Here is a 63,817-nt window from a genome sequence, read left to right on the forward strand (position 1 = left end):
TGGGTGGTAGCTGGGTTGGTCAGCCTACTAAGCTGTCCCTCACCATCACTTCTCAGGTGAGCTCTCCAGCACTGCCTAGACTAGCTTGCCCAATGCAGCCTGCAGCAAGGAGTGGGGCCAGTTCTCCTGCTCTTGGGTCCTCATATCTGGGTCCCTCACACTCACGTGACCAGGGCTAGCTCTACTTCTTTGCCCAGGCAGGGTGCAGATCCTCTCTCCTGATTGCTGAAGCAGGAATATGAGGAGGGCTCAGGGTCAGCTGTCCCCCTCTCCCGTTCTCAGGGATGGCTCACTTGAGCCTCCAAAAACAGCTCTAGTGTGCTGTCCAGGTGGGATGCAGGGCCCACTCTCTTGTGTGCTGCAGGCAGTGTGGGGGCAGGGTTAGTTCTCTCACTCTCATGACCCCAGGGCCATTTTTCTCACCTGCCACAGGTAGCAAGGGGGAAGTGGGGACGGCATCTTTTCCTCAGCCATGCCACTGAATGTCTAAGCCATGTTCTTAAACAGGAAAGTGATTTTAACTTTTTCTTGTCCTCTCTCCACTACCTAAATTACAGATCTGACGGTAGGAGCTGGAGCAGTCATTTTGGGCCACAGTGAGGGAGTCTTGTGTGAAGAAAGGAATAGTTTCTACTTTTAAAAACAATACAGCCACTGTGGGCTTTGCTATTTCGCTACTGGATTTATTTTGTTAAGGTTTCTGAAGCAATAGCTAACCTATGTGGCTTCTTGGAAAATATCAAGAACTAAGAATGTTCAACAACAATTACATATTCAGTAAGTATATGCACCCAACCCTAAAAGGGGCATCAAAGACACACACACACACACACACACACACACACACACACACACACACACCGAGGCTTGAGGAACATAGTGGACCAAGAAGTAGAAGGAAAGTAAGAGCAGAAGGGTGGGGAGGAAGGCAGTGAGATATTATCTTCTGGGCAACACCGCTCATGAACACATAGCAGCTGTGGGTGTCTACACAAGAACAAGCCAGACAAGATTCTAGGCAGAGATTGGGGAGGTGGTCTCCAGCCCCCCTCACTGAAAAGCTCTCGGCAGTGAGAGCTTCTGGGAGAATGAGAATCATTTGTTCTTAAGGGTGTGGCATCTGGTGGGGTCCCATGCTCCAGTGAATGCCCCATACCCATGCATGTATGGGCACCAGTGGCTGAATTTAGTGGGTCATCAAAGAAAAACAGGACATGGAGTTGGAAGAGAGCTAAGCTGAGGGAGGTTGGGGGTCAGGGAGAAGTTGGGGGTGATTATTATCATATTTAATAGTATGCGTGAAACTCTCAATAATAAAGAAAAACAATATGTTATAAAACTTACATAGTCAAGATCCCTGGCTTGCCCTGCTAGGCACTGATGTATCTGCTCACTGTTGGGTATCAAGTCTTCCTTACACTTGAAGGGGATCCCTGGGAGGAAGAAAAATCAACCACAGCAAACAGTGAGGTGTGACTACAAGGAAAAGCTGATTCTATGTCCTTTGGGCATAATATCCAGCCTCAGCCATAACATACAGCAGTGACTAGGACTAGACTGCAGCTACACGGCAGGTTAAGAATCTCTGAGGGCGTGGCACAGGTTTAAAGGGAACAAGTCAGTATGCAGAGTATGATGCCCAGTGCTACAGTGACCATTCCATGTCAACTATCATCTCAACAGAATCCAGGATCACCTGGGAGATAGGTCTCTGGGAATGTCTGTGGCAGATCATCTTAATTAGGCTAATTGGTGTGGGAAAACACATCATAATTGTGGGCAGGACCATTCCCTGGATAGGAGAGCCTGGACTGCACAGAATGGGAAAAATCAAGCAACCGCAGCATGCATAGCTCTCCATGGATGTGATGTGACCAACTGTCTCAGTTTCCCCACCATAATGGATTACACCTTGAACCAAGAGCAGAATAAACCCTTTTTCCCTTGGGTTGGTTTTGTCAAGTTATTTTTCACAGTGAAATTAAGATATCATTGTTACAAAACTCTAAGACAAAGGTAAGCAAGCTGGTGCATGCCTGAAGGCAGAATGGTTTTTTTTTTTTTTCAAGAAGAGGAATATTACCAGGAAGAGATAGCAGCCTAGCTGTCCATCAACAGATGAGTAGATAATTGTGGTAGATATATACAGTGGAATATTATTCAGCCATATGAAATTTCTAAGAAAGTGAATGGAACTGGAAAATGTAATATTGTGGTAACAGAGACTAAGAAAGACAAATACTATGTATTGTCACTCATGCGCAGATCCTGATTCCCACAGGTTAAATATGTTCAAGTGGATGTGAGTATGGGGAGGAAACAGGAAGTTTGAAGGGGCTTTAAAGAACAGGTTGTACAGGGTAACAAAACACATGAGATCTGAGAGAGATGGAAGGAGGGAGAAGGAAAAAGTGAGGAAGGAGAGGAGAAGAAGAAAACAGTGGAGAAGAGGGAAGAAGGGGAGGGGGGAGGAAGAGGAGGAAGATGAGATGGGGGAAGGGAGGAAGAGGAGGAAGGGAGAGAGGAAGGGTTTGCATCTGAATGATGCTCTTCTCACTATTTCCTCAGAACTAACATAATGTTTATATTGTGTTAGGCACCATAAATAAAAAAATTAACAGCAAGAATGAAGAGGTATAATAAACACATATTTCTAGATGGTTCTTTGTGAGGAGGACAGAGAAAAAAATGAAATAAGGAACATGTGGGAGACAGAATGGCACCAGTGACATTCACCCATGTGGTGGGAAAGATAAATTCATGTTGTTATTGTGCTTCGTTGCAGCTGCTGAAGGTACATACATTCTGTTTATTTTAGTGTGTGTGTGTGTGTGTGTGTGTGTGTGTGTGTGTGTGTGTGGTGTACATGTGTGTGAACATTACATCCCATTTATTTTAGTGTGTGTGTGTGTGTGTGTGTGTGTGTGGTGTACATGTGTGTGAACATTACATTCCATTTATTTTAGTGTGTGTGTGTGTGTGTGTGTGTGTGTGTGGTGTACATGTGTGTGAACATTTTCATGGATGTATATATGCATGTGCATGTGGAAGTCAGAGGTGGCACTGGGTCCTCAGTCACTCTCCACTGTCATGGACTCTAATACTCTGGAACCATAATCCAAAGAAACTCTTTCTTGTAAAAGTTGCCTTTGTCATGGTGTTTCATCACGGCAATAGGAAAGTGACCAATACACAGGGCCACACCCTTAAAGAAAATTGACCCTCCCTGGGCAGCTAGCAACTACCCCTCAGTGAGGCTAGGCTCATGAGCTCCGTTCATGCTCAGTACTGTAACTCAGCCAAAGACCTTTTAATATCTATTACTTGAAATATTTAACCTTTTGTGGTTCTTGAGAGAAAAAAAACTAAATGCTTTCACAAGACACCAAAGCACCAGAGAGACCGAACTCCACCCATGGTTTCAGTTTACATCTAAAGCTACTCACTCTGTGTGAACCCCAGGACCTTTGCACATACTGTAACCTGGGACAATGTGACCTCAACTCTTTCAAGTTTATATTTCAAACTTCATGTGGCCCTGCACACCTATGATCCAAGCAGTTGGTAGATGGAGGGATGAGAAATGAGGTTCAAGCCCAGCAGTGAGTTTGAGGCTAACCTGAATTATAGGAGACTCTGTCTCAAAAAAAGCATAGTTGATCCAAATTCTACTCAGTAATTTGTTATTGAGTATACCAATGAATCCTCAGAGGAGTGAACAGGTAGGAAAATACTGCATGGGTGAAATGAAAGTAAGCAGAGAACCCAGTTATTGGAAGAGAAAAAAGGTTTTATGAGCAAAGCCAAGACACAGCTCCCCTTGCCAATGCAACAAAACATTACTTTTGCAGCTAAAGTTGCCATGTGCCTGGGATCCTTCTGGATCTGGTCGGAAGGTGGGAAGGCAAGCGCAGATGTAGGAGCCTGGAACATTGGTGCAGACAGAATTTCGTCCACATGGTGATGGATCTTGGATGCATTCATCAATATCTGCAATAAAATTCAAATTATATAAAGAAATTTAGAAAATCAGGGAGCAGTGTATATCCCAGGCCATCTGTAAAATCCTCTGCTCACCTTCACATGCCACTTCTGGGTCTGTGAAATTCACTTGCCCATTGCTCGGTGCAAAGCCAGGGTGGCAAGTGCAGAAGTAGCTCCCAGGAGTGTTAGTACATGATGAGTTGGAAGGGCACACGGCATCACACTCATCGATATCTGCACAGTAGAGAATGAGTATGGGAGAACAATGACTCAGTGGGCAAAGAGCTTGCAATACAAGTATAAAGATCTCAGATTGACCCCCAGCAGCCGGTTCCCCCAGTTTCACTTCTGTTGCCGTGATAAAATACCCTGGTAGAAAGCAGTTTAGGGAAGAAAGGGTTTACTTTAGCTCACAAACTCCAGCTGGCAGCCATTATTGTGGGGAAGTCAAGGAATGAACTTGAAGCAGCCAGTCATATCCACGGTCAAAAGCAGAGAATGAATGTATGTCCCTAGCTTTTACTACATGCAATTCAGAACCCCTAGCCTGGGGAATGCTGCCACCCATGATGGGCTGTGTCTTTTCACATTAATTAATACGTAATCAAGACAATCCCCCATAGACATGCCCATGGGCCAACAAATCTAGACAATCCTTCATTGAGGCTCTCTTCCCAGATTATTCTAGCTTGCGTCAAGTTGACAATTAAAGCTGATCATTTCACATATAATAGTAGGGAGCTCAAGGCTGTGTGGATGGACCCTGAAGAATGGCACCTGACGTTCACCTCTGGCATATATATATATATATATATATATATATATATATATATATATATATATATTACATGAAAACACATCTGCACAAACACATGCATGAATACACACATAGAGATGCATACACAAAAAAAAAAGAAACAAGAAAAAGGAAAAGAAAATGAAACTGAGTTGGCCAATGAGCTTATTATCATTAGCTAAAATAACCTTCTTCCCAAAGCTATTTTTCTCAGACATTTGTCACACTGACAGAAATGATCTTATCTGCTCACATTTCCTTTTGGTCTTGATAGGGATCCTGGATGGCTTCATGGGAATCAACAAAGCCAAATTAATTTAACTCTAAGGTCTCTTTAACTTTTTCTACTTTTATTGTATTTCTTATAACAATACCATCATTAAAGATCAACAAGTCATGAGAAATAGAATATTTTAAGTCAGTATAAATAAGCATTTCCCTCGCAGAGACTGGAGAATGTGCACTGGGCTCCATTGTATGGTAGATATATCAAAGATGGCTGCTGTCTATCCTTCCACTTCCTGAACACACACATGGCTCCCCATCCTAGTGTTTTTTCCAGTTACTTTAATAAAGTATCCTGGAAAACGAAATTTATGGGAGAAAGTATTATTAGGTTATCGTTTCATCATTGCAGAAAAATCAAGGCAGGAACTTGAAACAGTCAGTCACATCCACAGTCAAGAGCGAAGAGAGCCAAAGGCATGAATGCTCAGCATTCAGCTCACTTTCTCCACTCTCAAGTAATCCAGGACCTAGACTAGAGAATGGCATCATCCATGACAGGAAGAACACCTCACATCAATTAACATAGTCATGACAACCCTCCACAGACATACTGTTCTAGTTAGCATTAACCACCAACTTGACACAGCTTAGAAACACCTAAAAGGAAATCTTCATTAATTGTACTCATCAGATTGGTCATCAGATTGTCTGTGAGGAATTGCCTTCATTGTCTTAACTGATGGAACCAAGTCCACTGTGAGTGGCACCGTTCCCTGGGTAGGGGGAATAAGAAAGCTAAGCATGAGCCTGTGAGCAATCCTTAAAGTGACTTAGCAAGTAGTACTCTTCCATGGTTCCAGTAAGTTCCTGCCCTGACTTTCCTCAGTGATAAATTGTGACCTGGAAGTCTAAGCCAAATAAACCCTTTCCTCCCCAAGCTGCTTTTGGTTGTGGTGTTTGTCACGGCGACAGAATGAAACTAGAACACATACCCACAGATCAGCCTGACCTAGACGGTTCCTCATCAAGACTCTCTTCCAAGACAGTTCTAGATTGTCAAGCTGACAAAACTAATCAAATGACATATAGAGTTTTTCCCCTTGGGAATCTAGTTAGGTTCTTGACTGTAACCAACAAGATGAGGTGTTAGTGGTGTTCTGAGATCCACAAGCCCAGGCTCTCAAATACCTGGCATATTCTGCATTCTTCCTCTTGGAAACACTTTTTTGAAGACAGGAGCTATGCTATGAGGAAGCCCAAAGTGTCACAGTGGAAACTGGATGTCTCAGTAGAGTGCCCAGCCAGAGACTACCTATTAAGACCTACCAGCCACTCTAGGCACAGGCCCTAAGGACATTAAATGAAACAGAAAAACTAGCCCACTGTTAGCAAGAACATTTATAGCAAGGTCATTGCTATAAACCACTATGCTCGAGATTCATTTAATACCCATTGACAAGTCCTCCACATGGCTGAGGAGATTACCTATACAGTTCCTCTCTACTGGATGACCAGGGATCTGGGAAACTGACAAGGAGAATCCAGATGGGCAGGAGCAGTTGTAGGAACCCGGGGTGTTGATGCAAATCAAGGTGAGGCCACAAAGAGTTGAGTTCCTGGAGCACTCATCTACATCTAAATAGAAAGTAGAAGTTAGGAGGAATGATGACATTTGAACCAGGAAATTGTTAGCATGTAAACCTCTGGCTGGGACTAAATGACTTTGCATTATAATATGGCCACAAGCCTGTGGCGGCCAGGGGGTGGAATGGGATGGCTTGGATATGAATGACCCCATAGGCTCTGGCATCTGGACATTTGATCTCCAGTTGATGGTGCTGTTTGGAGAGGTTCAGGAGCTGAAGCTTTGCTGGAGGAAGTGTGTCACTGGGGGAGGGGGGTTGAGAGTACATAACTTCACCCTATTTCCAATTTGCTCTCTCTGCTTGATGCTTGTGGGTGAGATGTGATCTCTCAGCTTCCTGCTTCTGCTGACATGCCCCCCACCCCTGGACATGTCTCTCACCCTTTGCCATGCCTTCCAACCATGATGAACTCATCCCTCTGGACACATAAGCTCAAATTAACTCTCTCTTCCTTAAGGAGTCTTTGGTCAGGGTGTATTTTTTTTTCCAGGAACAAAAAAGTAACTAATACACCATGGGGCTGTGAGGACCTGAAGCCATGTACAGCTAGATGTGGCAGTACATGTTTAACCCCAACACTCATGCATCAAGGTAAAAGGCAGAGAGAGAATCCTCAGAAGCCCATACGTGGGCCAGGTAGCCCGGGTGCATTCTGCAGTGAGCAGCCAAGAGACCCTGTCTCCAGCAAGGTGGGAGGCAAGGACTGACACCGGAAGTTATCCTCTGACTTGTACACATACGCCAGGGCATGCGCACACTTATGCTCATGCACATGGGTGTGTGTTGCATCCAGCACTGGCAGGTCCTGGAAATCTGGCTGAGGCGGTGAGGGAATGAAGAAAGAATAGATACATGTACAGAAAAGTCGAGGTCAGGTGGGCTGTCCTCCCTCTGACGAAATCCAGAACCTCAGTTACAGCACAGGGGAAGGAGTTGGCTGATCTCGGCAGGTATGCAGTGCAGCAGCAGAAACAAGAGAGACCCTGTCTCCATAAGGTGGAAGTCAAGAGCTGACTCCCAAAAATTGTTCTCTGACCTCCACACAAGCACTGTGATGTACACATGCCCATACTCAATGAAGGAAGGAAGGAAGGAAGGAAGGAAGGAAGGAAGGAAGGAAGGAAGGAAGGAAGGAAGGAAGGAAGGAAGGAAGGAAGAAGAGAGGGGAGGGGAGAGGAGGGAGGAGGAGGAGGAGGAGAAGGAGGAAGGAGGAGGAGGAGAAGGAGGAGGAGGAGGAGGAGGAGGAGGAGAAGGAAGAAATCTTGGCTTTAGCTTTTGAAATGGAAGTCTTGAACTCATCCTAAGCCCAAACCTTTTATCACTATCTTTTCAAGTAGGTTTTACTTGAGTTCCTGGTCAACACTTTCACCTACCTTCACAGGATTCTTCCAGGCCCTGGAACGTTGACCCTCCACCACTAAATTCAAATCCTGAGTCACATGTACAGTGATAACTTCCAAGAGTGTTGTGGCACGTTGCATGTTCTGGGCAAGCATTGTGTTCTGAACATTCATCCTTATCTGATGAGTTGGGGATAAAATGAAGGAGAATTTAAGAGGGGATTAAGAAGTGAGGACTACACACTAGAGATGCGCTGTGCGCTAACTGGTAGCAGACAAAATGAAGACTCTCCAACACACGTGGGCTCTCTTTCTTCCTGGTCACTCAGAGGTGTGTTTCTCAGCCTCCCTTGCAGCTACACATACACATAAGAATAAATCTTGGCAAATAGAATGTAAGCAGAAATGTTGCACAGTTTAAAAACATAATTATCAACATTCACAAAAATAGCCATAATCCTTTGTGCCTCCTGTAACCACATTTTGGGGTGTGGATAATATGCCACGTGGTTTCTCCACTACTCCCATGAGGAAATGACACTTGGTTCCCCACCTTCTTGAATCCATCTTGTCCTATTACTTGCATTGGCCAATAGAAGGCACAAGTGATGAGTGTCAGTTCCAAACTTTGGGCCACAAGAAGCCTGATTACCTCTGTTCTTTCTCTGGGACTGACTGGCATTTCCACATGAATGAGGCCCAGGTTAATGCAAAGAATGGGAGTGTGCATGGAAAATGGACAGAAGGAATGTTAGAGCCAGAGGATGGGGAGGGGTGCTGTGAGATACCGCATCTTCTGCACATGACAGAACTGTTGTGTACATGAACTCATAACAGTTGTGGGTAGTCCTGAGGCCCCACCCCTCCCTGAGCAGCTATGGTTACTGGAGATGGTAGGAAGGGAGATTTTCCTAGTGGTATAGACACTGTTAAGTTTTCCTTGGTCATGTCAAACACGTTCAAGCACAACAGGGCCACAACAGAGGCAGGAAAGGAGGGGAGAGATCTGTTGGAAAGAAGAAGGGGGTGGCAGAGGATTTGTGAATGGTTAAATTTTAAAAGGACAGGGGTGTAGATGAGTGACCCAGCCTGGCAGGTGCAAAGCCTTGGGTTCTGTCCTCAGCACAAACAAAACCCTATGAGAAATGACAAGGACCAGGTGCCACAAACCTTCACAAGCAAGGCCATTCCGAGTGAAACCAGGTTGGCAGATGCAGCTGTAGCTTCCCACAGAGTTAGAGCAGTTGGAATAATCAGGGCAGATCCCGACGGTCAGACACTCATCAACATCTGCAGGGCAGAGGAAGAGAGTGGGTGAAGGGAATCCTGTGCTGACCACCAAAGACCCACAGCAGAGAGCCTGAAAAATGTTACCTGTGCAGAGAAAATGACCTGGACTTCCCAGGATCCAGCTGTTCCCAGTGGGAGGAGAGAAGCCACTAAGACAGCTGCACCGGGCTCGCCCTGGGATATTGGTGCAGATCGAGTGAGGACCGCAAGGCGAGTCGCTTTGAAGACACTCGTTAACATCTGAGCAAACGAAAAGGTTGGAGTGACAAACTGCTCTCACCCTACAGACAACAGCTGGACCTCCATCTACATGGTCATCATCTGGTGACTTTGGTGAGGTCTAGGGTCTCTCTATTTAAACCTGAGCAGTCTTCAACTTGGGTTCCCAGCTCATAAAAGTCGGTTGCTAAGTCAAACACCTCACCTTGTCCTCTCGAGATACTCAGTCTTGAAGCACAGCCACCTGTGAACTTTTGCAGGGAACAAGAGTCAGGGGGTAAGTGCATGGGGGAAGGAGAGAGGGGTGTGTGGAGATAAGTGTCCCTGTGTGCAGACAGATGGGCGGACAGGTGAGTAGAACAGAAGGGAGAGAACAGAACAGAAGAAAGAGAGAGAGAGAGTGAAGCAAGGAGGCAGTTGAGTGTAGACAGCTTTCCTATGTATGGCCAGATGGATGAACTGAGGGGCATAATGAATGGGCATACAGATAGATAGATGGATGTGTGGATGTAGCACAAATCTTAAAAGGTCTTTATTAATAAAAACAAACCCGGAGCCAGGCACTGGGGTGAACACTGAGAGATCAGAGAGCCAGAACAAGCCACAGCTAACCTCACCTTGCCAATTCCTCAGCTGATCCTGTTTCCTCAGACTGGAAGTCTCTGAGTCCTCATCCGAATGGATCTCAGCTGAACTGCTGCTAAAAGCCTAAAAGCTTAACAAGACTCTAGTTCCTGGTCCTCACGCTTTATATACCTTTCTGCCTCCTGCCATCACTTCCTGGGATTAAAGGCGTGTGTCACCATGCCTGGAAGTTTCCAGTGCGGCTTTGAACTCACAGAATTCCAGATAGATTTCTACCTCCTGAATGCTAAGATTAAAGGTATGTGCTACCACTTCCTGACCTCTATGTTTAATATAGTGGCTATTCTGTTCTCTAACCCCCAGATAAGTTTATTGGGGTGCATTATATCAACCACAGGTGGATGGATAGGCAAATGCATGAATGGGTGTATAGATGAAAAAGGGAAAGAAGGGAGGATGTGAGGGAGAGAAAAGGGAAAGTTTGTGCATATTTAGATATATATTTGTACCAATGGATAGATATAAAGGAAGGGTGCTGGGAAAGGAGGAATTTGGGGGCATGTGACAGGAATTGGGAGTAACTACACCCAATACCCAGCCAGCATGAGCCTGACCTACCAAACCCTGGAAGGCTTTGATGGAATGTGAACGCTTGTGGAGTGATTCTTCTGAACTGAAGCACTCCCTCCCCGGGGAGGAGGGGGTTCCCATGACTTACGAAGTCAAGACACCTTCCACATCAAAATCACAAGGCCCCTCCCCATGGTTATATGAGCAATAAACAATTGGGCTGCCTGAGCATGGGGTAGGGTGGGGATCATTTCTTTGGCCTGTGGCCAGTGCCCTACATGAGGTGAGAGTAGATGCTCATTCATGCCTCCCCAGAAAGTCACACAGCATAAACTCACCTTGACACTCCACTCCTGGGCCCCTGAAGTTGGGTTGTCCATTGCTGGACAGGAAACCTCGTTTACAGGTACAGTAATAACTGTCCTTGGTGTCTGTGCAGGTGGCGTAAGCTGGACACGTGGTAGTGTCTTCACATTCGTTCACACCTAGGTAGCATGGAAAGAAGAGCGTGGGTGTGTATAAAGCACTAGAGTGGGGCTTCCAAGGAGTCACACAAAGGAATGGAGGAGCCACGCCCTAGAGTCTACTGCCTGTCAGGGTGATCTTCTCCAGAAAGTGGTCTTGTAGATGTGAGAGATGAAGGTAAATGGATGGAGCAACTGGTCTTTATAAGAACAACCTAGAGACCAGCACGCTTGTCCCTGGGTTGAGTCCTCCAGTGTAGGTGTCTCAAAGAGCAGAAGAGATGTCCAAACCAGCACGAGTGAACAACAGCGGAAACCCGGGAATGAAGAAACCAGGTGACGTAATTCCTCCAAAGACCATGACTGCTGGGCTACTCAGTCCATCAGTGCTGACATGAGTCAAAGGCTAAGATCTTGAAACTGTGCTAACAGAATGATCCATGACCTCAAATGTCGTGCCAGCAAGCGGAGGAGTGAAATGAGGAGACTGACCCTGAGTGGAGACTCAACATAGAAGACAAAGGCGACTCAGGAGAGGGGAGTCTGAAACACAGTCCAGTGAGCAAAGCTGGAGTTCCTGGGGTGGTGGTGGGGGGGTGCTGTAAAAAAATAAATGAACAGACAGGTTGAGAGGAAAGCAACTGAAAGCCATGACTCAGATTTTTAAACCACAGTGGGAACCATGAACAGAGCGCTGCCAAGCAGAAAAGCAATGTGAGGATGGAGGACGAAATTAGAGAACCCTGCCTGCAACTGCCATCAAGGAAAGGTGTTGCCACTGCCCAAAGACGGCACTCCAACGTTAAGGGCCCAAGAGTGGAATGTCAAGGTGAGTTTCTTTTTTTTTTTTTTTTTTTTTTTTGGTTTTTCGAGACAGGGTTTCTCTGTGTAGCTTTGCACCTTTTCCTGGAACTCACTTGGTAGCCCAGGCTGGCCTCGAACTCACAGAGATCCGCCTGGCTCTGCCTCTCGAGTGCTGGGATTAAAGGCATGTGCCACCACTGCCCGGCTCAAGGTGAGTTTCTGTTGTGTGACGTCCTGAGGAGAAACAACTAAACCTCTACTCTGACCCCAGATAGGACACTGGCCACAGGCAAAGGAAATTATCCCCAAACCACACTCAGCCAGCTCAACTGATGATCACTCATATAATCACATGAATCTGATGTGGAAGGTGTTTTGACTTCCTGAGTCTGTGGTAGATGCTCACATCACTTATTCTCAGGACTTTGACTAGTGGAGAGTGTCTGCAAGACCCATGAGCCTCTGACCAAGGCTGAGACCACAAACCTACAGACATAAATGTAAACTGACAATGTCACCATTTATCAAAACAACACCAGTTGGTTCCCACTTAGGTCCCTCAGCCTTGTGACTCAGTTTACAGTATCAGGCATGGAACCCCTACCATGGAGCAGGCCTTACAGCCAATCAGAAAGTGATTTGTTTCACCCATAACCACCATGCCAAGAAATTGGGGCATGAGGTACACTGAATAGAGCTGGGCCCTATACATACAACAGTAGGTTCTCGGTGGGAAATGAATGGAGAGAGGCTTTGCAAAGGGTGTAGAGAACTAAATAATTAAACTTTATACAATGTCAGATGGTGAGCAAAGATCATATTAAAAATGAAGAGAACGAGGGAGGAGAGAACTGAAAGGTGGGAGGAAGCATAATTTTTTTTAGAAGGACTCCCATACAGGGCTTCCTTCCGAGTGTGACATTTAGCAAAATCCTCAAAGAAATGAACAAAAGACTTATGGAGCCTGGGCCAGCAAGAGGGCCCAGTGGGTAAAGGTGCTTGGGCCAGTCCTGATGACTTAAGTTCAATCCCCAAGATCCACATGATAGCCGGGCGGTGGTGGCGCACGCCTTTAATCCCAGCACTAGGGAGGCAGAGCCAGGCGGATCTCTGTGAGTTCGAGGCCAGCCTGGGCTACCAAGTGAGTTCCAGGAAAGGCGCAAAGCTACACAGAGAAACCCTGTCTCGAAAAACCAAAAAAAAAAAAAACAAAAACAAAAACAAAAAAAAAAAAAAAAAGATCCACATGATAGAAGGAGAGAACAGACTCCCTTCACATTGTCTTCTGAGCTGCACGTGTGTACATACAAATAAAGATGTTGGATGGATAGATGATAGATAGATAGATAGATAGATAGATAGATAGATAGATAGATAGATAGATGATTGATAGAGAGAGAGATGATAGATAGATAGATAGATAGATAGATAGATAGATAGATAGATGATAGACAGATAATTGATAGAAAGAGAGATGATAGATAGATAGATAGATAGATAGATAGATAGATAGATAGATAGATAGATAGATAGATAGATGGATGATAGGTAGATAGATGATTGATAGATAGATGATAGATAGATAGATAGATAGATAGATAGATAGATAGATAGATGATAGATAGATACATAGATACCTAGATACATAGATAGACAGATAGATGATAGGTAGATAGATAGATACATAGATACATAGATAGATACATAGATAGATAATAGGTAGATAGACAGATAGATGATAGGTAGGTAGGTAGGTAGGTAGATAGATAGATAGATAGATAGATAGATAGATAGATAGATAGATAGATAACACAGTAATAATATTTCTTTTAAAGATGAGTTATGGAGATATATAAGTAAATATAATAAATGTAAAGGCGCTCCAGCAAAACCATTCCTGATCCTACAGATAGCAAGGAGGTCAGTATAAATTTGAGGCCAGAATTAGTGAAGAAAAGAGGAAAAAGCAGAGGAGACCCACAGTCCGATCACACAGGGCCTCCTAGGTTGTTGTATGATTCTGATGTTTTTATGTATAAATGAGTGTGGTGATTTGTCTTCATTGTCAGTTCAACTGAATTCAGATCACCTGGGAGACATCTCTGCATGAGTCTGTGATATACTTCCAGGAAGAAACACCTCCTGAAGTGGGTTGGCACCTCATCAGCCGAGGACAGAGACAGAGCAAAGGCACAGGGTCATGAGTGCCATCACCCACCTCATTCTGCTTCCTTACCACACATGTGGTGTGAACAGCTGCCACCACATCTTTCCCTGCATTAACAGACTGCATCTCTTCAAGCCAGGAGCCAAAATCAATTCTTCCTCCCTAGGCTGCTTCTTGCTGCGTGTGAGGTCACAACAATGGGAGAAGCAGCTAATGAGATGAGCGATGGGTACCATGGCAAGGGTTTGGGTAGAGGAAGCATGGTGATAATTTTAACAGCCCTTCCAGCAACTGCTGGAACCATGACCTTTGGAGATTCAGAAGCAGGGTGGTCAGGGGTGGAGCGATTGCCCCGTGCCTGTGAGTGGAATGTTCAGTACAATCCAGGCAGGAACAGGAAGAACCTGGGATTCTGGGTGTGCTTTGAACAGGATGCTGATATGAGTGGTAGATGGAATGGATTCAGATATTGGCATGAACCAGCTCTTGTGCCAGCACCATGCTTTTGTCTAACTGCAGCTCTGTGGGATAACGTGAAATCAGGAAAGGGACACCTCCGGTGCTGTCCCCTAGTCTGAATTGCCTTTGGCTCTCCAAGCCTGTCGTACAGATTTTAAGATTTCTGTGAGGAATAGTGCTGATGTTTTCATGGGGATTGCATTGGCTGTGTGGGTTGCATTTAGCAGAATGGTCACTCTGTTCACTCTTCCCACCGTGAACACAAGAGGCCCTTCCAGGAGTGGACCACACTTCCCACTGTGGGGTGACGGCCTCGGTTTCCTGCTTTGGTGTTTTATAACTGTCAGGGTAGACTCTCTTCCCTTGTTGGTTAGATTTATCCCCAGGTGGGGTGGATTTGTGTGAGTCTGTATGTGTGTGTGAGTCTGTGTGTGTGTGTGTCTGTCTGTCTGTGTATGTGTACATGTGTCTGTGTGTGTGTCTGTTTGTGTGACTATGTGTGCCTGTGTCTGTATGTTTGTGCATATGTGTGTGTGCATTCCTGTTTGTATGTATCTATGTGTATGTGTATATGTGTGTGTCCATATTTGTCTGTGTGTGTATGTATGTATGTGTTTCTGTGTGCATGCATGTGTGTGTGCATATGTGCATATATATATATATGTGTGTGTGTGCATGTGTGTATGTGTGTGTGCATGTGTATATATATATATATGTCTGTGTGTCTGTGTGCATATGTGTGTGCATATGTGTATATATATATGTCTGTGTGTCTGTGTGCATATGTGTGTATGTGTGTGTGTGCATATGTATATATATACATGTCTGTGTGTCTGTGTGCATATGTGTGTATGTGTGTGTGCATGTGTATGTGTGAGCATATGTGTATGTATCTGTGCACGTGTGCATGTCCTGTTTGATTTGGTTTGGTTTGGAGCTATTGTGAGTGGATTTTGTTCCTTGATTTCTTTCTCAGCATCTACATCATTTGTGTATGAATACCATTTATATTTTTAGTTGGGAAGAGAGAGATCTGTGGAAGTAGGGGATGGGGCACAAGACAAGGCATCTGGGGTGAATACACATGTAAGAAAGTGTCATAGCAAAACCTGTTACTACACATGACTTTATGTGCGAACAGAGAAGCATTGAAAAGCAGTGATGGGGCAGACATCAAATGGGAGAGTGGAAACCCTGGGAAGTGCCCTACACAGATTACCACGGCCCTACACAGATTACCACAGCCTACACAGATTACCACGGCCCTACACAGATTACCACGGCCCTACACAGATTACCACAGCCCTACACCCCAAAGACAGGTTACCACTGCCCTACACCCCAAAGACAGATTACCGCTGCCCTATACCCCGAAGACAGGTTACCACTGTCCTACACAGATTACCACAGCCCTACACCCCAAAGACAGGTTACCACTGCCCTACACAGATTACCACGGCCCTACACAGATTACCACGGCCCTACACAGATTACCACGGCCCTACGCCCCGAAGACAGATTACCACTGCCCTACACAGATTACCACTGCCCTGCACCCTGAAGACAGATTACCACTGCCCTACACCCCAAAGACAGGTTACCACTGCCCTACACCCCAAAGATAGATTGCCACTGTCCTACACCCCAAAGACAGATTACCACTGCCCTACACAGATTACCACTGCCCTGCACCCTGAAGACAGATTACCACTGCCCTACACAGATTACCACTGCCCTACACCCCAAAGACAGATTACCACTGTCCTATGCCCCGAAGACAGGTTACCACTGCCCTACACAGATTACCATGGCCCTACGCCCCGAAGACAGATTATCACTGTCCTACACCCCAAAGACAGGTTACCACTGCCCTACATCCCAAAGACAGATTACCGCTGCCCTACACCCCAAAGACAGATTACCACTGCTCTACACCCCAAAGACAGATTACCACTGCTCTATGCCCCAAAGACAGATTACCACTGCCCTACACCCCAAAGACAGATTACCACTGTCCTACACAGATTACCACTGCCCTACGCCCCGAAGACAGATTACCACTGCTCTACACCCCAAAGACAGATTACCACTGCCCTACGCCCCAAAGACAGATTACCACTGCTCTACACCCCAAAGGCAGATTACCACTGCCCTATGCCCCGAAGACAGATTACCACTGCCCTACGCCCCGAAGACAGATTACCACTGCCCTACATGTCTCCCTTGCGTTCCTGTCACACTGGCTCAGAGCCACTTCCTGGCCCTGCAGTCTACCCAGTGTTTCCCACCCACACGGAGCCTCAGATCTCTCTCCAGCTTCCTCTTTCTCTGCAGCGGCCACATTGCACACTTCTGGGAACGTCTATCTTTTTTTCTTTGGGGGCCCTCTATCCTGAACCTCTCAAACTTCAAGTCCTTCCAAAAACCAGAATAAGAACCCTGTCCTGGGAGCCTGATCATCTGACGACCTCCCCAGCTCACAGCCTGCCTTGACCTAAAAGCCAAAGTCTCCACAGCCCCGGGGCCCCTGTCCGTGTTGTCCTGCTGCTACCCAGCCTCCTGTCTCCACAGTTTCATCGGGGCAGCTTCAATACTCCCATCTTCAACAGATCCTCTCTTTAAAGTCCTACAAGGAGCAGGTGATGCCTTTTTTAACGACATAAATAATTCTCAGAGAAAAATAAATGAGAGGAGGGTGTGATGGCTCACTCCTGTCATTCCAGGACCTGTGAGGTGAAGACAGGAGCATTCAAAACATAAATTTAAAACAATGGCTACATGGTGAGCTCACGGCCTGATTGGACTACCCGAGACCTTCACTGTATGTGGTGGGTCATTTTTTTAAAAGAGAGAACAGCTGAAGTTAGGAGGGTGTGTTAAGGGGAAGTGGGTGGAAATGATATTTCATTGTTTGGACATGAGAAATTCTCAAAGAATTGAATCATAAATAAATAAATATCTCAGTAGGTGAATGTGCTTTCCCCAAACCTTATTACCCAGATTCCGTCCCAGGACCTATGTGGTGGAGGCAGAGACTCCACCCTCCTGGGCTGCCCTCTGACCTTCGCATGTGTGCTACATGTGTGCATGTGCATACGCAGACATGAGTAAATAAAAATCTAATAAAATTTTAAGTTTTGATAAGCTGAAAGTGTACCACAGTAGAAGCAATAGCTACTTGATCAAATTCAAGTCATGGAAGACAGACACGGTACAAATCAGGGCATGTGAAAGACTGTAATATTTCAACTCTTCCCTGAGCCTTTGTTTCTGGTCCCTGTACTTCCTGTTAGTACCCATAGCCAATAGAGCACATGGATCTTTATTGTTAAAAGATGAACTAACACCGATTGTGAAAGTGTGCGCCTACAATCCAAGACACTTGGAATCTGAGACAAGAGTTCACAACAAGTTCAAGGCCCGTCTGGACTATACAGTGAGACACAAACACACATACACACAGACACACACACACACACACACATACATACATACATACACACACATACACACTCACACCACACACACATACATACATACATACACACACATACACACTCACACCACACACACATACACACAGACACACAGACACACACACATACACACACACATACACACATACACACACATACATACATACATACATACACACACATACACACTCACACCACACACACATACACACTCACACCACACACACACACACACACACACACACACACACACAGCAATTTTAAAAACCTTGACTCTCCCCCCCCCCCCCCCCCCCCCCGGCAATGGTCCCACACGTGTGCACATGCAGGCATGTTCTCTCCCATCCTCAGTTCCTAGCTCCATGTCCTCAGACGTGAGTACAGATCCTGGAGTAACTGCAGAAACCAGGAAGGTAAAAATGGGCCACACAGGGGCAGGTACCCTACAGAGGGAAATGTCGGGATACAGGTGTTTTCATTGGGAAGACTGGGTAGAAAGGAGGGATAAGTAACACTAAGGATTCTTGGAAAAGCCATAAAGAATCATTATTTTATATTTACCTAAAATTATATATAATACATATAAGTATGTGTGTATGCATATATAATATATACATATAAAATAAAGTCATACCACCTGAGCAGACAATGCCTCCCAATGGTAAGATGTCCCTAAAGGTGCATCAGTGGCACTCCTATCTCAGATGTAACCAATGGCTGTCTAATTGGGCATAAGGCCCACTAAACAGAAGGGAAAGCATGGCAGGAACCCAGCCAACTACCCAGGGCTAGTGAAGTCATGGATACTAAAGGAGAGCCCGTTACTGCCACTTTACCAGACCAGCATAACCTCTAAGTGCATTCTAAAAACGCGTTCACATTCCCACAGATCTCACCCTCATCTAAAAGTGTCTCTCTGAAGCAGAGGAAGACCATCACAGAAAACCACAGCACAGCAGGTCAAGGTGCAGACATAGCTAACTGATCGTGGGGGAGCCCGGCCCCTGAGGATATATCTACATCACAACCCCTGCACCTAAGGTTCAGGGACACCAAAGAAGACAGGGTGGATGGTTTGCAGGAGCCAGGGGTAAGGAAGTCTGATAAGAGATCCTTTCTCCAAGAAGTGACAGAGACCCTTCGCCCATGACACCTCAGCAATACAGCTGCCTAAGCGTGACTGAACAAGGAGGACACCCAAGACATGCTAACGTGGGATGGAGGACCTCACAGGCTCCCACCCCTAAAGATGTAGACAACCAAGGAATGTGGAGAGAGGGAGAATCATTCTTCCCGAGGAAAAGCCCCCAAATGATTACTCCATGCCAAGTGGTCAGTCCTGAAATCATATTCATACAAGTAGAACTAACTGGACGGAGCAGGTTGCATGCATGTGTGTATATATGGGTATGTGTGGATGTGGGATGGTGTCTGTGTATGTATGTATGTATGTATATAGGTATGTTGTGTTGGTATTTGGGGTGTATTTTTGTATGTATATGTATGTGTGAGTATGTGTGTGTATGGAGGGGTGTGTGTGTGTGTGTTGCATACATATATATGTATAGTATGTTAGGGGTTGTTTGTGTGTATGTGTGTGTGTATATGTGTATGTGTGTTGGTATGTTGAGGGAAGGTGTGAGTATGTGTGTGTATGTGTGAGTATGTGTGTATATGGAGGATATATGTCTGTGTGTGTATATGTGTGTGTGTGTATTGTGTACATATATATGTATGGTATGTTGGGGGTTGTTTGTATGTATGTGTGTGTATATGTGTATGTGTGTTGGTATGTTGAGGGAGGGTGTGAGTGTGTGTGTATATGTGTGAGTATGTGTGTATATGGGGGATATGTGTCTGTGTGTGTACATGTGTGTATATATTGCATACATATATATGTATGGTATGTTAGGGGTTGTTTTTGTGTATGTGTGTGTGTACATGTGTATGTGTGTTGGTATGTTGAGGGAGGGTGTAAGTGTGTGTGTGTGAGTGTGTGTGTATAATGTGTGTGCCAATAACACAAGGGCAATTAAAGGAAAAGGCCAGGAATGTCAAGAGTGGCAGGGGAGGGACATGGGAGATGTTGGAGGGAGGAAAGAGAGGCAAAATGATGTAATTATATTTAATTTTTTTAATTATTTTCACATAAAAATAAAAGGAAAAATAGAAGATGAAGTTAGGAGGAAAAGTGGTGGCAAATACAGAGGAGGAGCTGGAGGGAAGGGAATTCAGGTGTTAATATTAAATAAAATACGAAAATGTGAATAACTTCTAAAAGAGAGCACAGAACTGGGAGGCAAGGATGGGGGTGGTTCTGGGAGGAGGCAGAGGGGACATGGGAGGTGAATGCAACCAAAACACACGGTGTCCTTGAGACTCTCGGATAAGTAATACAGACACCATATCTCAGGTAAGTTTCAGATCCCTGCCTTTGTTAGCTGCTTTTCTCGATGCTGTGACAAAGTGACAAAATGCCTCTTCAGGAGAAAATGCGGCGAGAGGACCAAGCAGTCCCCTGCACCTGCAGTCCAGAAGTAGAGCGATAATGATGCTCCACTCGCTTTAGGGCTAGCCAGCCACAGATGGAGATCCCTATCAACATAAACAAAAACAAACCTCTTCTCTTTATGAATTGGCTCCGATATTTATTCTTGTCAAAGCTGGATTCCACAGACCCAAAACAAGTTCACACCCAATGACCAGGTTTGATTATGGCATTCCAGAGTTACAAAACAGGAAAAGACATGCTAACGTCCTTATTACTATCTCAAAAACAAGAAGACTAGAAAAGAGAATTTGAATTAATACCTCAGAATATGGGGGGCCTTATACCAAAAGAGAGGCTTCATAGCACCCCTGTGACATACACACATCAATTTCTAAAGCCCACACTTAATGGTAGTGAAGATCAGGCAGGTTATGTATCTTGCCTGAGGTTACACAACTATTTCAGAGCACAAAGGAAATGTCCTGGAGCGGGAACCAGGGCATGTAGATACCGTGGCTCCGCCTGTAACTCAGTCCCACGAAGTGTGAGGCTCAGCTGCTGGGACATGAGAGCTCTCCACAACACATCCCACTCAGACCAGTCATTTGTTTCCTTTGGCTAACTTACCCTGCAGACTTTGTCCCAGTGTGGGGAGTGTGGTCATCCCCCATCTGTGTACACCACTGCAGCCTGTGAAGAGAGGGAGGAAAAGGCATGAACTGCTGACAAGTGGTTTGTGCTCAACCAGCAAAATTAACGGTAGCCTGACCCCGTGTTAGTCGGCGTGGCAAAGCTGGACGGAAGCCCGCCAAGGGAGCCCGCCGAGGAAGCTGTGCCATTTTGCACAGTCTTCACGGAGTGCTCCTGATTTCTATGCGCTTCGTTTTCTCACGGTTTTTCATTTTTAAGAGGTGCAGTGTCACAGAGGCTGGAAGGAGCCCCTGAAACTGGAGTCACAGGAGCTTGGGAACTGCCACGAGGGTGCTGGGAAACGAACCCATATGTTAATGTCTTCTCAAGAACCAACTTAAAATACCATTACATTCGTTTATTTAATTATATTTTAATTTATTCTTCGAGGATTTCATACATGTATGCAATAATTTTGATCATATGCACCCCATCCTACTTTACAACTCCTCTCAGACCTCTTCTTGCTCTCTATGACCACTCTCTACTTAAAAAACAATCCCCTGAATCTAATAAGTGCTTTCTAGCTGCATATAGGCACAGGGTCATTCACTAGAGCACAGGCAGCCTTCCGGGGCACATCCCTGAAGCAAGCGGACTCTTCTCCCGGCAGCCATCAACTCTCAGTAGATCCTTAGCTGGGGATGGAGCCAGACTAGGATGCTGACTGACTTGACCCAGTGCAGGTCTCGTGCAGGTGGCCGCAGCTGCTGTAAATCCTGAAGTGCAATCATGCTCAGAAGACACAGCTTCACTCCAGCCCTCCCCAACACCCAACTCTGGCTCAGGAACTATTGCAGAAGATGGGCACAGAACCAACTTCTATGTCTCATAGGCTCAGACTGATCACTGTGGGATTGAAATTTCATAGGAGAGCAGGGTGGTTAATTTTAAGAGTATGTATTTTCTCAGTTAGGGTTACTATTTCTGTGATGAAACACCATGACCAAAAGGCAAGTTGGGGAGGAAAAGATTCCTTTGGCTTACACTTCCACTGTTCATCACTGAAGCAAGTCAGGAACTCACACAGGGCAGGAACCTAGAGGCAGGAGCTGTCATGGAGGGGTGCTGCTCACTGGCTTTCTCCCCATGGCCTGCTCAGCCTGCTTTTTTATAAAACCCAGGACCACTAGCCCAGGGATGGCACCACCCACAGTGGGCTGAATGCTCCTGCATCAATCACTAGTTGGGAAAGTACCCTGCAGGCTGGCCTGCAGCCCAATCTTACAGAGGTATTTTCTCAATTGAAGAGAGGAGAAGCAGAAGAGGAGGAAGAGGATGAGGATGAGAAGGAGTGAGGAGGAGTGGGGGAGAAGGAGGAGGACAAGGGGAGGAAGGAGAGAGAAGGAGGACAGGAGGAGGGCTGTGCCTGTAACTCTGGGTCTAGGAGAATTCGACACCTCTAGCCCCCACGGGCACCTGCACTGAGGTGCACATACACACAGACACACATTTAGTTTAAGAGTGTGTGTGTGTGTGTGTGTGTGTGTGTGTGTGTGTGTCCCCTGGCTAGTCTTATGTCAACTCTACTCAGGCTAGAGTCACCTGAGAAGAGGGAGCCTCAACTGCTCTTTTATATATAAGGCACATGTTCACGTACTATATATAAACATGAAGGCTACCGTTTGCTGTGCCTCGCTGTGACATTTAACCTACAAAACAGTGTTTAACCACTTGGTCACCAGGTGGTGGAGCTGTTTAGAGGTGAGGCCTTGGAAAGTGGCTGAAGATTTGTGTTCCAGTTCCACTTCCTAACTCTCTGCTTCACAGTCTATCAAGAAGAAAGCAGTTCAGCCCCACAATCCAACCATGAACTCTGCCAAGGCTTCCCCAACAGGGCAGACGCCACCATCACAGACTGTGAGACAAAATCTTCCTTTAAATTGTCGCACAGTTTGTGTGGTCACCATGACCATCACTGATATGTGTGTGGTCACCACCATCATCACCACCACCTGTGTAGTCACCATCATCACCACCTGTGTGGTCACCATCATCACCTGTGTGGTCATCATCACCACCTGTGTAGTCACCATCATCACCACCTGTGTGGTCACCATCACCACCTGTGTGGTCACCATCATCACCACCTGTGTGGTCACCATCACCACCTGTGTGGTCACCATCACCACCTGTGTGGTCACCATCATCACCACCTGTGTGGTCACCATCATCATCACCACCTGTGTGGTCACCATCATCACCTGTGTGGTCACCATCATCATCACCACCTGTGTGGTCACCATCATCACCACCTGTGTGGTCACCATCATCACCACCTGTGTGGTCACCATCATCATCACCACCTGTGTGGTCACCATCACCACCTGTGTGGTCACCATCATCATCACCACCTGTGTGGTCACCATCATCATTACCTGTGTGGTCACCATCATCATCACCTGTGTGGTCACCATCATCATCACCACCTGTGTGGTCACCATCATCATCATCACCACCTGTGTGGTCACCATCATCATCACCACCTGTGTGGTCACCATCATCATCATCACCACCTGTGTGGTCACCATCATCATCACCACCTGTGTGGTCACCATCTTCATCATCACCACCTGTGTGGTCACCATCATCATCACCATCTGTGTGGTCACCATCATCACCACCTGTGTGGTCACCATCATCACCACCTGTGTGGTCACCATCATCATCACCACCTGTGTGGTCATCACCATCATCTGTGTGGTCACCATCATCACCACCTGTGTGGTCACCATCATCACCACCTGTGTGGTCACCATCATCATCATCACCACCTGTGTGGTCACCATCATCATCACCACCTGTGTGGTCACCATCATCATCACCACCTGTGTGGTCACCATCATCATCACCACCTGTGTGGTCACCATCACCACCTGTGTGGTCACCATCACCACCTGTGTGGTCACCATCATCACCTGTGTGGTCACCATCATCATCACCACCTGTGTGGTCACCATCATCACCTGTGTGGTCACCATCACCACCTGTGTGGTCATCATCATCATCACCTGTGTGGTCATCACCATCACCACCTGTGTGGTCACCATCATCACCACCTGTGTGGTCACCATCATCATCACCTGTGTGGTCACCATCATCACCACCTGTGTGGTCACCATCACCACCTGTGTGGTCACCATCATCACCACCTGTATGATCACCATCACCACCTGTGTGGTCACCATCACCACCTGTGTGGTCACCATCATCACCACCTGTGTGGTCACCATCACCACCTGTGTGGTCACCATCATCACCACCTGTGTGATCACCATCACCACCTGTGTGGTCACCATCACCACCATCTGTGCAATTACTGTGATCATCTCCATGCCTCATCACTATTATTATCAACGCCATGAGAGTAACCATTGTCATAGGTCTTTTTTTCTTAGCTAGAGTCTCATGTAGCCAAGGCTGGTCTCAAACTCACTATGTAGCTGAAGGTTAGCTCCAGCCTTTCATCCTCCTCCCTCCACCTCCCTGGATGGGTGCCTGTCTAGCCTAATGTCTCTCTAACAGCTCTCTATATTTATTATCTATCTGTCTGAGATTGAAAGTGTGTACCAACACAGCTTATGCAGTGCTGAGGAAGAAGCCCGCAGCTTTATGAATGCTATGAAAATAGATATATGATAGATATGTAGATAGATAGAGAGACGATAGAGATAGGTAGGTGAGAGATAGATAATTGATAGATGGTAGACAGATTAGATAGGTAGATGATGGATGGAGAGATGATAGATAGATAGATAGATAGATAGATAGATAGATAGATAGATGATAGATGGATAGATAGATAGATAGATAGATAGATAGATAGATAGATAGATGATAGGTAGATAGATGATAGGTAGGTAGATAGATAGATAGATAGATAGATAGATGATAGGTAGATAGATAGATAGATAGATAGATAGATAGATAGATGATAGGTAGATAGATAGATAGATAGATAGATAGATAGATAGATAGATAGATGATAGGTAGATAGATAGATAGATAGATAGATAGATAGATAGATAATAGGTAGATAGATAGATAGATAGATAGATAGATAGATAGATAGATAGATGATAGATCCATACATATACACACACGTATACATAAATAGACAGACAGATAATAACTATAGAGAGCTGTTAGACAGACATTTGACTAGACAGACGCCCATCCAGACAGTGGGTAGAACACTGACCATGCAAGCACAAGAATTTGCTGATTTCAGATCTTCAGAAAGCATGTAAATTTAGCCCTCGTGCATGTCTATAATAGCAGCATGCCTACAGCAAAATTCGAGGCAGAAACCACACAATCCACAGAGGCCCAAGAGCCTTCTGGACTGGTGTACAGAGGAGACTCTTTCTTGGCAGGTAAAAGGCATGAACCAACAACCGAAGTTGTCTTCTGACCTCTAGAGTCATGTGTAGGCACACACATGTGCACATGCACATACACACAATTTCTTAATCTGTTGGGTGGTTTTTAATTACGTCTACACCAATAACACTTTATGCACTGAGAAAAGTTATTTCAACTCTCCATGACTCAGTTTCTCTCATCTCTAAAACAGGAAATCTCTATCTCCTGAAACAAAAAACAAAAAAATCTTGCAAACATGCAAGAAAACCAGGGAAGTGGAAGATCACGCAGTGAGACACCCTGGTGCCTGAAACAAAAGCAGCAGGAACCAGTAAGGGACGCTGCAGCCCCCCACACCACCCCTGGTCTGGTCCCAGCACAGGACATGTCTTCCCTGGCTCCCCACTGCACAACCCCAGCCACAGCCCAGTTTCTCAAAGAATTCACACTCGCCTGGAATTCTTTTACCCATCTTGAACAAGACCAGAGCTGGACCGATTTTGCATTCTAGTTCTGCCCCTCATTAGCTAAGTCTTGTCCAAAGTATTTCTTTTTGTATTTGTAAGTATGTATGTGTGTTGTGTGTGTGCATTGCATGTGGGGTGTGTGTGTGTGTGTGTGTGTGTGTGTGTGTGTGTGTGTGTGTGTGTGTGTATGACCTCAGACATCTTTTCTCAGGTGCCATCCACCTTAATTGTTTAGAGACAGATTCTCTCACTGGCCTGGAGTCCACCAAGTAGGCTAGGCTGGCTGACCATCAAGAACCAGGTCTCTACTTCCCCAACAGTGATGGTACACGCCTTTAATCAGGAGGCAAAGGCGGCCAGATCTCTGTGAGTTTGAGGCCAGTCTGGTCTCCAGAGCGAGTTGCAGGACAGGCACCAAAACTACACAGAGAAACCCTGTCTCAAAAAAACAACTCAGATCTTCAATCTGCACAGCAGGCACTTTACACACTGAGCTATTGCCCAAGCCCAGCAAGTCACCTCCTTCACCCCCCTGGTTCTGCTCTGCAAGATAAGGCTGATAAGGGCTTTGTGAAGATGAAGTGTTGTGCAATGGTAAAGGAATGGCTGCCATTGCTGTGTGGGTTTCTGTTGCCCTTGCACCGTCCTGGGGGACCTGGATGCACACCCAGGGACCCCAGGTGTTTACTCAGTGCTGCATTCTGGCTAGAACCGAGACGGCTCACAAACACACACATACCAAATGAACAGCCCCAGGAAGATCTGTCCTGGTGGATGGGCTTCCCTGAGTCAAGAAATTTTGTCAAAGGTCTCCCAAGGTAGGTCTTTGCTGTGTACCACAGACCTGAGACAGTGGCCTATGGGCCGGACCCTTCCAAGGCTGAGCCTTCTCCCTGACATCCATTTCCAGCCCACACCTCACCAATCCCTCCCTTGCCCCACTCAACTTGACACTCACCCCAGAAGAGGAGCAGCCAGAAGCCCCACATCGCACTGTGGCAGTCATTCAATGAAGAGAGCCTTCCCTCTAAAAGCTTACTTCGTGAAGAAGGGAAGGGGTGGAGCCAGGGTTGCTCAACGCAGCCAGACGTTGAGCAGCCAACTTTCTGCTGAGTTGCCACCATCAGAGGTGGACAGCCTGGCAATCCCCTAATTTCTCCCTTAAATCTGGCTGCTGCATACATTTCTCCCTCTCCTCCTCCCTGACCGCCCGCTCTCCCCCTCTCCCTCCTCTCCCATCTCTCACCATCTCCCTCCTCCTCTCCCTCCTCTCCCATCTCTCACCATCTCCCTCCTCCTCTCCCTCCTCCCCCATCTCTCACCATCTCCCTCCTCCTCTCCCTCCTTTCCCATCTCTCACCATCTCCCTCCTCCTCTCCCTCCTCTCCCATCTCTCACCATCTCCCTCCTCCTCTCCCTCCTCTCCCATCTCTCACCATCTCCCTCCTCCTCTCCCTCCTCTCCCATCTCTCACCATCTCCCTCCTCCTCTCCCTTTCATTCTTTTTTTTTCAGCACCACTATTTATCTCCCATCTCTTGTCCCCTCCTTCCATGGCACCAACCGAGTGAGACCACATGTGCTGCCCACAGAGAAGCACATCTCAGCTTTCAAGAGCTCAAAGCCACCCTCACAGCCGCACTGCCTCAGGCACCGTGATCCATGGGCTTGCTGCCGAGAAAATTCTATTCTGTCATTATGTCAACCTCATAGAGTACACACACCATACATCACACCACACACCACACACCACACACACACACACACACACACACACACACACACACACACACCATACACCTCACCACACCACACCACACACATACCACACCACACTATACATCACATCACACAAACCACATACCACACACAACACACCACACACACACACACACACACACCATACACCTCACCACACCACACCACACACATACCACACCACACTATACATCACATCACACAAACCACATACCACACACAACACACCACACACACACACACAGACCATATACCTCACCACACCACACACATACCACACCACACACACCACACCACACACACACATAACACATACATATCACACCATAGTACACACACAACACAACACACATACACACCACACCACACACACAGCACACCACACACACACAAACACACTACCATACTCCGATTGCCTCCCATAGCAACCACTCCAGTCCAACCCCAGCCCCCAACACGTGTGCAAACACCACCTCAGAAATGCAGAAGCCAAGTCATGAGGTATCTGGGGTCCCCTAGTTGTAGGCTCTAACACAAAGATCCTGGTCAAAGTAGCTTGTCAGAAAGATGACCCAACAATAGACCAGTTTGGGGTCAGTGAGAAAAGGAAAGTAAAGAGCCAAGAATGAGTGCTCTCTGGGAGGCAGAGCTTATGAAAGCATCCATCTTACTCAGGGTCATCACTGCTGCAAGGAAACACCATGACCAAAGCAAGCTGGGGAGGAAACAGTTTATTTGGCTTACAAGGACAGGAACTCAAGCAGGGCAGGAACCTGGAGGCAGGAGCTGATGCAGAGGCCATGGAGGGTACTGCTTACTAGCTTGCTCCTCATGACTTGCTCAGGCTGCTTTCTTATAGAACCCAGGACCAGCAGCCTAGGGATGGCACCACCCACAGTGAGCTGGGCCCTCCTTATCAATTACTATGTAAGAAAATGCCCTACAGTCAGATCTTATTAAGGCATTTTCTCCGTTGAGGGTCCCTCCCCTCAGATGACTTTAGTGTGTCCAGAACATCAGAGAGCAAACTCCCCAGAGTGTCACCTGAAGGGTGTCAATGTTTCCACTGCTGTCAGTCATCCAGTGCAGTTTGCTCTTGGGGTTCCAGCATGATGACACTCTGAGCCTGGGCCCCACAAGCAGGTGGTTGGTTCCAGTTGACACGGTTCCATCACTAATAAAACAGCCTGTGGGACATCAGGCTAGTGTGTACTGGTCAGTTAAGGATCACAGGTATGATCAAACAAGAGCAGTGTTAGATACAAACTACCAAAGAAATGCAAGTTCAGGTCTAGCTCTTGGAGTGAACACTCAATTTATGGAGGCTTTTTGCTTGCTTGCTTGCTTGCTTGCTTGCTTGGTTAGTTGGTTGGTTGGTTGGTTGGTTGGTTGGTTGGTTGGTTCGTTTGGGGTTTTTGTTGTTGTTTTGTTTTGTTTTGTTGTTTGTACACTTCCTTTGCTCTGTGAAGTGCAAAATCTCTCTTTTTGCTCTGGGTCAGAACTCTGACATCCTGAGAAGTTTTTTTTTTTCCATTAGGCAGTGTAGACGCTCATAACAGGTCACAGGGAGTAACTGACTATCAGATGCTCACTCAGCCCTAAAGAGGACATCAGCATCACACCCCCAAGGTTCAGGGAGTATCATGGAAGAAGGAGTGGAAAGAAAGCAAGAGTTTCAGGATGGGGTGGAGTGCTGTGCAATGCTATATTTCAGGCATTTACAAACTCACAGAAGCTGTGGCCACATGGGCAAGAACTGTGCAGAATTGAACCCATCAATATTGGCTAGGGGGAGAGCTCCCGAGGTACAACCACCCCTCCCTGAGAATCTAGACGCACGCAGTTAGTGGTAGCTGTGGGGAGTGCTCAGAATGCCCCTCTCAGTTTATATTGGCAATTAATGGTTGGTGGAGGAAAGAGAGACATTTTTGTGAAGTTGTGTGGCCACCAGTAAGGTGTCCAATCCCATACCCACTCAAATGCCAGCAACCCCAATGAAATTCACTAGGTCACCAAAGAAGGCATGAAAATAGAAGGGGGATTTGGTGGGAAGAGGAGGAGGACTCACAGGAAGAAGAGGGGATTGGCTGGAATAAGCAGGAGAGATGTGTTCACAACAAGGGGTGTGAGTATGCTCAGACTACATCATAATGAGACTCATCATTAATCACAGTATCTTCTAAGAAACATATTTTAATCTGATGTCATCATCACTTGAAAGTTTCAGTAGTATCAACCTGCTTGTGTGGTAGGGAGTTCTCACTGGTGACACCATCATGACTGGCAGCTCTCAGGCCTCATCAGAGAAGTGCATTTGTATAGTACAGAGCGGTCAACACAGAAACTCACAACTGGTCAAAGTGCAGAAAAAGTGTCAGCAGACAAATGTGAGCTATACTGTTATTGGGTATTTGCCAGAGAAGACTGCTCAGATATGGGTTTAAACCAACAGAAACTATAGTATGAATCTTAAATAGTCTTATTAATAAAATCAAACCCAGTGCCAGTTATTGGGGTGAACACTGGAAGATCAGAGAGACAGAACAAGCCACAGCTTCCTCGCCTCGCCAATTCCTCAGCTGATCCTCTTTCCTCAGACTGGAAGCCTCTGAGTCCTCATTCAGAATGAATCTCAGCTGAACTGCTGCTAAAAGCCTAAAAGCTTAACCAGCTCTAGTTCCTGGTTTTCATGCCTTATATACCTTTCTGCTTTCTGACATCACTTCCTGGGATTAAAGGCTCTTGATACCATGCCTAGCTGTTTCCAGTGTGGCTTTGAACTCACGGAGATCTCTGCTTCCAGAATGGTAGGATTAAAGGTGTGAGTGCCACCATTTTCTTGCCTCTATGTCTAGTGGCTGTTCTGTTCTCTGACCCCAGGTAAGTTTATTAGGGTGCACAATATTTTGGGGAACACAATATCACCACAAGAAAGTTTATTAATTGGCCAGCAACTACACTGGGTGTTCGATGTCCCAGGGTAGCCCTGAGCCTTTTTCATGGATTGGTTGACATACTTCCGTTAACAAGAGCAGTTAGCCAGAAGCAGAACTACAGAAGCCAAAAAGCAAGGTTAGTCATTTGGAGACTTTCCCAAAACTATATGAACTTTGAAGGATTCAGTCTTTGTTTTTATTTTTTGGCATGTGGTGCTGTCTATGTTTACAGCCTGATTGGCACTTCCATCATGGAGTCAGTGCTAAGGTCTGGGCCTGTTACATTCCCCACTGGTCTTAGTCAATGAGTAAAATTGTGGACTCATCCTGCCCTAAAGAGGTGTAGTTGGTCCTAAGGACCATTTATTTTACTAATGAGGGTTTTGTTAGAGTTTCTTTTAATGTCCTGTTTATTCTTTTTACCTGCCCAGAACACTGAGGTCTATGAACACAGTGAAGATTTCAATCTATGTGTAAAGATTTACCAATTAAGCCAGGCAGCGGTGGTACACACCTTTAATCCCAGCACTCGGGAGGCAGAGCCAGGCAGATCTCTGTGAGTTCGAGGCCAGCCTGGTCTACAGAGCGAGATCCAGGACAGACTCCAAAGCTACACAGAGAAACCCTGTCTCAAAAAAAAATTTAGCAATTAGTTGAATTAAATGGCTATGAAATCCAGACCATTGTTGGACCCCATTGCTAGGGGGAGGCTAAATCAGGGGTCCAGTTCCCAGAGGAGCTTTTATTCTGGGTGGGGAAACACTTTTACTTGCCCGGAAAAGGTATCTAAAAAAACTAGCAATCCTCCCTGGGTAGTGTGGATCTTGGTGAAGTCATTTTCCAAGAGTTCTTGGGGGTCTTGCTCTCTCATTTGGATGCATTTCTGGGTAAGAGCTCTCTGTTTTGGATTATTTGAGCACAAACCTGGCATCTGACTGAGACATCCATTGTTAGGCTGTGCAGTCTAGGTATAACATACCTTTTTCTTAGAAACTCAGAAAGTTTTGTGAACCTCAGATGAGTAGCCTGGTGAAGGTTAGCTACCAACAGTCCTGCTAATTGTTTCTGGGAGAATGACCTTCCCTCTGTGTCCTCCAGAAACCTGTGGGATTGAGCTGTGCATTTCTTCTTTACCGTGGAGTCTCAGGCAATAATGGGTCATGGTATGTCATAGGAATATCAATAGGCCCCACTGGTCTTAGGGTCTTTTGTTGGGCAGCCAACTCAGAACCCAGCAGGTGAGGACAGCAACTTATAGGGGAAGCCAAATAGCTTCCAGAAGAGCCAAGATTTTTCAATGTCCTTTTTCCCAGTGAGAAGCCTCTTACTCTATAGATCATACTGTGGACATGCTTGACAGTATGAGCATAGTGACTGTCATGTGTACGGTGAAGGACTTTCCTTTTCCCCACCTGAGAGCCTGATTTTTATAACTTTTTTCTAATATCTGGTGCTGACTTGGTGCAAAGGAAATCTTTTTAGCAGCTCTCCTTAATCCTTTTAAAAAGGACCTAGCAATAATTGTTTCAAGTCTTCTTGGTCAGTGTTGGACAGAAAGGAAAATCTGTTTTGTCCAAGCTACATTGTCTGACAGTGATCCCCTGCCCAGCCCAGGGCATTTTTGTTCATGTTGTTGGGTTGTTTTGTTTTTCATTTTTCTTTTTTTTTTTTTTTTTCAGAGAATGGTAGGTTTTGAGTTTTCCAATTATTCAGATCATTGACTGAAAAAGAGACATAAATCATGAGAGAGAAAGGAGTGGAACTTTCTCTTTTCCTTCAGGCTCAGCCCAGGGAAACTTTTCCCCTTCCCAGGGGCTGCTTAAGAGCAGACTCAGAGCAGAGGGAAGAAGGTTCACCTGGGGGGACTCTTTCCTCCTCCCTGTGCACATTCTGCTGAGATGGCCGGGGGCTGCAGCCTGAACTAGAGTCCTGGCCCCTCCTCACTCCCACACAGGGACCCACCTTGACCATGAGCAAGAGTCAAGCAATAAAACAAGCAAGTGTTCCTGCCCCTGGAGTGGGGCAGGTGGATGGTTTTTGGGTTTCTCTAGGTGACCTAGCAAAGCCAAAATGATTCAGGTCCCCAACAGGAGAAGGCAAAGGTCTTAAGCAGGGTAAGGGAGGGGTCTCACACAAGAGAAAGTCACTGGTCAATACCAGGAAACAAAAGTGACAGAAACACATAGAAAGATACACAAGGACACACACAGAAACACAGTAAAAACAACTAGGGGTGGCCATCACACACACACACACACACACACACACACAAACAGAGGGGTTCAGTGATGTGTCACATGGTCCTTGAACACTGGCTCAGCAGCCATGTCTGACCTCTCCTATGTGTCCAAACAGAAGGCACCTCAACTAGACTTAACCTCTGGAGGTAACAGACCAGGCAACTTTCTAATTTGTTTCCTTTTTGGGGTAGAGGTGTCAGACCCCTCTGAAGTGTTAGGCAGACATCTGTCAAAGGCAGCCCTGGGGACCTGGGTCATCTCAAGTTGGGCACCCCGAGAGTCCTCTGACTGTTGCACCCTGTCTCACTCCAAGGTGCTATGAGACCCCTGGCACCTCAAGGTCTGGCCTCTGAGATCTTCATGGGACCTCCAGAAATATTGTGGGTATTCACCAGAGAAGACTGCTGGGGCATGAGTTTAAGCCAATAGAATGTCTTTATTAGCTGGCCTGGGACTACACTGAGTGTTCGGGATCCCAGTATAACCCCATGCCTTTCTCAGGATGAGCTTTTAAGTACAAAAACCATGTTCCGGGTTGAGATATTTCAGTTAACAAGAACAGTTAACCAGAAGCAGAGCTACAGATTAAAAAGCAAGGTTAGTACATCTAGAGACTTCCGATAAATATGGACTTGGAAGGATTAGGCCTTTGTTTTTATTTTTGGCCAGTGGTGTCATCTACTGCTGAGTTTTATAGCCTGAATGACACTTCCATGATGGAGTCAGTTGTGCTAAGGTCTCAGGACCTACTAAGGTCTGGTGCCCTGTTACAATATCAGGTCACCTCCTCAAGACTCAAGGACCGTCGCAGAAGAGGGGCCTCAAAGACTGTGAGAGCCAGAAGTTGGAAGGACTGGAGCAGACAGTGTCTTCCAGACATGACAGGACCCCATTACGCATGAACGCACAGCAGCTGTGGTTACCTGCACCAGATCAAGCCAGTCGGCCTTCCAGCACGAGGAGGGAGGGGTTCAGGAGCCCCACTCCTGATTGAGAGCAGTTGGTGGCTTCTGCAGAAATAAGAGTCTGTGTTCTTTGGGGGGCTCCCAGGCTGACCCCACACCCAGGAGCACACGGATAACACAAATAAGACTTGGTGGACATGAAGCTGGGAAGGAGTCGATCTGAGAGGGTTTAGAGAGTAGAAGGATGTGCGTCACCAAAGTACATTGTGACGAATCCTCAAAGAATTACTAAAATGTCATATTAAAAAGTGACTGTGACCATATAGTTTATTCCACCTGGGAGGGAGGCAAAGGGAGCAGCCAGGTAGACTTCTTTGTTGCGTGTGAGACCAGGGTGCATGTGCCGCAGCATGCATGTGGAGGTCAGGAGGCAGCTTGAGGAGTCTGTTCTCTCCTACTGCCTGAGTCCTGGAGACAGAGCTCAGACCATCAGTCTTGGCAACAAGTGCCTTTACCCATGAAACAACATCCCACCAGCTCAGGAGTTTGTTCCTTAGATGCCCTGAGAGATGAACATAACCCCAGACAGCTGGAGAGTCAAATCATAGTGTGGAAACTGGGTTATTTAATGGTAGGACACAAGGGCAATAGCTGTAGAGGCCCTGGACAGCTGCCCAAGGGCTGAGCTTTCATTCTCCGGTACTGAGATACAATAAACTTGACCTCCTGGTGCTTACATGCCTGGAACATAGCCTGGCATAAGAAATGCTCCAGGCACTCTGGCCAATAAGATATGGCACCAAGAAGTGTCATCAAATCTCAATTCTTAATAGTCCCAAGGTGTCCACAGATGATTCACCTTTCTGAACTTCACCTTTCCCACATTTTTATTGATTAATTCTGTTATTTGACAATTTAATATGCATGAAAATTGCATTCTGATTAGTACCTCTCTTCACCCTCCTATTCCCTTCCATTCATGATTCCACCCCATCCCTACTTGTCCCTTTCCCAGACTCCCGATTTTTAGGTTTGTTTTATGAAAGCTTAGCTTGACCAGGGCCCCTCTGGATTGGGGCTATGTGTTGGAGCTTGTTGGGGCCATCAGTGGATATACAACAAAAGACAACAGCTCCTCCCTTTCCAAATCTGTTAACAAATAGTTCAGCAGTGAGGGGTGAGATCCTGAGCCCCTCCCCCATCTGGCCTGTTCTTGTGCAGACCCACTGTGTGCATCTACAGCTGTGGGTTCATGGTTGAAGTGACTGTCTCTTCCCCTTGAAGGTGACACTTCTCAGCCTTTCTCCCTAATGTACAGCTCTTATATTCTTCTGCCCCCCTCTTAACAGTGTTCCTTGACCCTCAGAAGGGATGGTATAAATGTCTTACACAGAGGTGAGCACTCATCTGTCACTTATTCTCAGCACCCTGTGAAACCATGAGTCTCTACGTTCGCCACCATTCGCAAGAGACTTTTCAGGTCAAATCCCAGAGTAGCATTTGTCTGAAGTCATAAATGTAAATATTTAGAGGTAGCTTGATGCTGGGTCAAGTTAACCAAGCAACAATGTTCAGTCCTCCCGATGGCCTGTGACTTCCCCCGCCTTGGATTCCTGATGGGTTTACAGTACCAGGCATAGGTTTCCTCCTGTAAAGTGGACCTGAGAACCAACCAGCGAGCAGTTGGTTACCCCATAACAATATAGCCACTACTGTGTAAGTGGGGACGTCTTGCTGGTAAGGTCAGTCTTGCATATAGGATTCACAGCTGAGTGGGACCACTGACATCTCTTGTCACTCAGCAGCCAACACAGCACCTTTCAGGACTATAAGAGCTACTTCTGGGTCACCATTGGGCATTGATCCACTTAGACCTGATAAAGCTTAAAAAGGATTCTTAACGCACAGAAACGGAGCCACACTGGGCTTCCTGGTCTCAGAGTCTCATGCCAGCAACAGCACAGAGACACATCTCCCAACAGCTGCCTACAAAATGGAGCTTGCCACCAGCCACCATGAGCTAAGGGGCATGGTGGACTCCTGAAGTCTCTCCCACAGGCTGCAGTACAGAGAGGCTTCTCCCAACCCCTGCCAATGCCTGTAGGCTTGAGAGGACAGCCTCGGGCTTAAAAACACAGCTGTATGCTACTTAATACTGCTTCCCAGAATTGGGGAGGTAAGTGTGACTCATGACTGATTGGTGCCTGTGCCATGTTGAAAAGCTGAGTGGGGCAGAGGCAGCCACCAAAGCCACACTTTGGTCCTAGCCAATGCAGCTTAGCAGTTTAAAAACTCTCCTGGTCAGAAAAGGATTACAGATACACAATAAAATGGATTCAAATGGAAAAAAACTCTAAATGGCTAACAGTGTGTTTAAAAATATTCAAAGACTTGAGAGAGAAAAGAAAAAGGATAGAGAAAGTCCTTAAAAAAGAAATAGAGTAAAAAAAAAAAAAGCCACATAAGAATGGAAAATACACAGAGAGTCTGGATACTGAATATCATTGTGTTGTCTTTGGGATTTTTAACTGCAGAGAGACATTTGATTGTGGGAGCTGCTAAGATAAACCAACATACATATATTTTAAAGGTATCTTGACTTCAAAATTTGAGTCTAAGGATGTGTTGCTTTGGAAAAGAGGTTATGCTTTTGTTTCCACAGAAGATGAGAACCTGTGGATTGCTTACAGGCTAATATGGTTTGGTTAACCAAGACCCTTTGAAAGGTCTCTGATGACAGCTATGGCCCAGATGATCCAACATCCAAAACAGCTGCAAGGCAACTGTAACGATACACCCTCACAGACTACTACAGACAAGATTTAACTATAATTCTAAATTATCTCAGGATCCCTATAAGATTGCCAGTGCCCCCAATAAGCAGGAAGTAGCTTAGAATACTATGCCCATATTCCCAAAAACTGGATTACAGATGTCTGTTTTTGTTTAGGGGGGTTGGTTACAAATTGTTATTGGTCATAGTCAATCTCTTTCTAAAAGAAGAAAAGGGGATATGACACAAAAATGATGGGGAAAAATCTACTTTTATCCAAAAAAAACTGTTAATCTTACGTATTTTATATCAGTATGGATTTTAGTTTATTGATACAAATTTAAAGTTAATTTTGTTATACTGTATGTATATTTCTATTCTTGTTTAGGGTATTATGTTTATGCAGCTCATTTTAAAATGTAATATATAATTAAGAAATACATATTAATAGTCATCTATATTAGCAAGCTTATGTTCATGTTAGGTATGTTTTCAAGGTCATACAGAGATATATTTCAGATAGATAGGCACTCTTCAGACACTTCAAAGGCTGGGCGGTGGTGGCGCACGCCTTTAATCCCAGCACTCGGGAGGCAGAGCCAGGTGGATCTTTGTGAGTTCGAGGCCAGCCTGGTCTACAGAGCGAGATCCAGGAAAGGCACAAAGCTACACAGAGAAACCCTGTCTCGAAAAAACAAAAAAAAAAAACAAAAACAAAAAAAAAACACTTCAAAGACCTACAGAATATGGCATTTAAAATGCTTTAAGAACTTAGACTTTTCTTGGACAGTGAGACATGTCTGCTCCTGGCAGCACTGAGAGGATGTTGGGCATCAAAGAAACTCCATATGGAGTTTGTCTTCTTCTCGGCAAATAAATAAATAAATTCTGGACAAGCAGGACACAAGGAAAAGCGACTGCTGAACCTTACCAAGTTGGGAATGAACTTGTGACTGACCTTCTCAATTCCCTGAAGACCATCTTAACCCCTGGTGCAGTTTCCATCTTGAACATCAATAGGCAACTGCAGCATATTTTCAGGGCTTCATTGGCAATGGCTGAAAAGATAGAAGATTAAAAAAAGAGAAATGCATGGTTTTCTCAGTGTATTGTAATCTACCTGAACAATCTACCTGAACTCCAGGAAAATACAGTTTCTTCCTTGTTCAATCGCAGAAGCTTTGTGGAAACCTAAATGAAGACCTGAAGACAATGAAGGAAACCCACTCCCAGGAACTTTTCCAGCTAATAAACAGCTGGACAGAGAAACTCTGTACTTTGGAGAAGAAGTGTGACAACATCCAGAAACCACTGAACAGGATTCAAGGAAATACAGAGAAGAAGTCTACAGATAAAATAACAAAACAATAGTTCACAGTGAAAGGATTATTGCTGTTTCTGATGGATTATTACAAGAACTCTGACATTTTATCCAAGAAGGCACATAGTTGGTTAAAGAATCTGTAAGCAGTGTGATTCATTCAACAGCAACCTGGAAACTGTATCTCAGGAGACCAAATAGAGGTGTGAAGCTTTGAACACAAGCACAGTTCATTTTTCTGAACAGCGGTCACAGTGCTTAAGCAAGAGGAAGGAGGAACTTCAGAACTTAATAGAGATAATGTCTGGTGAAAAAAATTAAAAGCAGGAAGTCTAGAGCTCGATGAAACTATAAAAAACTGGTTTGACAACATATAATTGCTTTCTGCAATAGGATCTGAAACTAGATATCCCAACAGGTATGACACTAGAGAGGAAAAATTATTTATATCCATTAGCACTGGTGAGAACTGAACCACAGGAATAGCTCCTTGATCAGATGCAAAAGAAACAGCCCGAGCTGTTAATGATGCTGAACTGTTCAAAAATGACAAAGAGGCTGGTCAAGATATGCATGAAGAGAAGGAGGTTCTGGAACAATGTACTGAAGAACTTTTAAGTCAAGTGATATTTGTATATACCAGTGTGGATTGCTCAAGTGGCTGTGCTCCATTTTTCTAGCATAAAAAGTCACATGGAAAGGACAAAGAAAACAGGCATTAAACCGGTGGAGCAGTCTAAAGTGGAAGAGAGCTCAGAGCACTTTGTCACAAAGAGCAGATTGCCACCTCAAGCCTCAATAAATTTCTAGTTAGTCTGAGGGTTAAGGTTATCTTTTTCAAAAAAAAATAAAACCCAAAACTCCACAATTTGAACTTGTGTACAAATTACAATGGAATGGACTATGTCAAGATATCACTGTAAATGTAGTTGAATTGAAAGTCCTTTTTATCATCCTTGTAGCTCAAGTATGTAGAAAGCTGGGTTTTATCTGGGATTTACGCTGAGTATGTGTGTTTCTAGCTTATTTTATAAATTAGCTCTTCTGTAACAAGCAAAAAAATAATTTTTAAAAAGGGAGGGACCGGGCAGGACTGAGAAACTTCAGTTTACGCTGAGCCTCACTTTTTTTACATCATTGCATGAACTTCTCCTGGAAGTCATAAACAAACATCCACTTACCCCAGATAGGGCATCAATGACAGATCAAGATGACAATTCCACCCACGCCCAGTTTGCTGAGCCAACGAGTTTATCGGGCTTAGTTACAGGACAATGAGTGAAGGTGACTTTCAGGGGTGCAGGTGACCCCAAAGCATCCTCACCAACAACACATCTCACCCTTGAATGGATGACAGCTTCCCCATAGTGACAAAATTAACCTCTATGTGCTCTAGCACCTTCAGGACCACATGTGGCTGGGGCACAGCTGTCAGGAAGGCTCCGGAGGGAGGGACTGAGCCCTGAGGAGATGGTCTGATGACCTGGAGTCGGGCTCACCCTCCATCCCATCTGCACATCTCTGCAGGTCTCTTTAGCATCCTCCCCAGAGGGACAAGCTCCTGAGAGTTTTCACCACAGCACCAGCAGTGACAATCCCTTGTTGCGCAAACACAAGATACAGCTGAAGGTCTGTGGGCCCTGGCCCCCCACTGTGAGTGGCTGCCGCCTTGCTTGCCGACCTTGACCAGATGTCCTCCCTATGCAGATTCCCTGCCGGTTTCCTTCTCACCTAACTGATCAACCGGAGGTTCTTTGTTCCTGTATCCTGCATTCGGTGTAAACAGCTTAGATGCAAGAATGTAGAACATTTCGGTAGCGAACTTCTGCCCTCTGGGGATCCGCCATTGTGCTGTAAGCCTGTATTTAAGGTTTCCTCCCTCTTTCAATAAACGGCATTTGGCATTTGGCATTCAGCCGTGGCGAATGACCCGCTGTCTCTTGTCCCTTATTTTTTAATCCACAGCCCCTCGCTCGGACACCGCAACAAAGGTCCTCTGTGATAACAATCTATAATTCTAAATGTTTTGTTAACATACATCAACTATGCATAATAATGGGTTTGATGATGACATTTTCATACCTATCTTAATGTACTCTGATCATATTCACCCCGCTGCTCTGGGGGAATGCCAGTCTGCCCCATCTCCAAGGTCTCTCATGGAGTCATCAAGGCTGTTTCTAACGATGATGGTAATAGCTGGTACGCTCAGAGGACAGCTCTCCACAACTGACATGGTGGCAGGGGTGCTTGGCCAGAGCTCTACCACTGAGCACAACTGCAACCCTTGGCTCTTTTGAAAGTGGGTTTCACTAAGCAGCCTAGGCTGGCCTGGAACTCATTTCATAACTGAGACTGGCCTCGAACTCATCACCCTCTTGCCTCAGTCTCCTGAGTTCTACCACACTTGGCTACGCATCAGTTTCTTCTCTGGAGAATGGGGGCAATGATCAACTCTACCGCTAAGGACATGATGTGGTTCATATTGATTGTCAGCTTGACAGAATCTAGAATCACCTGGGAGATGAGCTGCCTTGCACACCTGTGAGGGATGACCTAGGTTGGGTTAGCCTCTGGATGATTAGGTTAATTAAAGTGACAAGAACCATGCTAAATATGAGTGGCACCATTCCCTGGCCTGCGGGACCTAGACTGAATAAAATGTAGAAAGTGAGCTGAGCATAGGTATCCATTGCTGTCTTCTTTGACACCCCCGTCGTAATGGACTGCACCCTCAAACTGTGAGCCAATAAAACCCTCCTTTAAGTTGCTCTGTCGGGTATTTTTTTTAATATAATTTGGTTTAATATTACATATCAGCCACACGGATTCCCCTGTCCTCCCTGCTCCAGCACCCCCCACCCTCCCCCCAGCCCCATCTCTTCCAGAGCAAGGACTCCCCTGGGGTCACGGGAGCAGAGGACACGGTACCGTAGCGCCCTGTGGAGAGTGGAGGAAACCGGGCTGGTGCAGGTTCTCTGCTCCCACTGTGTGAGCTCCAGGGGTCAAACCCGGGTTGTCAGGCTTGGTGGCAAGTGCGTTTACCTGCTGAGCCGTCTCTCCAGCGGTGTCAGAGCATTTTCCTACAGCAACGGGTCCAGGAACTGCTAAGTCCCCAGCAAACGGTGTCTGGGGCTACGTGCTCCGTGAGCAGCACTGGCCCTGGTCATCGCGTATGAATGATGTTGAAACTCCTGGCACCCGGGGGTGGGCGACAATTTGTCCCCTCGCTGTTGAATACAAGCAGCCAGAGCCAGGGGACACACGCCAAAGCCAGAATTGTGACCCAGGCTGGGATGGAGACAATGGCCTTCCGGAGGAGCATAAGAGGAGACCTGGAAAATCTCCAGCCCAGAACCCCCGTCTGGTGCACCCACATTCAGGGTGGGTCTCCCCACCTCAGTGAGCCTAACACTGCCCCTCACAAGCATGACCACAGGCTAACCTAATCAAGGCATCACAGGCAAGCACAGAATCAGTCTCCGGGGTCACTCTGGCTCCTGTCAATCAAGCTTAGCAGAAAGAGGGTGCTGAACTGGGCAAGGCTCACATGTATGCCACAAACTTCAAGGAGAGCCAGATTCTGCAGGAACTTCCCACAGTCCTCCAGCTCTAGGATTCCGTCCATGTTTAGAGTGCATGTGTGCATGCATATGTGTACATGTATGTGCGTACGTATGTGTGGGGGTCTATGCGGGAGTGGGTGGGTGGGTGTGGTATGTGTGTGCATGTATATATGTGTGCATGTGTATACAAATGTTTTGTGTGTACATGTCTGAGCACTCCTGTGTGTGTTAGTGAATATGTGTGCATGTGTTCCTGTTGGTGTGTGGATGTGTGCAAGCATGTTGTGTGTGCACATGTTTGTGTGTGAATGTGTGTGTCTTTGTGTGTGCGTGAGTGTGTGTGTGTGTGCATGTGTGTGCTACCTTTGAGTATGGGAGTCAGAAAACAGCCTTCTGCCTGGTTGAGGCAGGTTTGTCTTGTTCCTGATGCTCCAGGCCAGCTGGCCCATGAGCTTCCAGATGATTCTCCTGTTTCCATCTCCTATCTTGTTATAAGGATGCTAAAGAAGCTGGGACCCCAGCATTCGGGAGGCAGAGGAAGGTGGGTCTCTGAATCTGAGGCCAGCCTGGTCTACTCAGTGAGTGTACAGTGAGACCCTGGAGAGGGTGGTGGAAGCTGGGGTCACAGGCACAAGCCACAGCATCAGGATTCCATGGCAAGGCTTTTTTACCCACTTAACCATCTCTCAGCCCACGCCATGTTTCCCCTAAGCAGCCCCGCTCAGATGTGGAGGCTGCTCAACCTAGATTAACTGTGACTTCCCAGCCCTTTGCTTAAGATGGCGTCTCTTCTCAGCTACAGTAGCCACATGGCACAGAGGCTCTCTTGGGTTTTTCCTTTTCATTTTGCTGAAATTTTCACTGGAGCATCTTCTTAAGGTACCTCCCTTATGTCTTTTTTTCTTTGCTGGTGACTTTGTAGCCCAGGCTGTCCTGGAACTCACTATGTAGACCAGCCTGGCCTGGAACTCACAGAGATTCACCTGCCTCTGTCCCCCTACACCCAAGGGCTGGGATTAGAGATATGGTCACCATGCCCAGCTCCTCCAGGACTTTTTAAGATACTTCTGAACATGCAAAGCTGGGTACGGGGAAGGTCCCAGAAGCCCAAATAGCCACAAAGAGGATTTCCCCAGACACACATCAGTAACGTGGAAACCACAACCAATCACCCCAGGGGATGCTGTCAGCTCCCTGCCACTGCCAAGCGCTGTTTTCTTCTCTAATTCTCTTTTTAAAAGTAAATTTTCTTTATCCACGAGTTTATACATGCAATGAAATATGGTTATATCCAACCCCTATTTCCACCTCCAGCACCCTCATGTCCCCCACAAACACACCCCTTCTCAACTTCATGTCTTTTTTTAATAACCCACTAAGTCCAGTTAGTGTTGCCCTTGGTGTGGGTGGGTGGCACACAGAAGCACAGACACCCATCCAGGGGCTGCGCCCTCAAAAATAGTTGTTTCTTCCTCCCCAGCACCAAGCACCTGCTAGTAACTCTCCAGTAAGGGGTGGGGCCTAAAGAGCACCTCCTCATCTACGCCAGAAGTTTGTCTGGCTCAATCTTAATGCCAGTCTCATTTGGGTAACCACAGCTCCAGTGAGTCCCAGGGACCCCCTGTCTCTCTGCATCCCCAGGGCTGGAATTGCAAGCACACATCACCATGCGTGACTGTTTCATGTGTCTGGGGTTGGCCTTGCATCCTCATACCTACCATCAGCCCCATAACGACATCTTCATTTAAATATATCATGCACTTTGTCCACATGTCCACAGATTCTCTGATACATCCTCCTTCAAACAATTGGGCTCATTTCCTCCCTCCTTGGGTGCAGGCTGAACTCAGTGGTTTGATTCTTATGATCATAAAAAAGAGAATGTGAGAGTGTCTGACCACTGAGACTAGGCTATGGTGGCATGTGGCTTCTTCCTCCTCACTATGACTTGGCCCAATTGTTCACTAACATTGTGAGGATATTTGAGAACACTTATGGAGGAGTTCGTGTGTCTTAGCCCATTCTGTGTTGCTATAGCAAAATATGACTGAAGACATTGCAAAGACAAAAGGTCTGCCTAGCTCACAGTTCCGAGGATAAAATATGATTCTGGCATGTGCCCAGCTTGTCTGAGGACCTTTTGACAGACAGCATCCAAGAGTAGAAACAAGTACAAAAGAGATCGCATAAGAAGACAGGAGGCAAGAAGCTGAGAGGGAGATATGGCCACTGTCACAGGAACCAACCCAGTCCCAGAGTGCTGCATTAATCCTTCCCAGACAGCACCCACCGTGACTTAGCCACCTCCCACAGGCCTCTGTTTTGAGCACTTCTCCTGAAAAGATGTGAGCAAATGTCTGTTCATCCCAGATTTCTCTTAAGTTCTTTTTTATTTCTTTAATAAAAATCACTTTACTGTGAAGAGCTTGCAATTAAAAAGCATCCAAAAAGTAAAGACACCATAAAGTGAGGTCAGCCAGACCCAAGGCTGCACGCCTCAGTGAACATGGGCACACACCTTAGAACAGCCGTTCTGAAGCTGTGGAGCCTCCACTTTGGATTTTACACTTTCACTACCAATACATTCTTATGCACTCCCTCACCACAAAAACAAATCCCCGACAGAGTTAAAACTGAAACCATCAGCTTCCTGCCTCCCTTCATGACTCATGTGTTCTTCACAAAACATTACCTTAACTTGATGTCTTCTCTAATGGACAATGAAAACCAGGTATGGCCGGGCAGTGGTGGTGCATGCCTTTAACCCCAGCACTTGGGAGGCAGAGCCAGAAGGATCTCTGTGAGTTCGAGGCTAACCTGGTCTACAGAGAGAGATCCAGGACAGACACCAAAACTACACAGAGAAACCCTGCCTCAAAAAAAAGAAAAAAGAAAAAGAAAACCAGATATGTACAGAAAAGGGAATTTCATCTCAAAGAAAACTGAACTCACAAAATTAATGGGAAAATAGATGGACTTGCAATGTATAATATTAAGCAAGATTACACAATCTAGTCATTTTTAATAATTTCTTAATTTAGATTAATTTCTTAAAATAGATTTCTTCTACTCTCATGCAAACAAGAAATAAAAATAAATATATTTTGGAAAAAAGTAAGATATGAAATTTGGGAGTGAGATGTATTCAGGGTGCCAGGAGGCTTAGAGAGGGGCATGGGATGGATATACCTATGAAATTTTCAAAGACTAAATAAAAAATATTATTTAAATTTTCAAAAAGAAAGTATTTTTTCTGAGATGAGCATGACGGTAAACCTTTGTGATCCCAGCATTCAAGATGGGGGAACTGAGGGCTGGAGACCAGCCTGGCCCTCACAATGAGACTCCATCTCAGGAAAAACTCTGTCTGGTGCTAGAGATGTGGCTCAGTGTTTAAGAGCTCTGACTGCTCCATCAGATGGCCTGCGCTCCGGTCCAACGCCCCGTCCGGCTGCTCATACCACCTCGGACTCCTTCTCCCGGGCTCCGACCTTCCGGACAGTGTGGGTGCACTCCGTGATGACGTCACTGGCTCAGGTCCCTAGTCTACGTCACTGGCTCCGTGTAAGGTGGGCACTGGCTGGGGTGGAGTTCAGATGTGCAAAAAGGAACAAGTAGGGGCATAAAGCAAGAACGTGTGCGGTACATCTGGCTACGGACAGGAAGATGAGTCCGAGAGAGAAGCTGGAATCTAAGGCTAGACTACTAGGTTGGGAGCTTCTCTACTCTCCGGGGCTAAAGTCGGGGTGCTGGCGGTGTCGGTGCCCTTTGGAGGCTGCGGGGAAGAATCTGGCTCCCACCTCCCTCGGCTTGTGGTTCTCCTTTAGTCTCTAGAGAGAGCGTTGTGAGGGGTGAGGAGGCTCAGCGTAAAGGCGATTGCAGCCAATTCTGACTGTGTGAGTTCTATCCCCAGATCCCACATTGGAGAGACAACTGACTCCAGAGATGCCACGGTGGTATCTCTCCCTTTCTCTCTGTCTCTGTATCTCTCATCCCTCTTTCTCCACTCAGCCTCTCTCTGCTCCCTCGTTTCTCTCCCCTCCCTCCTCTTTCCTTTCTCACATATTTCTCCTCTCTGTGTGTGTCTCTGTCTCTCTCTCCGTGTCTGTCTCTCTCCTTTTTTTTTTTTTTTTTTTTTTTGGTTTTTCGAGACAGGGTTTCTCTGTGTAGCTTTGTGCCTTTCCTGGAACTAGCTCTGTAGACCAGGCTGGCCTCGAACTCACAAAGATCCGCCTGGCTCTGCCTCCCCAGTGCTGGGATTAAAGGCGTGCGCCACCACCACCGCCCGGCCATCTCTCCTTCTTGATCATATAAGGACCCTGGGATAACATTCAGCCAAAAAGTCCTTAACACACCCATCCTTTTCCATGGAAGAGAAAATACTCGGTCTTGACAAGGACATAGGAATTCGGGAAGTCGGGAGTCACACCTTACTCTACCTGCCCCAGGTGAGCCCTAGATGGTGAGAATCATTGAAGACAGAAAACTCTACACACCTTGTTAACCTAAAGGATGCCTGGGGCTGTCCAGCCGGACTGCAGAGATCCTGGAGGTGGGGGGAAGGGGGAAGAAGGGGAAGGATGCAGCAGAGGAAGTGAGTGACTGTAGCCAAGCAGCTCCCACAAGCCAAAGCCTTTTATAACTTTCCCAGCAGTGGAGAAAGCACCAGACAGTCACTGTTAGAGAAGTCTGCTGAGCAGAGTCCCCAGACCACTCGCTGTCACCCTGAGTAGGGGAAAGGAACCTGGAGGACCCCATACGAGATCTCCGGGGAAGCCTCATCTGAATTGACCATGCCCCTCTAGCACTCTACGCCTATCCATGGCTCCCCACTGCCCTGGAGAGGACATTTGAGTCCACAAGGTCCTAAGGCCTGTGTATAGGCATAGTGTAGACCTTATTCAAGGTCTCTGTTGCTGGGATAAACATCATGACCAAAAGCAATATAGGCAGGAAAGGGTTTATTTCATCTTAACAATTCCCAGGTCGCACTCCATCACTCAGGGAAGGGAGTCAGGACAGGAACTCAAGCAGGGCAGGAACCTGGAGGCAGGAGCTGAAGCAGAGGCCATGGAGGAGCACTGATTACCAGCTCGTTCAGCCAGCCTTCCCTGCAACACAGAACCACCTGCCCAGATGTTGCATAGCCCACAGTGGGCATGGCTCTCCCACCTCAACCATCAATCAAGAAAATGCCCCCACAGGCTTGCCCACAGGTAATCCCATGGAGGCATTTTCTCAACTGTTCTCTTCCCAGACAACTCTAGTCTGTGTCAAGTTGACAAAAAAAAAAAAAAAATCCAGGACATCTGTCATCTTGAGTCATTGCTCCATACATCTGCCAAAACGTGAGGGCCTCTGCAGTGGATTCTGGGGACTCCCTGACCAGGCACCGTGCACTGGCTGCTGTACCCATCCCCCCAGCTGCTCTGATGATTGCCACCAGCTCACAGCTTCCCCCTTCGCCCTTCGCTGACCAGCTGCAGAAAACCACAGACCTGAATTACAGCCCATATCTGAAGATCACAGAAGCACAGAAATCCACAGGCTCTGGGGGGCGACAAGCTTCCCTGGGGCTCTCCAGGTCCTAGGTTTCCTGCGGAGCCAAGCTGAGGGTTAGCTGAGACCACATCTTAGCTGCCATGGCCCATCTTCGTGGCCAGCCTGACAGAATCAGCTGGGAGACATGGTGCTGAGGTTGCCTGTAAGAGAGAGACTGGAGAGGCCTGAGGGGGAAGACCCACCATGAATGTAGGTGGTGCTGTTTCACAGGCTGGAGCCCCAGGCTGAATAAAAAGGAGAAAATGCACATCCAAAAAGAAGATGTGAAAGTCAGATGGGGTCTTGTTAGGAAGGGAGTTTCAGCAGGAGAGGAACAAAGTTTGAAGTCCCTTGTATATGCGTATGAACTGTCAAGTTTCAACAGTTGTTTAATGGGTGGGAACGGATGGAGTGGGCTGAGCACCTGCATTCCACTCTCTCTGACCCTCTCCCTCTCCCTCTCCCTCTCCCTCTCCCTCTCCCTCTCCCTTTCCCTCTCTCTCTCTCCTTCCTGACTGTGAGCACAATGTCACCACAAGGTGGGCTGAATTCCTCAAACCTCCTGACTTAAGTGGCTTTTGTGACACAGTTAATCACAGCAAAAAGAAAAGTCACTACGACACTTGCTGAGATGTACCCCCAGTTCCTCTTCTGCTAAGAGGGCAGCCTCGGGGATGCCTTGCATAAATCCCTAAAATGGACTCTGTGCCATTTCACAATCTGCTTTACATTGTGTCATTCTGTGTAGCTAGAGTTTTCCTGCCTGGCCCACAGTCAGGACAAATCTCTCTCACCTGCCAGTCCCACAGCCACTCAAACCCAACCAAGTAAACACAGAGACTTATATTGCTTACAAACTGTATGGCCGTAGCAGGCTTCTTGCTAACTGTTCTTATATCTTAAATTAATCCATTTCTATAAATCTATACCTTGCCACGTGGCTCGTGGCTTACCGGCATCTTCACATGCTGTTTGTCATCATGGCGGCTGGCAGTGTCTCTCTGACTCAGCCTTCCACTTCCCAGCTTTATTCTCCTCCTTGTCCCGCCTACACTTCCTGCCTAGCCAATGGCCAATCAGTGTTTTATTTATTGACTAATTAGCAACACATTTGCCATACAGAACATCCCACAGCACTTCTGTATTCAATAAATTACTCATATATACACACAGGAAATTGTGAATTGAACACTCCAAGTCAGAACTTGCCAATACAACAGGTACGTTCACTGTATATTCATATGACATTTTCTCATTTAACAAATGTTTCAGAATGCAGAAATATACTTCGTTTTCATTACATATTAAAATTTCATAGATAAAAGTTATAATCTTGGTCTTCAAATTTTCATAAATAAAAGTTGTAGTTTTGCCTTCAGTTAATGTCTTAATGTCACATCTGAAACAAGCTCACCTGCAAGCCTGTATCCTTTCCAGCATAAAGACCTCTTCCTCCAGGAAGCCTTCCTAGACTATACTGGGTATCATTTTCCTGGGAATTGATATCCTATCCTAGGGATGCTCCTTGAGTCTCAGAAAGGAAGCCAATAGTCAACAACTCACAAGGTTCAGGAAGGCCCTAAACTTACAAGACAGAGAAGGACCCTTGCCAAGTTATATAAGCAGAGACGATTGCTAAGGAGGAACACTTCAACCTGGGGAGCTGCCTACAAGTCCCACAGAGAGCTCTAGGCTGCCCATAAATGAATCATCACTTATGCTTGGTGGCTTTTATGTGACGCAACTACCATTGAGTCCTTCATGTAAAAATCATTGTTTCACTGAGCTAGACAGCGTGGAGTCATTTCTTTGATCCGTTATTGGTGCCTGGAATAAATAGACATTTATTCATGGTTGTCTCCAGGAAAGTCACACAACAAATTGTAAATCAACAAGAACAAAGGGTTCATGGGCTGAGGCCCACAGGATGCCAGGTAAATATCCAAGAATGATTGCTCTGTGGAGTCCTACAGAGCCCAGCTGACTCCTCTGTCAACTTGTGACAACATTATGAAAGGTCATCTACCAGGGATGACCATTAAAGACTCAGAAGCAAGATCATGTAGTCACAAGTATGTGGTCACTGTGAGTCATTCTTCTGGCTACTAAGAATGACACAGACTAGCCCCAAACCCGAATTCCCAGGAGCCAGCCTTGTTAAGTCTTTCTACATGGGTGGCTTCCAGAATCTCAGATACCTGCTGTCCTACTTTGCTCCCCTGTTGCTGTGATAAAAACACTGACCAAAAGCAACTTTGGGAAGGAAAGAGTGGATTTGGCTCGTACCCTCAAATAACAGTTCATAACAGTTCGTCACTGAGGGAAGTTGGGCAGGAAGTCAGGATGGAAATCAGGAGACAGGAACTGAATCAGAAGCCGTGGAGGAACAGTGCTTGCTAGCTCACTCCTCGTGGCTTGTTCTTCCCTCTTCCCAGGGGTGACAGGGCCCTCCCACAGCAATCATCAGTCAATAAAACACCCCAGAGTTGCCTGCAGGCCAATCTGAGGGAAGCAGCTCCTCCACTGAGATTCCCTCCTCCAGGTGACTGTCATTTGTGTCAAGCTGAGGAGTGTTAACCAGCATGCCTGATGAAGGTGTTGCACAGACTAACCAGAGCAGCCCCGGCTGCATGCCTAAGGGCCACTTCTGGCCTGAGGTCCTGATCCAAGAGTAGCTGGATCATGGGGTACGCCAGCTACTGTGAGGCTTAGCGCTGATCGGCAGCTTGACAGGACCTAAACTCACCTGGGAGACAAGACTCCTAGGTGAGGGGTGACCTGGGCTGGGCTGAGATGGGAAGACAAACCTTAACTGTGAGCTGAGCACTAACGCCACTGCTCCCTGCTTCCTGAATGCCGGCACAATCTGACAGCTGTCCCCAAGCTCCTATGACAGTCCCTTTCCCAATAGCACGTACAGTGGCCCCTCAAACTGTGATCCAATAAACCCTTAAGTTGCATTTGGCTCAAAATGTCTCAGAAGCCAGAGAGAGAGGGGAGATGGGGGAGTGGGAATCTTCTTCTTTTTGCTTCTTGGAGCCTGGCCATGTCTTTTGACCTGGGATGTTGAGCGTGCGCGCGCGCATGTGTGTGTGCGCGCGCGCGTGTGCGTGCGCGTGCGTGTGTGTGTGCGCGTGCGCGTGTGTGCGCGCGTGTGCGCGTGCGTGTGCGTGTGTGTGTGTGTGTGTGTGTGTGTGTGTGTGTGTGTGTGTGTGTGTGGCTCCACCCAGCTCACCACAGCAGCCTGTTTGCAGTGAGCACTGCTGTGTACCATTCTGCTCTCCCTCCTCGGGTTTCTGCAAAAGCTGCAGGCTGTGCAGCCAGCTAGTTCTCCGGAGTGCTTTGCCTTATCTTTCCACCTCACCAGATGCAGAAGCAGCAGCTGGAGAAGCCGGTGCACCCCACCCCCCACCCCCACCCTGCCTCTCACATCAACAGAAGCGGAGTCAAAAGAGGATGTGGAGTTACAGAGGCCACGGAAGATACGAATCCAGCAGCAGCAGCAGCAGCAGCAGCAGCTTTGCACCCACAAAATGGGGCCCCAGAGCCCGAGGAGGAAGGAGTCCAAGTGTGTGGGAAGTCGATCTCAAAGAATCTAGACTTGGTCCTTCAGTGTGTGAGTAGGAAGGTTGTAAATGAATTCAACTCTCACCTTCCAGATCCAGCCAGCCAGCCAGCCAGCCCTTGACATGTGAGCTGGCGTCTCTGACCCCTAGTGTTCCTTTTTCTTTTTCTTTTTGTTTTTTAAGATTTTTTTTTTTTTTTTTTGATGTCTCACTGTGTAGCCCTGCCTGGCCTAGAACTTGCACATGTTCAAGGACTTAGAGTCGAGTCTCTGAGTTGGAGAGGTTTCCAAGGACAGGGGTCCTTTTAAAAGACGCATCCTGGAGTGCAGCAGCACACATACCTTAGTGGTAACCAACAGCTCTCTAATTGGACTTAAGGCCAGCTCAACAAGAGGGGAACCATGTCTGGTACTGGACACCTAGACAAGTACCCAGTGAAGTCGTGGATCTGAAAAGAACCTACAGCCACTGCTTTACTAAACCAGCAAAAACCCCAACAACGTTCTTGACGTTTGTCCTTCTATCCACAGATAAGGGTGGTCCTCACCCCCATCAAGGAAACTTCTCTCTGCAATGGGGGACAGAGACCACCACAGAAAATAACAACCAATCAGAATGCAGAGTTGTGGCGCCCAGTCCCAGTAGATACATCTACAAAACACTCCTGCACCCAAGGCTCGGGAACGTGGTAGGAGAGGGAGTGGGAAAGCTGGAAGAGCCAGAGATCAGGGAGTTTATTCTAAGAGTGTGTAACGTCAGAAGCTGTACCATAGAGTCTTCCCAACATGACTGTCTAGACATGAGCCGAACAAGGACAACTGACGGGCCAAGTGGGCAGGAGAAGGACCATGGGGCCTCGACCCCACACGAAGAACTACAGGCAGCTAAGGAACGCTGGGAGCAGGAGAAGCAGTCTTCTCCAGGGAAGAGCACACCAACTGGCTATCTAATGTCACGTGGTCAGCCCTGAAACCATACATACAAATAGCATTCTACGGACTGAGCAGGCTGTGTTTAGGTGTGTGTGTGTGTGTGTGTGTGTGTGTGTCTGTCTGTCTGTCTGTGTTTATGTCTGTGTACACATGTGTGTACATATACCTGCATGCATGTAGTAACAGTTAATGAAAAGAGAGTCCATGGATCTGTAGAAGAGCAGGAAGGGGTATATGGGAGGGTTTGAAGGGAGGAAGGGGAAGGGGAACTGGTGTGATGATATCATAATTTCAAAAATATAGAAAACAAAATGCAACCCAAGCACTAAATGAAAGAAAATAGGAGAGGGAGAGAGAGGCGGGAGGGGAAGTACGGGGAGGTCTGGGGGGACTTGGAGGGGAAATGGGAGCAGAGATCATCATATTCTATTGTGTACATCTCCAGACTTCTCAAAGAACTTTTTCAAAGGCTCAGCTTAAATAAAAGGCACAGCTGCCCATGATGGTTCGTGCACCCGGGAGGCTGAAGCAGGAGGATTGCTGAATTCAGCTCCAACCAAAGCCAGACAGGGCTACAGAGCAGGACCCAATCTCAAAAACAACAAACCAAACAAAGAGCAATATTTTCTGTGGGTTTGCTGGGCTAGGTTTTCAGACAGAATTCGTTACACTGCAGGAGTCTGATCCCGTGGCTATAACAAAACTCCGCAGAAATCATTTGTCCCATAGATACAAAGGCCAGAAGTGTAGTAGCGGCAAGTCTGTTACGGGAAGAACCAACCACTGGTTAGAGTTGAGACTCGCAGTGTGAGGGGGTTTCATGTCTGACACTGTTAATCCAGTCCAAAGCCCATGCTGGGGGGACTGGGTCTTCGAGCAGAGGTTGCTGCTGCTGTCTTGCTGAGTGGACATGATGTGTCCATCATGCCGCCTCCTGAGCAGCTATTTTTGTGCCCATAGATCGGTGTTGCTCTCAGCTCAGCTAAGAGAAGCCTCTGTGCCACAGGAGGCGTGACAGCAGAGACTCGTGGCCACAGTACTGATGGTCAAGACCGTTGAGTGCTCAGTCATAAATGGGACCCTTATATCCCCCCTCCCAAGACTCGGAGAACACTGTGGGAGGATCGGCAGAAAGAATGTGAGTCGGAGGAGCAAGAGGTGCAGGACCCTGGCTCCTGGGTGTGCTGTGAGCGCTGCACTCTTGAACTCACAGCAGCTTTAGTTACCGTCATAAGATCTGGACAAGACAGTGCCCTTCAACATCCCGTCACAGAGGGCCGAGGGTGTGTCGTAGGCAGTTAGTGGCTGCTGGAGGAGGGAGAGACATTGTCTTCAGTGATGTAGTCATTGGTAAGGGGGCCACACTCCTAAATGACCCCAATTAAACTCATCGGGTCACTGAAAGCTAAGGACATGAAAGCAGAAAGGGGGCTGGTTGAGAAGAGGAGGCGAGCTGCAGGGGTTAGGCGGGGTGGGAGGGGGGGCAAGAAGGGGCCATGGGGGTGAATACGATCAAAATGCATTGTATGTGTGTATGAACACATCATAAACCCAGTATTATGATGAATATAGTAAATAAATGCTAATAAATAAATACTCCAGAATCTGGAGAGAGAGAGAGAGAGAGAGAGAGAGAGAGAGAGAGAGAGAGAGAGAGAGACAGACAGAGACAGAGACTGAGAGAGACAGAGAGAGACAGAGAGAGAGAGAGAGAAGAAGGAGGAGGAGGAGGAGGGAGGAGGAGGAGAAGAAGGAAGAAGAAGAAGAAGAAGAAGAAGAAGAAGAAGAAGAAGAAGAAGAAGAAGAAGAAAAAGAAGCCGCCTAAAGATGCAGGATTATAGAGAGGTCTCCCGATGAGCTGAAAATGACTGGACAGGGCATGGTGAAACAATACCCCAGGAGATGATGGTGATCAGGAACAGGCCAAGACACACAGGGGGACACCCCAGAAGAGAGTTAGAGAGGCCACAGGCTGACTGGGAACAGGGGTCAGGAAGACTGTGAGAGCCCGAGGTCAGGCAGGACCAGAGCAAACCAGTGTCTTCTGGACAGGACAGGACCCCAGCACTCAGGACCACACAGCCGCTGTGGTGGCCTCACCGGATCAGGACAGACAGCCTTGCACAGAGTGGGAGGGGCTTGTGGCCACACCCCTGATTGAGGAGCTACGGACAGTTGATGGGAAGCGAAAGGCAGCTTTCCTAAGGGATGTGATTTGTGATAGGTCAACCACCCAGGAGTAAATGGACGGTTCACGTTGGAGTCAATGGGTTATGAGAGAGAGACACATGGGGGTGGGGAGGAGGGGTCTGAGAGAAGTAATAGGGATGAGTGAGGAGTGAATATGATTTAAGTACATAGCAAGAGGGGCTGAGGAGATGGCTCAGAGGGTAAGAGCACTCATTGTTCTTCCAGAGGACTTGGGTTCAATTCCCAGCACCCACACGGCAGCTCACAACCATCCATAACCCCAGTTCCAGGATATCTGATGCCTTCTTCTGACCTCCGTAGGCACCAAGAATACATATGGTGCACATACACACAGGTAAGCAAAATCCTCATTAAAAAAAAAAAACAAAAAACTAAATGTCTTAATTTCTAACCAAAAAAAAGGATACGTTAAAAAAATACATAAATGAAATTCTTGAAGGATCAATTAAAAAGTAATTATATTTTTGAAAAACGAAAAAGAACCGACCAAGGAAAGAGGGGCCGTCCTGAATTCTGGGGAAGAGCTGTCCCTTTAGTTAGAACCACAGTTGCTATGGTTACCGGAAACTCAGAAAGAAGAAGTCTGCAAGTCCTGTTTACTGCTCTTCATCTTTGTCAGAGTGAGGCCGGAGGCCATGACCCACGATGAGGCAAGGCTTCTAAGAATCAGAAAGGACTTGGGAAAACGAAATAGCGCCCATCCTTCCCAGGGCGTGTGGGCGGGCTGGGTGTGCACCCAAACGCGCCTGGGCATGCGCAGGCCAAAAGTCAACTTCACGTCCTCCGTCCGGCACCGTCCGCTTTGGCTATTTCGCTGTAATTTTTTTAATTTATTGATTCTTTCATTTTCAGTACATCCAGCCAGAGGTTCCCCTCCCTCCACTCCTCCCAGTCCTCCCACACCTTTCCCTCCCCCACATCCACTGCTCCTCCCTTCAGAAAATGGCAGTCCTCCCAAGGATATCAACTGAACACAGCCTAGCAAGTTACAGTAAGACTAGGCCCAGACCCTCCTATCACGGCTGGACGAGGTGACCCAGTAGGAGGAAAAGGGTCCAGAGAGCAGGCAAAAGAGTCAGAGATACCCCTACCCACACTGTTAGGAGTCCCACGGGAATACCACGCCAACAACCGTAACACAGGCAGAGGACCCAGCGCAGAGCCGTGCAGGCTCCATGATTGCCGTTTCAGGCCCCGTGAGCCCCTGTGAGTCACGCTCAGTTGGTTCTGTGGGCCGTGTTATTGTGTTTTTATTAGTTCCTGAGAACTTCCTGCATGCATACAATGACTTCTGACCACGTGCGTCACCGCCGCGTGCTCTCCCCTAACTCCCCTCATCCACCCACCCTTACCAACTCGGTGGCCTCCTTATTGGTTGTCCTCCTTCCGTCCAAGCCAAACAGGCACTGCTCACGTACGAATGGGTATGCTTCCCTAAGACGGGGTCTCTCGCCAGCCTAGAACTCAACAAGCAGAAATGTGGGTCCTCATGCTCGGGAGGCAAGTGCTGGCCGGGCTGGCCAACGCTCCAGTCCCCACTCTGCCCTTTTATCCAACAACCCTCGGGAAAAGCACACCATCCAGAGAGACACTGGCTCCTAATTGGGACTTCAAAAAGATCCAAGATCCCACCTCCCTTCCCTCCTTGCGATGCTACTCCAAACCACACAGGCTGTGTGGCTAGTCTGTTCTTTTTTTTTTTTTTTTTTTTCCAATGTATGATGCATACCATAATAATTTGGGACACACATTCGGCGTGAAATGATGGAAATTTGAGGCAGTTAGCACCCCCAATCCCTTCAACGGTTTTTTTTTTTTTTTTTCCATTTGTTTATTTGAATGTGCCACTGTGTGCCTGTGGAGGTCAGAGGACAACTTGCTAGAGTGGATTCTCGCCTTCCACCTCGTGAGTCCGAGATCGAACTCGGCTCATCAGAACTGGCAGCAACACCTTTACCGTAGAGCCGTCTCCCTGCCCGTCCACACCTCCGGTTTTGGTTTTCGAGACAGGGTTTCTCTGTTTAGCTTTGGCTGTCCTGGAACTCACTCTGTAGCCCAGGCTGGCCTCGAACTCACTGAGATCCTGTGCCACCACGGCCGGCTCAACACACTATTTTAATGACGTTTTTGTGTGTGCGCCACCACGCCCAGCCCAAGTTTGTATTAACACATATAATGCTCCCATTAGCCCACCCTCGTGGTACAGGTTTGTAATCCCAGGTACTCAGGAGCTGAGGCAGGAGGATGTAGGAGTGCAAAGCCAGCGTTGGTTGGCTACATAATGAGACCCAGGCTCACAAGAAAAGGGAAAGAGGAGTCGAGCTCAGTCAGTAAAGTGTTTGCTGAGCAAGCATGGGAACCTGAGTGTGCTCTGTAGACCCGCAGTTTTAAAGCCCAGGTATGGGAATGCGACTTTGTAATCCATCCCTGGGAAGGGGTGTGTGGAGAGTGATGGATCCTGGAGGCGCAGGCATGGGGCTGCGACTCTGTAATCCAGCCTTGGAGACGGGGAGGGAGGTGAAGACCGAAGGATCCCACTGGCCAGCCAGCCCACATATTGAACGCCGGACCCATGGAAGAACCTGTCTCAAAAAATAAAGTGGAACCCCCCTCTCCCCGAGGCTCAGGAGACAGGAGGACTGTAAGAGCCCGAGGTCAGGCAGGACCAGAGCAAACCAGTGTCTTCTGGGCAGGACAGGACCCCAGCACTCAGGACCACACAGCCGCTGTGGTGGCCTCACCGGATCGACAGTCAGCCTCGCAGCACGGAGGGGAGGGGCTCATGACCACACCCTGACTGAGGAGCTATGGACGACGGGTGGCCGCCGGAGGAGCGAGAGGCAGCTTTCCCAAGGGTCTCCCCACAGACCCCTCTAGGTTGACCATACTCCAGTGGATTGTCACTCACCGAGGACTACGTGGACGCCCCAAATTGGACTGGAAGGGTTATTTTAAATTTAAAAAAAAAGGAGGAGGGCACTGTGTTGGGAGAAGGTTGGGGTGAGTAGATCTGGGAGGAGCTGGGAGGGCAATATAAACATAAAGTGATATAGCATTACAGACGCTAGATGGCAGCACGCAGCTGCAAGTGAGCATTGTGGGGTTAGCCATCTCTGTGTTCCTGGAGAGAAACCAGGGCTTCCCAGCACTGGGGAGGGAGAAAACAGGCCTGCCGGAGTCCTGGGGACAAGCTAGCCCGGTGCCTGACTCCGTCGCATGGAATTCCACCATCAGATGGGTCATTCCTTTGATAAATGCATTTCTCTTTAAAAAAAATAAAATAAAATAAATAAAATTGCCCAGGGCACCAATTCAGCAACTGAAGCTCAGATCCGCCTAGAAATCACTAGAGATAAACATAAGTTTTAAATGTTTTTTAAAGAAAAGTATGTAATGTTAAAATATTTGGAGGGCGGTGTGATGGCCCAGCGAGTAAGGAAGCTCGCCGCCAAACCTAATGACCTGGGTTCAACCTAGGTGGTGGAAAGAGAGAACTGACCCCCACGAGTTGTCCTCTGACCTCCACGCGCTCCTGTGACACTCGCGCGCGCGTGCCCACCAATCAATAACTTTACTAAGAAACCTAAAAAATAAGCTGAAGACACCACTCCACCCCAGTAGTGCCGCTGTCGCCTCTAGAAGGATAAATGGAGGCGCCAGAAGTACCAGGGTCCCTTTCTGGGCCTCCCTGGGCTCATATACACAGACTTGTGAGCAAACACGGGTGTGCACACCCACAGACACACGCAATCTCCTCTCTCCCCTTTGTGAGCAACCGCCCAGCCGCTGATGTGGTAGTTACCACGCACGTCCATCAGGGGGCGATCGTGCCTTTAATTTTCTGCCGTCTGCCTTGGACCTGTCCTGCCTCTCTCTGCATTTGAAGACTGTATCGGGATTTCCCGCGTCTTCATCCATGTTTTTAAATCCCTAGAGCAGCTGTTTTGGAGAGAAAGGGGTTGTTTGATTTTACAATTCCAGATTACAGCTGGGTCGTTGTGGGGTAGTCAAGACAGTCAGGGCAAACAGTTGGTCACATGACAACCACGGTCACGAGCAGAGAAATGGAGTCCAGCTTGCTCACTCCTCCACAGTTCAGGACCCCTGCCTAGGGAATGGTGCCACCCACTGTGGGCGGGGCCTTCCCACATCAATTAACACAATTAAGACAATCCCGCATAGACACGCCCACAGACTAAGCCCATGTAGACAGTCCCTCATTGAGACTCTCTTCCCAGATGGGATTCTAGGTTGGGTCCAGTTGGTGATTAAAACTGAGCATCACAAAGTAGTCTGTGTATGTCTGTGTCTGGGAGCAACATGCGGGACATGCAGGTGGCAACGTTTTGTGGTTATCGTGTGTGAATAGTGTCCCAGCAACCTTTGATTGTCAGTCCGATGCAGCCTAGAGTCATAGGAAGCCTGGACTAAGGAATTACCACATCGGATCGGCCTGTGAGCAGGAATGTGAGAGGTTGTTTGGATTGGTGATTAAGGCAAGAGGACTCGGCCCCATGTGGGCAGAGCCACCCCTAGGCAGTTGGGTCTGGGATGTGTAATGAAGCTCCCCTGGCGTGATCAGGAGTGGGCAAGCCAGAGAGCAGCCTTCCTCCATGGTTCCTGCCCCAACTTCCCTCAGTGATGGACTATGATATCACAGCCACAGAATGAAGACTGTATCTGGATTTCCCACGTCGTCGTCCATGTTTTTAAATCCCTACAATGAGTAGATTTGTGTCTTTGTGGCTGTGTTTGCCAGCTGTGCACACATGCATGTGTGTGCATTGGGGGGGGGGGGGCGTGCGCATGCTCACATGTGTGTATAATGCCATTCCTCATGCTCCTTCCTCTTGTTTCTTTGAAGCAGGGTCTCACTGACTCGGGAGCTCACTGAGGCCGCCAGGCTGGGAGACCAGCCTAGTGAACTAACTCCCGAACAGGGGCCCCACCACCTAAAGGCTCTTCAACCTTCCCAATCAGCTGGAGCCCACGCAGCGAAACACTGAGATAACTAATACGAACTTCTGCCGGCCTGAGCCTTTTTTTTTTTTCTTCTTTTTACTAAGAAATTGTATTATTCATTTTATATACCAGTCACATTTTACATACATACCAATTTACTCTCTTTCCTCCTCTAGCCTTTCCCCGCCCACTCACCACTCATTCTCTCCTACAAGAAAGTAAGGCCTCCCATGGGGAGTCAACAGAGCCTGGTACATTCAGTAGAGGCAGGTCCGAGCCCCTCCCCCTGCCTCAAGGCTGTGCGAGGTGTCCCACCATAGGCAGTGGGCTCCAAAAAGCCCGAAAAGCCAGCTCATGCACCAGGGATGGATCTTTTTTTTTTTTTTTTTTTTTTTTTTTTGGTTTTTCGAGACAGGGTTTCTCTGTGTAGCTTTGCATCTTTTCCTGGATCTCGCTCTGTAGACCAGGCTGGCCTCGAACTCACGAAGATCCACCTGCCTCTGCCTCCCGAGTGCTGGGATTAAAGGCGTGTGCCACCACCACCCGGCCCAGGGATGGATCTTGATCCTACCGACAGGGGGGCCCCTAAGCAGATCAAGCTACACAACTGTCTTGTTATGCAGAGGACCTAGTTCAGTCCTGTGGAGGCTCCACAGGTGTTGGTCTAAGTATCATGAGTTCCCACTAGTTTGCTTTGGCTGTCTCTGTAGGTTTCCCCATCATGATCTTGAGGCCCCTTGCTCAAGGTGGAGTAAACACCCCAAGTTACTCCAAGAACAAATCCATGACCTCTGATTCCTCAACATCACATGGTCCAGCCTCTCCTTCCCACGGAAGAACCATGGAAAAGGGCAGCATCCATTGCCGTGATCCTTGCAATGATTAACTTTGGCTGTCAACTTGACTGGAACTGGAATCAACTGAGAGATTCGCTTCTGGGGGAGTCTCTGGGGACATTCAGGATTACCTTGGGGTGGGTGCTCCCGGACAGCAATGGCAGCTCCAGAGAGGGAAATGCTATTGATTTTTGCCTGTTTGTTTTTTCCCCTTGCTGGCTAGTGCATCTACTCTGTTGCTACCTCTGTGTTGCTCCTACCATCCTCTTCTGACGTGGACTGAAGACTTGGCCCTGTCCCGGAATCCTCCAGCCCTTCAGATCTGGACTCCGAGACACCCACCGCATAGACTGAGCTACTACCAGGTTCTCAGCCTCCGCAGCACGCAGGCAGCCACTGTGGAAAGCCCGGGTTATACTGTGTGAGCCAAACTGATGAATCCTCCCGTGTTCTATATTCATTCCATCAGTCCTGTTCCTCCAGCGAACTCTAATGCAGCCCGGGTTATACTGTGTAAGCCAGACTGATGAATCCTCCCGTGTTCTATATTCATTCCGTCAGTCCTGTTCCTCCAGCGAACTCTAATGCAGCCCGGGTTATACTGTGTAAGCCAGACTGATGAATCCTCCCATGTTCTATATTCATTCCGTCAGTCCTGTTCCTCCAGCGAACTCTAATGCAGCCCGGGTTATACTGTGTAAGCCAGACTGATGAATCCTCCCATGTTCTATATTCATTCCGTCAGTCCTGTTCCTCCAGCGAACTCTAATGCAGCCTGGGTTATACTGTGTAAGCCAGACTGATGAATCCTCCCATGTTCTATATTCATTCCGTCAGTCCTGTTCCTCCAGCGAACTCTAATGCAGCCCGGGTTATACTGTGTAAGCCAGACTGATGAATCCTCCCGTGTTCTATATTCATTCCGTCAGTCCTGTTCCTCCAGCGAACTCTAATCAGCCAGACTGATGAATCCTCCCATGTTCTATATTCATTCTGTCAGTCCTGTTCCTCCAGCGAACTCTAATGCAGCCCGGGTTATACTGTGTAAGCCAGACTGATGAATCCTCCCGTGTTCTATATTCATTCTGTCAGTCCTGTTCCTCCAGCGAACTCTAATGCAGTCCTCAATGCTTGTGAAGCCACTGCCTCCCCCAACAGGGCCTTCCCAGGCCCCTCAGATATGGTAAGCACTTTACACCAGACTCCTGAGCCAAAGCCTGTCCTGGGCCAGGTGTGTGCATGAGGCCTTGGCCTTCGTGAGAGAACCAGGCAGTGCTGTGGCCTCTGGTAGCCACCGGAGGAGAGGTTCTCAGCCTTCCTAATGCTGTGACCCTTTAGTACAGTTCCTCAGGTTGTGGTGACCCCCAACCATAGTTATTTTGTTGCTACTTCATAGCTGTGATTTTGCTACTGTTATGAATCATTCTGTAAATATCCGATATGCAGGATATCTGATATTTGACCCCTGTGGTGGTCCTTTGACCCGCAAAGGGGCCGTGACCCACAGGTTGAGAACCACTGCACTGGAGTGATGAGAGAGTCACTTAGCACTGAGATTCGGCTGTGTGTGTGTGTGTGTGTGTGTGTGTGTGTGTGTGTGTGATATTCACACCTATATGTAGGTGCCCACACCCTCACAGGTGTGCAGGCCACAGGAGGCTATCATTCCCAATGTATTCCCCTGACACATGGTCTCTTGCTGAACCCAGAGCTCAGCTGACAGTCAGCAAGCCCCAGCAAGGCCCTGCCTCCACCCCTCAGAGGGCTGGTGCTATGGGTGCATATGACCAAGCCCAGCTTTTTACTTGTGTGTCAGGGATTCTAACTCAGGCAAGAGCCCTCAACCTCTGAGCCGTCTTCCTGGCCAGGCCATGATGCTGTGTCTTCAAAAAAGTATGTCTCTGTCTCCCTGGTACAGAAAGGCACAATCATCCCCCCAAATGTGCAGTTAATTTCCCAGGGGGTCAGATGATCTCCGAGTCTCCATTACGTCTCAGCCACCATTATCCACAGCCCACAAAGCTGGATCTGACATTAGGCCATGGGGACGCTCAATGCAGTGGCGCCTTCCTGCTTAATGCACACTCTGTCCTATCCCTGACTGCCCACACTAACCCTTCTGTTATTTGTGCGTGGTAAGGGTGATCCCCGCCGATGGGAAGAAATCCACACAAAAAGCCAACTTCTGGCTCTTGACTTAGCCTTAAAGTACTGTGGATAAAATCTAACCAGATAGGAACTGCCAAGACCTGGGGGCAGAGGGCAGAGGGTTATGTAGCACAAGTGATGAGAAAGTTCTGGAAGGTGGGCATTGGTGCTGGAGGCATGACTATACTTAGCAATGGTTAAAACGCTCAGAATGGCAGAGGGGGTCAAGCTCATGCTCTGTTTAACCACAATCTTAAAAATAAAATCTATTCAATAGGAAAGCGTCGCCAAGGCATGAATAATATATGTTGAAGAGATGCGGTCTGATGCCCAGGACTTTTCTGAAACAAGACCAACAGGGCACAGCGGGAGGGGCTCGTGAGGACCCGCCCCTTGCTGATGCCTGATGGAGTTATCAGTTTGGAGGGGAGGGGCTTGTGAAGCCCCGCCCCTTCCTGGGGTTGATAGACAGCTGGTCTCCAGGAGAAGGATAGCCATTTCTTCAGTGGTGTAGCCACAGCTCAGTGGCCCACACTCCTCTAAACAGCTTCTCATTTCAACCCTGATGGAATTCAGTGTTCCATCAAAAACCAGACCTGAAAGCAGAAGGCAGGCCGGGTGGGAAGAGGAGGGGATAGCAGGAGTGGGTGGGGCAAGGAGGATGCTGGAGGATACAATCAAAATGCATCATACACGTAGGGAAATGTCATAACAAAACCCATTGTTTGGTATAAGTAATAGCCCTAATAAGAACATGTAAAAATAAACAGGAACCTGAAGCCAAGGGAACAGACAGACAGACAGGAGAAAATGAGCTACAGTATGAGGTGCTAAAGAGATGGAACCCTGTCCCCACAAGTCTACCCACAACCCAAAGAGGGTGCCATGAGAAAAGACGTTCCCCTGGGCTAGGTGAGGCTGCGGCTCAGTGGGTAGCGCTCTCCCCAAGATGCAGGCGGCCCCTGTTTCAACCCCCAGCATACGATAAACCAGGTGTGGTGACATAGGCCTGTCATCCCAAGAGTTCAAGGTCATCCCCAGCTACATAGTGAGTCCACAGCCAGTGTGAGACTCACGAGACCCTGTCCCCAAAACAAACGATAACAAAATAAATAAAAGAAAGTTAAGTTCCCTTCCACGGGAACAATATCCTGTCTAGAACTGTGACCCTGGTCAAAAGCTCTCAGCTGGGAGGTTATGGCCGAGGAAGGGATGGGAGGTCATGGCCCAGGGCTTGGAGTCCTAGCCCACAGCTGGGAGGTCATGACCCAAGGCTGGGAGGTCATGGCCCTGGAGCATCACCGGGCTGCTGTCGTTTTCCTGAACGGTCGTGTCACCAAAGTACCTCTGAATATTTGTGTGCACACCCAGAGGCTGGGGAAGCCCTCGGCCTGGGTCTCGGAGCCTGGTCCCTGCGGTGGAAAGCACTGAGAGGACAAGATGGAGCTCATCCCTAAATGGAACAGCCGTATTAGCCCCACCACGGAGGCTCAGTGAACACCACAGAAGAGGAAGCGGGAAGAACGTCAGAGCAGCGGGGTGGGGAAGAGTGCACTGAGATGCTGTCTTCGGGACATGGCATGCGGATGACACACAGGAACTCAACAGCAGCGGTGGGCACCTGCGTAAGACCAAGCCAGCCACAGTCCCAGCACAGACTCAGGGTTCTCCAGGCCTCACCCCTCGCCGAGTCGTTCTTTGCTGAGGGTGTGGCCACCCGTAGGTGTTCTACACTCCAGTGGATGGCCACACGGCCCTGCCCATACGGGCAGCAGTAACTGGACTTGGTGATGGATTGTTTGTTTGTTTGTTTGTTTGTTTGTTTGTTTGTTTTGAGACATGAAGTTAAGAGGGGAAAATATGGAGTGAAGTATGGATGGAGCTGGAGGGGAGACGTGGCAGGGTAGCCATGGTCATATCTCATTGTATGCATATATGAAATCCTCAAGAATAAAGAAACATTTTTAAGGCTGGGCACGCCTTTAATCCCAGCACTCAGGAGGAAGAGGCCGGGGGATCTCTGTGAGTTTGAGGCCAGCCTGGTCTACAGAGAAAATTCCAGGGCAGCCATGAGTACTCTCT

The 63,817-nt window shown here is 47.3% G+C and overlaps 1 protein-coding gene and 1 pseudogene across 1 annotated transcript in view; one reads left to right on the top strand and one right to left on the bottom strand.

Moving 5' to 3' along the window:
- Positions 1 to 27,067, bottom strand: part of Adgre1 (adhesion G protein-coupled receptor E1) — a 67,050-nt gene extending 39,983 nt beyond the window's left edge. The window contains 10 exon segments of the mRNA XM_059251651.1: positions 1,345 to 1,433; positions 3,844 to 3,990; positions 4,078 to 4,218; positions 6,494 to 6,643; positions 8,028 to 8,174; positions 9,165 to 9,284; positions 9,369 to 9,524; positions 10,997 to 11,143; positions 21,147 to 21,209; positions 27,000 to 27,067. Of these exon segments, the coding sequence (XP_059107634.1) occupies positions 1,345 to 1,433; positions 3,844 to 3,990; positions 4,078 to 4,218; positions 6,494 to 6,643; positions 8,028 to 8,174; positions 9,165 to 9,284; positions 9,369 to 9,524; positions 10,997 to 11,143; positions 21,147 to 21,209; positions 27,000 to 27,030 (1,191 nt within the window). The 5' untranslated portion in view covers positions 27,031 to 27,067.
- Positions 27,068 to 33,059: 5,992 nt separating this feature from the next.
- Positions 33,060 to 38,783, top strand: LOC131900438 (kinesin-like protein KIF11; annotated as a pseudogene).
- The last annotated feature ends 25,034 nt before the right edge of the window (positions 38,784 to 63,817 follow it).

The sequence above is a fragment of the Peromyscus eremicus genome, unplaced genomic scaffold (assembly GCF_949786415.1).
Source record: "Peromyscus eremicus unplaced genomic scaffold, PerEre_H2_v1 PerEre#2#chr22_unloc_1, whole genome shotgun sequence".
Taxonomy (NCBI): Eukaryota; Metazoa; Chordata; class Mammalia; order Rodentia; family Cricetidae; genus Peromyscus; species Peromyscus eremicus.